The 72089-nt window shown below is 43.3% G+C and overlaps 2 protein-coding genes across 3 annotated transcripts; both read right to left on the bottom strand.

Annotated features, from left to right (window-relative positions):
- Positions 1 to 22023: 22023 nt before the first annotated feature.
- LOC110367608 lies at positions 22024 to 31589 on the bottom strand. 2 transcript variants are annotated; one of them, XR_002427588.2, is made up of 5 exons: positions 24081 to 24658; positions 23748 to 24007; positions 22955 to 23517; positions 22633 to 22875; positions 22024 to 22399 (listed from the first exon to the last, which is right to left on the bottom strand). XR_002427588.2 is itself a non-coding variant. In XM_036130896.1 (5 exons), exons 3-5 carry the CDS (start codon positions 23237 to 23239, stop codon positions 22289 to 22291), a joined length of 639 nt encoding a protein of 212 aa, XP_035986789.1. In that variant the 5' UTR covers positions 23240 to 23517; positions 23748 to 24007; positions 31575 to 31589; the 3' UTR covers positions 22024 to 22288. The 2 variants fall into 2 exon arrangements, 1 of the variants encoding a protein (XP_035986789.1); XM_036130896.1 differs by lacking the exon at positions 24081 to 24658 and adding an exon at positions 31575 to 31589.
- Positions 31590 to 31657: 68 nt separating this feature from the next.
- On the bottom strand, positions 31658 to 46929 carry tmed6 (transmembrane p24 trafficking protein 6). The gene is made up of 4 exons (XM_012858003.3): positions 46669 to 46929; positions 46182 to 46308; positions 32945 to 33096; positions 31658 to 32640 (listed from the first exon to the last, which is right to left on the bottom strand). The coding sequence occupies exons 1-4, from the start codon at positions 46879 to 46881 to the stop codon at positions 32413 to 32415; spliced, it is 720 nt and encodes a 239-aa protein (XP_012713457.1). The 5' UTR covers positions 46882 to 46929; the 3' UTR covers positions 31658 to 32412.
- Positions 46930 to 72089: the final 25160 nt, after the last annotated feature.

The following is a 72089-nucleotide window of genomic DNA, read 5'->3' on the forward strand; positions in this document are numbered from 1 at the left end:
TGCTCTAAAACACAGCTGCCCTGATTGCATGGGAGAGCTGCGTTTAAATCAGGAGGGTTCTCCACGGATTGGTGAGGCAATCAGGCAAGTGTCCAATCCAGAATTAGAATGAAGGCAGCAGGAATTGACTGAAGGTAAACCAGGAAGAGACTTCAGGAGGTCTGCAAGTTTCCACAGTGGTCTCAGCTGGCAGGAAGATGCAATTACACCTGCAAACATATTAAGAAAGGAAAAACAAAACAGACAAAGGCCACTGGCCGTAACACAGTGTTACACAGATGGGCAAGACTGATTGAAAAACAGAGCTGATTAGAAGCCTTTTCAACAATATAGAGATGACAATGGTTTTTATGAATCAGCTCACAGTTTAATGTTTTAACGGCTTTACGTTTTGCACTCCAGTGCGGGGGGGGAGGGGGGTTACAACCTGGAGCACTATTTCTAAGTTCTCTGGTAATTTAGCATTAGACTGTGTTAAGGCGTCTAATAATTCCATAAATGCAGGCAGAATCGAATCACCTTCATCATTTCCTTGAACAATCACATGATGAGAAAACCCTTCCCTGCTTAATTCTAGCTGAATAATTCAGTGGGGTTTTGGATATTTCCGGGGTGCAAATCGATGACGCTTCAGTGTTATTTCTGTAACACTGAAACGTTCACGCTGGATGCTGGATGTAGAGGTCTGCTGAGTATGTTCAGAGCTATTTACAGCTGACTGGCTGGTGCAAGGTTGATCCTCTCGGTCATGCGCGGGATTTTTCAAAACAGTATTCAAAGAACCAGACCGATTATGTTCACCGCTTTCTACAACACTTTGATTTACACTACACCCTTGCTGCTGCTGCTGTGGAAATTAATCGCCTGTAGGATTAAGGCTAAATGGTTGAGAGAAAGAAGCGTTTAATTGATGGAGGGCTTGTTCTAGTGACAATAAACGCTCATAATTCCAACCCTGGTCCGTGTGAGCCTGATGTCTATCGGGAGAACTACTACCTTGATGTAAATTTGCAGACCCAGACGTATCCTAACCAGGTATATTTTGAAGATCATTAACCATTTGCATGATTTCATTTAAAACATCTGTAACTTGCTGCTGAAACTATAACAAATCATTTTTAGGCAAGGGCGATTGAGAGAATGAAGCGTTTAATTGATGGATGGCTTGTTCTAATCCAGAGGGTGAAGCATGAGGTAGAAACACAAACGTATCCTGAACAGGTATATTTTGAATATCATTCACAGCTTTCAAAATTTCATTTAAAGCATCTCTCATTTGCTGGCTAGCCATTTTTACAGAGCTCACAATTTACTTGGTTATAGTCAGTGAAGTGTCGATGGCTGGAACAGTTGGTCCAACAGAATCTGGCAGGATCTCACAAGTTCTGCAGCTTGCAGGTGGTAACAATGGTGCTCTGCGACCTAATGACGGAATTCGTTCATCAACCGCAGAGGTTTCTGTAATCCAACAAAAATAATCAGGATTGAATAAAAATGTATTTATTATATCACAAACTAACTCTTTGAAAAGCTTTGAAATTAAGATTGTAATTCCAACTCAGACGTGACGGGCTTGCATGAATTCGAGGTATGACGAACTGCATTTCCCATGAGGCAATGTGGTCAAAATGGCCATCAACTCCCATCATGCAACACAGCCCAAACATGGCCGCCGCCCCTAGCAACGACAGTGGAGAGATAACGTTACCAGGGGAAAGGTATTTATTCCGGTCACAGACAACAATTCAGCCTTCTTCTTGCTGTTTCTGCCAGTTGGGGAAGGCATGCAGCTAGTCCACTCCATGAATTACCCCCCAGCACCCCCCCCCACGCCACATGCTTGAAAACTCTTTGCTGGACCGAAGATTATCGACGCAAACTCCATTCCCTGTATTTACTAACAGGAGGTCGACTTAAAAAGCTGCTTTTTGAATTCCTTATGATCAAAAACGGAGAGCAGTTATCTCCAGGTGACCGAACGAGGACCCCGTTTTTGTTTGGCTGAACGAAGCGACTAGAAACCCGAGGAGAGAGAGGGGACAAAGGAACTTTTTCATTCCGGTCCTGCTCCTGCCCTGCACCTGCGTTGGTCAAGACGCCTTCAGGACGCCGCGTTACTCGGAGTGCTCCTGGACCCAGCCGTGACTTCGTCATTGTAAATAAAATCCCCCATTTCTTTTCTTTATTTTTTACCTGTAGGGTGGTTTAGAAGTGCCTGGGCAGGTGTTAGGGATTTAGTTAAATGCTTTTTACTCCAAGGCGGAGTGTTTTTAACTGTTGAATATTGTTCTGTTGAATGTGCATGCATTTGAAGGTGAATTTGGCTGTGTTGATTTGTGATTCATCAGTGACCCCGGCGTGGGTCACGTCTTCAACTGTTTTTCTATCTTCTTCCATCTTTTCCCCTCTCTCTTTGCTTCCTCTTATCAGCGGATTTGATCTTTTTGTTTGAAACTTAGTTTGTGGTCTTTCTTTAAACTCACCAGTTAGCCGCTCCCTCTCGAAGCGAGGTATCACCCCCCATTAGCGTAAGCGTGGTGACATCATTAGGACCTCCCCTCACGCATCATGCAACTTTGCAGAGCATACGTCATCATAGTCGCCAACTTGGGAGGGTGTCGAGTAACTGAACTGTTGTTAGCTCAGCTGAACTAAGATTTGCTACCTCTCATTTTTAATCCCCCTTTTATTTCCACATATAGTTTACATGTATAGTTTAGTAGTGAGTAGGATTCCAAGGTTGTTGAATCAGAGAATTACTGTAACAGGGAATTGCTTTTGGTTCAAATAAACAACAACTGTGGAATAGTAATTGTTTGTATTCATTCAAATTCAAAATTGCATGGTTTTTCAGCATTCAGAGCTACTTCTTTCTCGGAATTAACATCCGATATTAACACAGAGACATTTTCATTGGAAAACGGTTTACACTCTAATTGCAGTTATAAGTTGAGTCGTCAGCGTCGCTGGATAAATCTGATCGATCAGATCATTTGTTCCAGCACACCTGAGTTCATAACAGCTAACTAATAGATGCATTAGTAGTATAAGTCATTACAAGCTTCCAGCTATGGCATCACCACCCTTTTGGACCATATTTTGTTATAGCAAATTTTTGAGTTGAATAACTTATGATTTAAATTACATTACCAAATTATAATTAATAATAATAAGCATATTCGATCAGCTTCTGGCATAACAAGATATACCTTCAGTAATCCGCCTAGCAGCATATGCTTTGGTGATTATCCGCAAGATGGCTTGGCGGAATCTCAGGACTAATGAACGTAAGCTAATCAGACCTGGTCTCTTCCGCTTTCTTCTTGCACGGCAGCTGGCTCGAGTTACTGCAAATTAAAATAAGTGTACAGAATAAGTAAATGAATGCAATAAATATATATATAATTATAGCAATGAATAATTGCTGCTCCTGCTGATGATTGAGCCACAATGTCTCCCCGGGCTGCTGCTGCAGACATGAGCGTATAAATAAATAAAATAAATAAATAATTATAGCAATGAACAAATGTTGACTTACCGAGTAACTGTGGAGAAGGCAGATCTTCTGCTGCTGGTGATGGTTCAACCAGTATATTCTCGGTTACAGACTGGACTGTTACTGAAGAAAAAATAAACACAGTGACAGACTTTTTTAAACAGGGTACTACATGAAGAAGAAAAAATAAATAAATAAATACTGAATAAAAATAGTAATGAAGAAATGTTGACTTACCGTCCAGTTGATGAGGTGATGCTAGAGGCAGTAGCTGTGCCACAAAAGCTGCTTCAGCGATAATGTCACTTTATACAGAGTGGGTTGCTGCTGCAGGTAAATAAGCAGATACACTAAATAAACCGGGCTAATTCGGAAATGTACAATCCGGGTTACTTTCACAGTTATAATAAACTTACGTGCCGTGTGTGCAGCGAGAAACGGCATTCGCTGATTAGCGTTTCGAAGCAGGCCTTCTGATGCGGCGAGTTCCGGAGCTGAGACGTCCTGTGAGCTGCGACCGTTTCGAGCGGGGTTCTCTGGCGAACTGATAGAAATGACTGAATCGTCATGTTCTGTCGTTTTCTGTCATTTTGGTGTTTAGAGAGGTTATTTCCAGTGGAAGCCTCTCCTGCAAACAGGCCTCGCTGACTAAAATGGCTCCTGAACGCATCACCGTTTACCTCAAGCTAAAACCCCTGCGTCACGGGAGAACCCCGAAAACAGTCTACAGACAATTTAACAAGCAGGACTAAAACTCAGAGTGGTTACAATATATTTAAAAAGTAGCTAATGCTTCTAGATTAAAAGTAAAGAATTAAAACGTTTAATTACCAGCTGTAATATTGCGGTACTCCTGCGATTTGCTCACCCCATTCGAATGGATCTGCGCAGCGACTTCATGCGTAATGCGGCCGTGAAACATGCTGTAGGATTTACCAAGGCGTAGCGTTCAGACTAAAGGGGTGCCAGACCCTTGATTGTTGACCATTGGCGCCTGTATGTTTGTTAAAAACACCTTGCCCAGCAGGGGAGGGATGCAAACCTTTTTATCTGGACCATGGTGGACGTATCATACAACGTCTAAAAGGTTTGATCTTATTTACTTCCAGGGCGTAGTATGCCGATGTAACATAGTTAAATTCTGCTAACATGTACCATCTGCTGGTAAAACAGGGTACTGCATTCACCCTAGGAAGAGCGGGGTATTATGGGTAATCCTCAGAGCCATGAGGATCACCGACAAGGTAACGTGTCTCTGCTATGTGGTGAAGAAATATTATTTATGCACTTTATAAAATATGTTCATGGGTTTTCTTTTTGCATATTATGGAAATCTGTTTAATCCAGGTTAGCCTACATTTGCTATTATAACGTTTTTGTTGTGTTTTAGAAACGTTTAGTTTGTGAGAAAGTGTGGCGTGGATTTCTCACAGTAACATTATGGCTCCTCTTTGCAGGAACTTGTTTCATGCTAGAGATTGACCGTACCTTGGTGCTGTTTATGTGTAATGCAGGTATGTTTTACCAACTCTCTTGTAGCAGATGGTTAACAAAATGATGAGTTTTATATGGATGGTTTTATTTAAAGATATGGTTCTTTTATGTTTTTGCATTGTTGTTCGAAGGTGCCAGTTTATATACACTAAAATATAAAAATGGCATCCAGTAAATAAAATATCAGCATTTTATTTTATTTTTAAGAGCATTCCAATTAATTATTTTACTTTCTTTGGAAAGGACACTCACTGGGTGTTCCTGTACTGTAAACAAAAATCCACAATACGATCACTGTAAATTTCAATAATTTTATTGTGGTTACTGTATTATGGGTAATCCTCAGAGCCATGAGGATCACCGACAAGGAACTTGTTTCATGCTAGAGATTGACCTTACCTTGGTGCTGTTTATGTGTAATGCAGGTATGTTTTACCAACTCTCTTGTAGCAGATGGTTAACAAAATGATGAGTTTTATATGAATGGTTTTATTTAAAGATATGGTTCTTTTATGTTTTTGCATTGTTGTTCGAAGGTGCCAGTTTATATACACTAAAATATAAAAATGGCATCCAGTAAATAAAATATCAGCATTTTATTTTATTTTTAAGAGCATTCCAATTAATTATTTTACTTTCTTTGGAAAGGACACTCACTGGGTGTTCCTGTACTGTAAACAAAAATCCACAATACGATCACTGTAAATTTCAATAATTTTATTGTGGTTACTGTATTATGGGTAATCCTCAGAGCCATGAGGATCACCGACAAGGAACTTGTTTCATGCTAGAGATTGACCTTACCTTGATGCTGTTTATGTGTAATGCAGAGCCATGAGGATCATTGACAAAATGGAGAATTAAAGAAAACCAGCTGATGCCAGCTTGAGCTCCCTGTCATTTTTACAACACCAAAAGAAGCCACCAGAACCGCATAGGCCACACCGATATGCTGATCGATACGCAACATGCGGGGGGCGCTGGGTTATTCTCTCAGCCGCCCTATTGTTCGAACCAGCGCTGAATGCTATAGGCTTAGGTTACTGGAGTATATCAGGATCTAATTTTCTCACTATATTGAGTTCTACTGTTCTTCAATTATGCATTATGTGTTGTCATTTCTGCTTTAACTTTCTGTTCTCTCTCTTTTCTCTTCATAGTAGGTACACCTGGTCTGGCGTTCTGTTAACTGTGACATCATCCAGAGAAGACGGCTCACCCGCTACTACCATCTAATGTAGAACAGATTACTAGATCAATGTGTGCTTCTGTGCTTTTTTGTTTCTCTTGTTGTGTCTCTGCTCTGTCTTCTGTAACCCCAGTCGGTCGAGGCAGATGACCGTTCATACTGAGCCCGGTTCTGCCGGAGGTTTTTTTTCCCGTTAATGGGTGGTTTTTCTTCCCACTGTCGCTTCATGCTTGCTCAGTATGAGGGATTGCAGCAAAGCCATGTACAATGCACATGACTCTTCCTGTGGCTCTACGGTTCCCCAGGAGTGAATGCTGCTTGTCGGGACTTTGATGCAATCAACTGGTTTCCTTATATAGGACACTCATGCCAGAGGGTTTGCATACATTGTACATGTACATGTACATTATTACGAAACAAATGTTTACGTCTTGACTTAAGTATATATCCTAATTTTTTATTTATATAATTATTTAAGTAGAACAATGACCAGTGCAAAATTAAGTTGTATTTACCGGAGATGAAGTGTAGACTGCAAATTCTGTCGTGGTATGATGGCTCCCGCAGTCGATTGGGATTGTCTGCCTGCGTCCTTTTAATTGAAATTATCCATTTCTTTCTTCTTTCTTCGTCCTTCGGTAAACGAAAGAAATGAACATCCGACGATTTGGAATGCCTCTGTGTGCAACCGGGAGCACAACAAGTCGTAGGCATTGTTTAGATTCCAAAAATAAACTAAAAGCTAAACTAAAAGTACGCTCTAATTCACCCGTTTTGTCACGGTGGTAAGCGAAAACAGTAGTGTTTTTGCCTATCACCGTGACCCGGATGTAGCGCGGTTGTAGCTCGTGACGTCACGTGTGAAATGGTCTATACACCTACTGTGTAGCAAGGGCAAAGACTCCAGGAGCCCCAAAGCCATTCATTTTGGCGATGCTGATTGGCCAAATATTTATAAATTTTACCTAGCAACAGTATACGATTGGTAATTTCGCTACACTTGTGGGGCTCCTTGAGTGACAGCCCCAAAAGTGTAGAAGAAGAGAAATGATATATTCTGTTAATAATACTTTTAAAATATCTATATATTTTAACTTTTCCCTTCCATATCTAGGGAGGGCGGTGCCCGAGCGCCCCCTATGGGCCAGCCGCCACTGATATCCGTCTTAAAATCTTAAAACCAGGTAAAGATAAATACAGATGGGAAAGTTGTAGACCAATCTCAGTGCTAAATATAGATGATAAAATAGATGATAAAATCAAAAGACTGAACACATTTATAACAGAATTAATAGATCAAACAGGGTTCATATTAGGCTGCCAAACACAAGACAATATTTGAAGAGCTTTAAAAATAATTGCCGAAATACAACAACAGAACCAAAGTACAGTACTGGTTAGTATCAACACAGAAAGAGCTTTTTGTTCGTCTTAATTGGAACTCTAGCAATTTTTTTTTCATAAAGGAAGTCAGTGATTTTTCCGCCAACAAGTTTAATTGTACATTTTTAACTAAGGAAAAAATAATGGCTTCAGAATGAAAGCAGCAAATGAATATATTGTCTTGTGATATCAGTGTTTGTTTTGTTTTATTTGTGCTATGCAGTAAAATAAATGATCAATTGTTTGCTGGTCTGATTGTGGGGATTGTAGGTAAGAATTGTTTCGAAAAGAGCAAGAGATGTAAATATAATGTATGCATTCAGATTTTTGGGCATTTCTTCCTGCTATTCTGCACTTTATTTTTGGGAGGTGTGAAAATAAAAATCATAACCTGAGCATGTCCACATGCCCTCTGTGATTTTTCTTCATCTTTTTGGAGTTAAGTCTATGGTGTTCAGGCCCACCACATGGGCTGTTAGCAAGAACCCACGACAGATGGTGTCAGGAGTGGGATGGCATGTTGAAGGAAAACCACCGCCTTCCAAGCAGAGGACTGGACTGCGCTCTCGGCAGCAAGAGGAGGCTTCCGCAGAAACAGCATGGGAAACTCAGCAGTCTACCTTAGAAGATGAGAAGATGGAACAGCCACAGACTCAGCTTGGTGAGTCAGTGAATGAAATCATGTCTCTGTTGCAAAGCTTCATAGAAGCACAGCAGAAAAGGAGGACTCATTGATTCAAGTTCTTCAAGACTATTCAGCCAGCAGTACAGCAACCTCCACCTCATTCACTAACATCGGTACAGCTTCAGCAAGTAGGACAAGCACGCTCGCCGACAGAGGGGGACAAACGGGTCAGTTGTCCCGGGCCCAGGACGGGGGGGGGGGGGGGGGGGCAAAACTGACACTGACAAATGGTCAGAGGGTCAGTCAGCGCGCACGCGATTGCAGCAGCTTCCCCAACCTCTCAGTGTTTGCTGCTGTCAGTACGCGCGCTGTCTGTGTCACGGCACTCTGCTGCTCCCGCTCCCCTCTGGTACATGGCTCAACAGCGCCAGCCAATCAGCAAGCAGGCTTAGCCTGGCCCGCCCACTCAGCTCTGTCTCAAAAACATGAAGAGGGAAAGTAGCGCCAATGGCGTAAGAATAGGGGGGGCAAGGGGGGCAAGTGCCCCCTCACTTTTTGGACAGGGGGGGCAAAAGGTATGTTTTGCCCCCCCACTTTTGAGATAAAATTTTATTTTAACTTTTTCCATTATTTTGATAAATACAACAATAAGAAAGCTATCAATATCAACAAGAAGTATTTGGCTACCTAATTAATTGATAGTGTTACTGTCATTGAATTCAATTCTTATTATTAATTTATTTATTTTCTCCTAATTCAATTTTTAATTACTTGAAGTCTACTGGTTATTTCATTATCTTTTTAATGTTCAAATTCATTATTAATATTTTGTTTGATATGGGTTAAGCTTCAGTACTCTTAGTATGTGTAAATTGTTTACATCTTGTATGACTATGTACTGTTTACTGGGACCTAGTTAATAAGTAACATGTGTGGGCATCTTCTCGGTATCCAACTTTTGAGTCGGTCCACTTAATGTCCTCTTGACTCATGCACTATAGTCACTTCCTTTAAAACCATTAAGACAAAGAAGACAAGATTTAAACCAAGACCTAGGATAACATGAATTTTTACAAGAACCCACCGATTCCCAGCGTAGTAAGTTATATTATTTTTATTATCAATAATTGCACACTTGTTATGTCAAAACCATTTTAATCTGAAATCAACATCAGTAACTTTAAAGGGGAAGTCCGGTCAACAAGGAAAAATCAGGGGATCATTAGCTATACCTAAAACGAATACGTTTGTGGTTATTTAATGAATTTAGCATTAATCAATAAGAAAAAAACAATAAATTGTCGTCTGGATTACTGTGTATGGGGGCAGCCATTACTGCCCAAATATGGGCAGTAATGGTCGCCTGACATCACATCCTGTGGCATGGGTAAGTGGAGAGCCGACGGCAGTTCGCCGCGCATTAGCAGCTGTAGGAGCTGTTGGATACAGCTGCGATCAACAACAATTATTTCGGATTTCCAGAGGACTTCACCATTGAAATTTGCGACAGCTATTGTTGAAGCAACATTGCTCATGTGCATGGCTGTTGGATGTAACAATACATCAGGTAAAAGTGGAAAAAACATTAGTTCTATTTCATTCCTACTGACCGCCAGAGGCAGTGCTTCAAGCACTGAATGATCACTCTTGCGCTTGCGCAGGTCGAGAATTAGTATCAACAAAGTCACCTGTGACCAATCGGTGATCAGCGGAAGCCTATATAGGCACGTGACACCGGTAGTTCTGTCCCTTCTCATCTTCTCGCATGCAGGTTTGTTGTGAGCTGTTCTTTCTACAGACACGTGAGTTTTGTTGTATTACCGCTTTCTCCGTCAGCTCGCTGTCAGTAGCCCCGTGATCTTTTGTGGTCGAAGCTGCGGGCGTGCTCGCCCTCCAGGGGCTGCGCGAGAGACAATTGTTGTGCCTACGGAACTCATCTGGTGTTCGGTGAGTCTGTTTTCTTTCATTTTCGGAACCCCGTGGGTAGCATCTTGCCCCGCTGGTGTTGCTTAAGTTAGCAGCTGGTGATGACTGCTCGTTTTGTTTACTTATCGGTGGAGTTTTCTGCCCACTCTGAGTTGTTTGGTTACACATACTTGAAATGAGCTGTTGATATTTACCTCGCAGGTGGCGTTTTCTGCCCGTGCTGAGTTCTTTGGTTTAACTTGATTAAAACAAGTTGGTTACTGTTCATATTTACCTCGCCAATGACGTTTTCTGCCCATGCTGAGTTCTGAGGTTAAACCTGATTGAAACAAGTTGGTTACTGTTTACAATTACCTCGCCAGTGGCGTTTTCTGCCCGTGCTGAGTCCTTTTGTTAAACCTAATTGAAACAAGCTGGTGGCTGTTTACATTACCTCCGCAGTGGTGTTTTCTGCCCGTGCTGTTTTTTTTTAGTTCAACATAATTGAAACACCTGGTTTACGTTTACATTTATCTCACTGGTGGCGATTTCTGCCCTGTCAGGTGGGTGACGTTGCTCCTGAGTACGGGCTCCATCACTGAGAGATGGAACGTCTCTGTTGTTCCACTTGCTTAGCCCCTTTGCATCCTGAGGATGGTCATGACCTGTGCCCCCCTTGTCTGGGTGTTGACCACCTCAAGGAGGCGCTTACCGAGGCTGCCTGCCCCAATTGCAGCGTTCTGCCCCATGCAGCGCGGCTGGCCCGGCTGTCCTCAGTTGAAAAGCCTGTTCGCTGGATGGGCTCTCATCAACAGGAACAGCTGCCCCCTGGCCAGGGGTTATGCTCTAAACGCCCTGCCACAGACGCTCCGCTAATAGCTGGGAAGAAGACCCGCCATTCGGGAGGTGGGCTGTCTTCTAAGGTAGATCAATTTTCCTCAGAGTTAGCCCAGTCTTTGCGACCTCCCCCTGTTCAGGGGTTGGTCTTGTCTCCAGCTACCAATGAAGCTTCAGTCCTCAATTAGGACACCCTCTCGGTGGTGGCTTCTGACACCCTTTTTCGGGGGGAACCCCAGGTACATAGCCCACAGGTGTCGGATGTTGAATCCAACATCTCTCTGGGGGGCATGGGGGAGTCAGTGGCAACTGCTATTAGAGCTGCCCTGGCACAGTTGTGGGTGGATTCTCCACAGGTCCACCTCCCACCTCTAGCGCCTTTTTCAGGTGCCGTGAGACTGGGACGGCCTCCTTCGCTGTACCGCCTTCAGAGGAGTACATCAGGGAACTCCACACCTGCTGGTCTGATACTCTGGCTCTTTCTCACCCGACATCAGATGGAAGAGCCCTTGCCGCGATGCAGGAGGCCCCAAAGTTTGGGTTAGGGCAGATGCCAGCGGTGGAACCTGGCATTACCTCCCTCATTGTTCCTCGGTGGACAGCAGGTGCTAGCTCGTAGAGGAGGCCCTACGAGCTAGCGCCCGCTGTCCATGGCCACAGTGTCGCATCACCGACGATCTGCTCTGCTGAGCCTACGATTCGGGTGCTAGGATGGGGCATATTGGGAACTCCCTCTCCCATTTATTGCTAGGTCTTTCCTGCACGATCGCTTGACCAGTCGACTCAAGGCATGCTGGATGCGTCTCTCCAGGCTTTTGCCTTGATGTCAAGGGAGCTGGGTCGCACGTTGTCCACCCTGGTCCATGCTCGGCGTCAGGTGTGGCTGGCTCAGTCGCCACTCACTGAACCCTGCAGACGGACACTGCGCGCCTTGCCGGTGGTTCCAGGGAAACTTTTCTTCCCGGCTGCGGTCGAGGCTCTAGAACGCACTGCCCAGGCTTCTCGCACCAGGCAGCAGCTCGCGGGGCTCCACAGGCGTGACAGTCGGCCTGTGAATACTTGGGAAGCTTCTGGCTCATGTCGTTTGTCCGTTGCCCCAACCTTGCCTCGAGATCCTGCTTCCAGGGTGACTCGAGCCCAGACAGTCCAGTCAGGGACTGTCCGTAAGGAGGAAGGCTTTACCATTGTGCTTCTGAACAAAGAGAAAACACGTTGTCTGTAGCCAACATTTGGAAGAACGATGTCTTCAAGATAACATGAGAGTGAGGATTTTTGGTAGGTTTTTCTTTTTTTATGATGTAGAATTTGCCGTAACATTTGTTTACCCGATCAGAGCGGCGGAGGGGTACAACGAACTTGGAAAGAGTGCTCACTGTTTTGAAGTCCACTTATTTTATACGACTTTGGTCTTATTTTTTTCTAAGGTCGCTTGTAAATTTTGTGAGTTGCGGGTTGCAATTTTTTTGGGCTTGTTTCTGAAAGGGAAGTTGATTGTTTGGGGTCTAAACTGAGTGATGCTGAAATATCCCTCCGCCTCTTAACGCACTGCAGCTCATCCTGACAGGAGCAGAGAGAAAACTCAGAAAGAGCCGATCTGGCCGTATTTTCTGCAGTTTACGGTTGCAATAACTGATGATAACTGCTGAAAGTAGATTAGGCGGTGCAGATCACCATTTTGAGCAGAGATTGGTTCTAAAGATGAGTTTTATACTCATCTTATAACATTGCAGAACCCAAACCATAAACCGTACTTTAATGCTTATTTGTTGTCTTTTTATGTCTCTAAAATGTAAAATTAGTATTAATTTAAATTTAAATGCTTAATACCACGTCTATCTTTGTTTGAGAGGTTAAAAAATATTTTGGCATGAAAACGGATATTTATTTACAAGGGGACAGATGGGGCATTGGTACTTGCTCTACAGCCGATACCGCACAGTGACGTCACAAACTGGGAGGGGCAGTACTGTTCTTCACCAAGATGGCGGCCCCCATAAAAGGACCTTCAAATGAAAATTACTCTTAATTAAAAAAGCTTATCATTTATTGAACAGTATGTAATAATTGTATATTTAAACATTGTTCTTTGTCTTTTAGATAATACTAAATGTAATCTGTCAATATCTGTTGTTTTCCCTTATCATCCAAAATTGAGTAACTCAATTACATTTCATGCACAACCTTAAGTTTAATGACCTGTGGTTGCCTATGCCTCTTGGGGTAGTTCTTTGTTTGGTAAATACCTCCTAAATGTTGAGAAGATAATGATGCACCTCGAAAAAATAACTCTTAAGCCTACAGTGCTGACATAGATGTAGATTTACTGATTGCTTCTTTAATCAGCATGCTCATTAAACATGTTAAATAGGGGTGCATTTCACCTTTCCTAGGTCTTCTTTGTCTTAATGGTGCATTTCACTATAATACCTTATCTATCTTATTTGCCCCCCACATTTTAAAACCTTCCTACGCCCCTGGCGCCGTTTGGCTATATTTTAATACCGTAAATTAAATCAAGGTGTATGTTTTGTAAAAAGCCGGTTAAATTTAGTGGAAACACAACAAATTTATCTAAGCATGTGAAAAACCATGAGCAAGAAAAACGTTAAGCGACAGAAACGGAGAGAGGAGACGAAACTTCTCTCATTGCCCCCACAGACTGATGTCACCGACTGAGGCGTTTCAGTCCTCCAGAGAACATCCAGGTAGATAAGAGTGGTCATCTTCAGCAGCAGTTCATGTTAACTTTCAAAGTAGATATTATCTATCATATGTTACTGGAGCCCACACAGAAAATGTAATTAAGACCTTGAAAGAACCCAGTACATATATCCTATTAAAAAGTGTTATTTAAGATAAGATGACATTAGCTAATCCTGTATTTATTTGGAGCAGGTCCTGCGAGTTGTACCTCCTGAGATGAGGACAAGGGTGAAGGAACGAGCCAAAAGATGGACATCAGGCAGCAAAGATGGCGACACAGTTCCTTAATGCACGGAAGGGAGGATCCAGTGCAAACTTCATCAGCAGGAACCGCAGAGCTACATCGCAGCCTGTCCAACTAAAAGCTACAACCGAACGAAGCAGCCAGGGCTTTCCAGGTAACCCCTCCCGGAACCAGACCACCATTAACCGGGTAAGAACTTTGTTTGTTATTATTGCCAATAACCGGGCCACAAAGCATCTGTATGTCCGGTGCTCAAAGCTAAGGTCACAGGTGCCTGTTATCCACCCCGGCTTGAAGAGGGGATTGTTGGGACTGACATCAGCCGACACTATCAACAACTAACTGTTAATGGACAAAATGCGACTGCTCTTTTGGACACTGGTAGTTTCATGTCACTTATAAATCAGAGTCTGGTACCAGTGGGGCAAACAGATAATGGAAGACAAGGGAACATTTTGTGCCTCCATGGTGACAATCATACATACCCGAAAGCAGACTTAACAGTTACTGTTGATGAACAACCATATCTGTTGACATTTAGGGTTATTGAAAACCTGCCAGTAGATCTAATTATTGGCCGGGACTTACCAGTGGTTTTTGACTTGGTAAAAGAAGAATAGTCCACTCGGATGGATTCTGATTAGGATGTTGAAACCCAAGGAAATGTGATTGTTTCTTGTCCAGTGGTCACCAGAGCCCAGGCACAGGCTGGTGTCCAACCCTTACCAGACCTTGACAGTAGTTTATGTGAGGGTGGCATAAAAGGGCCAAGAAAAACCCGGAGCCAACAGCGTTTTGAAAAACAGCTAAGGTTTAAAGAACCTGATAAAATAGATTCATGGATTAGATTCGCATGTAGATTAACTTGGACTGGGAGAGGAAAAAAAATACATATTTGACACTTTATCCTAATTTCAGGATACAGTTTGTTTGAGATATCAAAAAAAAAACTCGCACGAGAAAAGCACATATGACGAGACAACATTTATGCAGGGGGTTAACCTTGGAGACTAATCGCATGAAGTTCATCTGTTGTTGTGTGCATTAGTTATGAGTGTGTGTGCTTGGGTGAAAGGTGTTATATTTCCATGAATGCTCTCCAGAGGCCATTGTCCTTGATGCTTGATGATCATCGGCCCACAGTTCAGAAGCATCCACAGATGTCAGCAGGGGAGGAGGGAACGGGGGGCAGTTCTGAGCTCTCTTGCCATAACATCCAGGGGAGTTTTTTTTATATGGGAGGCATAATCCAAATACACAATTTGTTATGAAAACAAGCTGCACCAACTTTTTTGTCAGCTTTGAGTCTTCAAAAAAAAGGTAAAAAACAAAGCAACTGGACTTGTTTTCTGTAGTTGAAGACGTTTTGGAAAACAAGTCCAGTTGTTTTGTTTTTTACTTTTTTTTGGAATGACCATGACCCTGATGACTGAGAATCTTCACCAGCATTCAGCTTTGAGTCCTTTGTCGCTGGCTCCAGGTGGCGAATCCAATATTCCAAATTTGTTGGGCTTTTTTTCCGCGTTCCACATCCAGATTTTATCCCATCTCCTCTTTGAGTTCAACCACCGTAGCCAGTCTGCGTTCCAGCGCATCCAGCTTGCGGCTCTGCTCCTCAAACTTACGGGTCTGTTCATTCACCGCCTTAGTGATCGCGTCATATGCAGCCAGTAGCCTGATCAAGGCCATAATTTTAACCGACATCCGCTAAATTTGCCGATACATAAAAAATCCACCGAATCCAACAAGCAGAAATCCCAGTATCATGAATCCAAACATATATAGGTCTTCCACGTCCTCAACTGACAAGATCATAAAACACACCAAGTTCCATTTCCTGCAAGAATCCAGGGTGTATCCCACGGAATGTGTTCCACCAGGACAGGACGGGTCCCCTCTTCCCTGCCTACCCGTCGAAAAAATTTGATCAATAGCATTGAGAGACCAGCTTACCAGATCCATAGTTTTCAGCGTTCGGGTAATATGAAGAAAGTGCTCAAAAGGACAAGAACACAGAAGCAGCAGGGGGCAGGGGGGCAGAGAGCAGAGAGAAAAAGAGAGACAGAACAGAAAAAATATTCAACATAAAAACACTGAGTTACACATATAATGTGATATACAAAGTAAAAAAAGTACCATAGAGCTTCATTCTGCTAATTGAAGCTCTTGTTTAATTGGCAATTCAACTTGGAAGTTCAATCAATCAAACGTTCAACTTTTTGTTGGTCTCAATCCTTTCTGAAACTGGTAGTAGTTGTCTTACCCTCTGACTGGCTCTCAGATATTTTCTCTTTATCCATGCTCTGTAAAAAGGCTCCATACAGGCGCACAATGCACACATTCAATGCCCAGGTCATGATTGAAGTCAATTCCCAGCTCTGTTTTTATGAAGCTTTCAATAAAAGTTGATGCCGAACTGCCCTCTGCATCCACGGAATGCCATAAATCCTGATATTATTGCACCTTGAACAACCCTCTTGGTCAATTACCTTCTCCTGTAACGCCTGCTGGTTAGAGAGCAACTGAGTGAAAATACCTTTGACTGCAATGTTCCATCTTTCCATGTTGGACATGTCTTCCTCCATCTGCCCCACTCATTTCACTGTCCCTTTGATTTGTCCAGTAACTTCATGTATTTTCCAGTTTACATCGGTTGCAGATTCATCTAATTGCTTTTCAATGTCTTTCCTGAAACATGTGCGGAATTCTGAAAGGTCTTTTTTCAGTTCAGCCTGGAGTGTTGCCATCCCGGAGTCATAACTTCGCTCACCACCATGTGTATTGAATCTATGATTTCAGGCTCTCTTCGGCCTTCATTTTGTCTTGTAGTTTCTCTAGCTTCCTCGGCTCCTCTTTAAGCTTTTATTTCACGCAGGCCATATCCGCCTTTCTTGCTTTTGTCTCCCTTTATCATCGTACCGAAGTATAATTATTTGTTTAGCAAAGCTTTAATGGAGTAGAGCCTCTTAACCCAGAGCTCAGATTATGCTGCCATACACGGTAGAGTGCCACCGGAAGTCCAGATTTGCAGTTGTTTGTTGATGGTTCCGCTTACAAAGATCCTGCTACATGTGTGAATCAAGTGTGTTTTACTGTTTGTTCATTCACTCAGCAGTGTTCTTCCATAAGAAAACAGTGCTCTTATGGGAGATTGGAAAGTTCTAGAGTGTTCCACAGAAGGGGTAAAATTAGGACTGGACTGTTGCTGAACTTGGTTGATTTAAACTTGGCCCTGTATTTCAACAACACTGGAGACCCTCCTGATGATATCAAGGGTGATTAATGTTTGGCTATTTCCTGTTTTTCACAGTAGAACAGTTGTATAAGCATTCTTTCCAGGAAAGATAGGAAACATCTGGTGTGATACACGACTGGAACATCCTACATAGACTACATACCATGTACACCATGCCCTATAAAAGGTGACGGTGAAGTTGTGTTAGTTGGGATTCTGCTGAATGAAGACGTGACTGTGTGAGTCTTGAAATAAATGTGAGTCTTGAAATAAACCCCCATCCTGACCTTTTAAAAGAAGTAGCAGCTTTGTCTCGTCTCGTCTTTTTCAAAGTCCATTGCTCTCCAACATATTGGCGACTTCGATGGGACATGAGCGAAGAAGGGACAGGAAAACAGGCTTTCCACAGCACCCACTGTCAGTGGCAAAACAGGCCCATTGAGAAACAGAAAAGAGGAGGTAAGTTAATATACCCGTGTCTTTTTTTTCCCTTTTAACATAAGATTTGCCACACACAGGTTCTGCTTTGGGAAGAGTGTATTGTTTGTTCTAAGCGAGGCAAGTGAGGCATTGCTGCTCGTTTTTGAAGCCAGCAGTTAATTTTCCATGCAGAAAAGAGGCTGCCTAAAAGAGAAAGATGACCATGGAAGGAACAAAACTGGGCACCCGGCAGTCTTAAAATTGATCAATCTCTCAGCTGTTTCATTGTGGGCCCCGACAAATTCGAATTTAGTGACCACAAGATACTGGAACAAACTCTGGCTCTGACCACTTGACGGTCCAGCAATGATGTTATAACATCATAGCTGGTCCTTGGGAAAGCTGTTGGTGTCACTTCCTGTTTGCGGTAAGGCGTATTGTGTCACTTCCTGTTTTCACGGCGTGAGCAACGGCCTTCTGCTCCAGACTCTCTCGCTTTTATCTTTAATCTCTTTGCTGTAACATCTGTTTTTAACACATAAGCACTTTTAAAACATTCTCTGTTGCTGCATTTCGTGCTTGGGAACTCCTCGTGTTTTACACGGTTTGCTTTTTTGGCGTGGTAAAATGGTGCTAGCCCAGCTTTAGCTTCACAATGGGTTCTTCTCCTACTATTACTTCAGCTTCTCCGTCTCTGTCTCCCCCTATCTCCTGCTCTCTGTGTCAGATGTTTGGTTATTCCTCTGCCTCCTTTAGTGATAATGGTACTTGTAATAAATGTAGTGTTTTTGTAGGTTTGGAGGCGAGGGTGTCAGAATTGGAGACCCAGCTCCGTGCTATGGAAAAACCCGCTGATAGCCGCCCCTTTGCTAGCGCGGAGCCACATAGGGTTACTTTATGTAGTGGTCCTCCAGAAGCACCCGTGCAGCCGGGTAACCAGGCCGGCTGAGTGACGGTTCGTAGGAAACATAGCTCTAGATTTCAGCCCCCAGGTCACCACCAACCCATCTGCGTTTCTAGCAAATTTTCCCCACCCGCTGAGAAGCCGACCCTGATTATTGGGAGCTCAATAGTAAGAAACGTAGCACTAGAGACACTAGGGACCATAGTTAAATGCCTGCCAGGGGCCAGAACGGGCGACATCGAATCTTACCTGAAACTGCTGGCTAAGGATAAGCATAAATACAGTAAGATTGTTATTCATGCTGGCGGTAATGACACCCAGTCACGCCGATCGGAGGTCACTAAAGTTGGTGTTGCTTCGGTGTGTAACTTTGCTAAAACAATGTCGGACTCTGTAATTTTCTCTGGTCCCCTGCCTGATCTGAGCAGTGATGACTTGTTTAGACGCATGTCATCATTCAACCACTGGTTGTATAGGTGGTGTCCTGAAAACGACGTGGGCTACATTGATAACTGCCAAACTTTCTGGGGAAAACCTGGTCTGATCCGGAGAGACGGCATCCATCCCACTTTGTATGGTGCAGCCCTTCTTTCTAGGAATCTGGCTGGATTTATTAGTTCTCCTAAATGCTGACAACCCAGGGTCCAGACCAGGAAGCAGAGCCGTAGTTTAACACACCTCTTTGCAGCTTCTGTACTGTTACCCACCCATTATCCCATTCAGACGGTGTCTTTCCCACGGCCAAAACTTAACAGATCAAAAACTGATCTAAAAGGAGCAAATCATAAATATCTAATAAAAATCAATACGGCTCACCTTGAGTCAAAAAATAAAACAATTAAATGTGGTCTATTAAATATAAGGTCCCTCCCTCCAAAGACTTTGTTAGTTAATGAATTGACTTCTGATAAATAGATTGATCTATTTTGTCTCACAGAAACCTGACTACAAGAGGACTACGTTAGTATAAATGAGTCAACTCCCTCCAATTATGCAAATTTCCACATTCCCAGATCTGTGGGAAGAGGAGGAGGATTGGCAACCATCTTTCAGTCTGATTTATTAAGTAGATCCAAATTGCAAAGCAATAAAACCTCTTCTGTTTGTTGTTTTGTATCGTCCACCAGGCCCTTACACTCAGTTTTTGGATCAGTTGTCAGACTAGCTGATTTGGTGACAAACACTGACAAGGTTATTATAGTGGGTGATTTTAACTCTTGTTGACACAGAATGTGATAACCCTAAGTAGGGTGAGCACCGTTTTCTTGTACATTTCGGAGGATTTTTGGCCCTTTTTTGAAAATTTCTGGTGGGCTAACCGAAGGTCACAGGGTCACGGGGCGTGGCTCAAAAAATAGCCCCATCCCTCATTACCCATATGACCTACCCTAACAATTTTTCACACCCACCCTTGACCCGGTGCAGCCCCTCAAACAGGTCAAAGTTCACCGAAAAACGGTTAGTTAGTGACCCTAGACGGCAACCTTTGTTGTAATACCGATAGCTTCCACCAGATGGCATAGTGTTATCTGAATCCACCCAAATGGCATTTTTGTACCATCTGAGATCATCTGAATCCTCTACAATGGCACGTGCTGCCATCTGGGGTTATCTGAATGAACTTAAATGACAAGATGCCATCCGGGATTATCTGAATCATCCTAAATGACAAGATGCCATCTTGGGGTAATCCATGACTCAACTAACCCTCCAAAATGGCAAGAAGACTAGCCTGAGGAGAGGGCGTCATGCTTGGCCTCCAGCAGCAGGTTCTCCCATTGTCCTGCTGGAGCTCAACCATACCATAGGCACAGACACTTAGTCTCCACGCTCCTAAGCACCTGCCATCTTGGATCACCTGCATATTAACCAAAATGACATTGCACTTGCCATCTGGCTATCTTTGTCAATATGATATGTGCCATATGAGGATACTTTGCAGCCATACCAGGGGCACGAGGACTTTGTCGTTTGGTTTATTGATTTATAACCGTGGGGGGCTGCTTAAGATTTGGGACCATGGTTCGGATGGAGGTGCAGGTTATGGAGGTGTTCCAGTCAGGGTCCAGAGTGGCATGGATGATCCAAGGTGGCATGGTGGTTCCTTGGGCTGGTTGCTGGTAGCGGGCTCAGGTGCAGGGCTCCATTGTGGGTCTCCTAAGTACCAGGCTGGAGTTAAGGAGGACCTTGCAGGGCTGCATGAACTTGGATTGGACCTCCACACTGGACCTCCAGTGGCCCACATGGAGCTTTTATACCCAGGTACAGACCTCCCTTTCCCCGCATGGGTGTGGTAAGTACCTGCCATTTAGGATAATCTATGAACAATCTTAAATGGCATGTACTTACCTATGTACCTATCATTTAAGAGCAGGCACACATCATCCCATATTAAAGACAATCACCCATTAGGCAACTGCCATTTAGGATCAGGGGAACCAGGTGACACATGCAGTTTCTTCACCCAGGAACAGAGCTCCCTTTGCCCACATGGAGGTGGGCTGACATCCCCTTTGGACCTCCAAGGAACCAGGGGCCACCCATGGAGCTTATTTACCCAGGAATGGAGCACCATAAGCCCGCATCAATCTCCATGGAGCAGCCCCTGGTTCTCCAAAACCACCATGGAGCTCCAGAGAACCAGGGGCCACCCATGGAGCTTATTTACCCAGAACAAGGGCACCCTTGGCCCGCATGGAGGATGGCTGAGCACCCCATTGGACCTCATCCCTTAAGTTCCTGCCATTTTGGATCATCTATAAATTATCACAAATGGCAGGTACTGGTGACTGGTATGTAAGATCATGTGTGCCTGCTCCTAAATGACAAGAATGTAAGTAAGTATTTGACATGCACTTACTTACATTCTTATCATTTAGGAGCAGGCATACATGTTCCTACATGAAAGCCACTCAGTCCTTAAGTACCTGCCATTTGTGATGATCTATGAATCTACCCGTCACCTATAGAAACTATGCATGCCACTCCAAGGCAAAAAGTGCGGCTTAAATAATGAAGTGAGACATTTCTTAAACAATATTTACATTTATTTACAAAAATATAACACCATTATCAAGAATTAAATAACTATATTACAAAGAACAATACGCTGTACCGATCCGTTGTGGTGAAGAGAGAGCTGAGCCAAAAGGCGAAGCTCTCGATTTACCGGTCGATCTACGTTCCTACCCTCATCTATGGTCACGAGCTTTGGGTCGTGACCGAAAGAACGAGATCCCGGATACAAGCGGCTGAAATGAGTTTTCTCCGTAGTGTGTCTGGGCTCTCCCTTAGAGATAGGGTGAGGAGCTCAGTCATCCGGGGAGGACTCAGAGTAGAGCCGCTGCTCCTCCACGTTGAGAGGAGCCAGTTGAGGTGGCTTGGGCATCTGGTCAGGATGCCTCCTGGACGCCTCCCTGGTGAGGTGTTCCGGGCACGCCCCACCGGGAGGAGGCCCAGGGGAAGACCCAGGACACGCTGGAGGGACTATGTCTCCCGGCTGGCCTGGGAACGCCTTGGGATTCCTCCTGAGGAGCTGGCCCAAGTGGCTGGGGAGAGGGACGTCTGGGCCTCCCTACTGAAGCTGCTACCCCCGCGACCCGACCCCGGATAAGCGGAAGAAGACGGACGGACGGACAAAGAACAATAAATAAATAATTATTGGAACTTTCTTTGTCTGGCCCTCAGGCGAAACACACGCGGTGTGCTCCGCCGCTGTCGCTCCCGCAACCTGTATAGCATTAAGGGGCTTCTTTTTGGTGTGAATGACAGACTTTGTCGGCCCATTTTCCTCTGTGTGTCCTGGGACTCGTCCTGGGACTCGTCCTGGGACTCATCCTGGGCCTCCGGGGACTCATCCTGGGCCTCCGGGGACTCTGCCTGGGCCTCCGTGGACTCTGCCTGGGCCTCCGTGGACTCTGCCTGGGCCTCCGTGGACTCTGGAACCAACCCTGGGTGCTACTCTCTGAAATATAACAAGGACAAGGACGTTTAAATGTCTGCCATTTCAGATCATCTGTGAATGTTCCTAGATGGCAGGTACTTTACATCTGCCATGTAGGATCATGTGTGCCAGCTCCTAAATGACAGGAAGGTAAGTACCTGTCATTTAAGAGGAGGCACACATGATCCTACATGGCAGACATAAAGTACCTGTCATTTTGGAGCAGGCACATATTTTAAAATGAAAAGACTTACCCTCTTCTTCTTCACAGGACCCTCGCCTTCTCCCTCGTCGCTGGAAGACTCCAGGATGACAGGCTCCGCCACTTTCCCGGGACCTGAGACTACCGGGTCCGTAGCCTCCTGAAACCTTTTACGCAGCTCAGACAGCTGTTGAGCTGTCTGGTGCATGGCATAGAATTTCTCTGCTAGGGCAGTATCATGGCACATCATTTTGCTGACCTTCGTCCGGGTTCCCGGGGACAATGCATCTCCAGCCTTTAAAGATAATAGAAAGTGTCACATACTTCACTTTAATTTAAAGTTTTCACAGTAAAAAACTGACATGATTACTTACATATGTTGTTATTGAGGTTCTAAAGTCTGTAAATGTGGGGGAACCTGAGAACCCCATTTCTGCCCATGCGCTCTGGAGGTGTTGTTGTAGGTTCTGGATCTTCTGGTAGTTTTCGTTGAAAAAAACCAGGTCAGTGGATGGCTGAAGGGTTTCCCTTATTTGGAGCCACTGTTCCAGCCATCCAAACTCCTCCACTGTGAGGTACACTTGGGCCGGCCCAAAAGCCCGATTTGTTTTGTGCTCCTTTACCTGTAGTTCCAAAGGAGAGGGTAAGTTGCCTGCCATGCAGGGTCATCTGTGAATTATCCTAAATAACAGCTTCATGTCTACCATTTAAGATCATCTGTAAACGATCTTAAATGGCAGGCACAACATCATTATGCTTAAATTTATGACAAAGCCCTGCTCTGCGGTCCTGGCGTCAACTCGCGCCTCGTCCACTTCGGCCAGGGTCATGTTGGTCAATACGCCGGTTCTATGGCCATATATACTGACGAGGTATACGCTAAAGTAGCCATAGAACCGGCGTATGTTCAGTGAGCTGTGGTCAGTCTGGATGGTGTCTGCAAAAACATAAATTAAGACTCAGGTAAGTGACTAAATAAGTGACTGCCATTTAGGATTATCTGTAAATGATCCTAAATGATAGAAATGAAGATGTCATTTAGGATCATCTGTAAATGATCCTGGATGGTAGACATGATGCTGCCATTCAAGATCATCTGTGAATGATTCTAAATGACAGGCACTCAGGTAAGTACCTGAACATAGTAGAATTTTAAAAAAGTCATACCGAGCAGTTGGGGGATTTTCCGGCACGCCTGCCTCTGAGACCTCCTGAGGTCCTCCTTGGCAATCACCCTTCTGATCTTACGCTTTTTGACCAACATCTGGCGGACGTTGACCTCTTTTTTAAGCTGTTTAATATCAGCGGACACAGGCGAGGTGGTTGGTGGCGTGTCCCGAAAGTAACCTGCGAACTCCACCACATTCAGGAGGTAATTCCTAGTGGTGTTTTCTGCCTTCCCCTCTCTGAGGAGCTTCGCTGGCCACCTGCTCAGAAAGAAATGTTTTAACTTCAACATGAACACATACACAAACAAACATGCATCAGAGAGATACTTACTGGTGAACTCGATCAATGTCCTGCAGAAAAGTCCAATTGGGGAGTACTGTCCTTCCCTTGTTCAGAAATCTAAGGAAGGACATTACCCGTCCCAATTTAGACTTCTGGTTTTCCACGTGTTTTTTGGACCCAATGGACCCCATCAAGTGTAACCAGTACTTCTCCATGAACTCCACTGAATAAAAAAAGGTTACAAAAGTAACTTGTATAGTTTTTAAGCTGCCATCTTGGATCATCCTGGGCCTTACACCAAAAAACCCCTTCCGCAGGTTTATAGGAACTGAGTTTTGTGAAGACCATTGCCATCTGGGTGCATCAGCAAATCTTCTTAAATAGCAAAATGCCATCTTGGAGCTCCAGGCTGGAGGATTGGTAGGCTGGGTATTGGTTGAGATTAGGCCCAGGGATGGAGGCCCTTCCCGGGTGAGAGGGACCGGGAAGGGCCCTGGGTCTGGAGCTCCAGGCTGGGTGTTGGTTAAATATAGGCCCGGGGATGGAGGCCCTTCCCGGGTGAGAGGGACTGGCAGGGCCCTGGGTGTCTGGAGCTCCAGGCTGGGTGTTGGTTGAGATTAGGCCCAGGGATGGAGGCCCTTCCCGGGTGAGAGGGACCGGGGAGGGCCCTGGGTGTCTGGAGCTCCAGGCTGGGTGTTGGTTAAGTATAGGCCCATGGATGGAGGCCCTTCCCGGGTAAGAGGGACTGGGCAGGGCCCTGGGTGTCTGGAGCTCCAGGCTGGGTGTTGGTTAAGTTTAGGCCCAGGGACGGAGGCCCTTCCCGGGTGAGAGGGACTGGGCAGGGCCCTGGGTGTCTGGAGCTCCAGGCTGGGTGTTGGTTGAGATTAGGCCCAGGGATGGAGGCCCTTCCCGGGTGAGAGGGACCGGGGAGGGCCCTGGGTGTCTGGAGCTCCAGGCTGGGTGTTGGTTAAGTATAGGCCCATGGATGGAGGCCCTTCCCGGGTAAGAGGGACTGGGCAGGGCCCTGGGTGTCTGGAGCTCCAGGCTGGGTGTTGGTTAAGTTTAGGCCCAGGGACGGAGGCCCTTCCCGGGTGAGAGGGACTGGGCAGGGCCCTGGGTGTCTGGAGCTCCAGGCTGGGTGTTGGTTGAGATTAGGCCCAGGGATGGAGGCCCTTCCCGGGTGAGAGGGACCGGGGAGGGCCCTGGGTGTCTGGAGCTCCAGGCTGGAGGATTAGTAGGCTAAGTGTTGGTGGTGGATGGGCCAGGGAGAGCTACTGGCTTGGGCTCCAGTGGATTGGAAAACATGAGCCAATATTTTCATGACAGTTAAGTTCAACAATATACACACTTTCATACTCAATTCCATGAACTAAAATATACTACCTTAAATATAGCATAAGTTTGATGATCATAGAACCTTAAAACATTATTCTCACATAATACACAAAAATCTTTCAACTTGTTTCCCTTTTTTCTTAATTTCCCAAATAAAGCCTGCTAATGATTATTTTTCATAAGTTAATCAATTTAGATCCACTTCCCATGCGCCACAGAGTCTTGGCAGCATACTGCTCCCTAAGGGGTTGGTTTAAAAGCAGAAAACAAATTTTCCCTCTTTGGGACTGTTACGGGAAAATATTAATATTTATTAATATAGTATGGTTTGCAGGGGATCACTGGTTCCTGTATTATTGCCAGTAATCCAGAAATAACTTATTTGTGCCCCATTGTTTATTTTAGTTAAACTGCATGGATTAATAATTGAACAGAATTTTCAAATTATTTCTGTACAGTACATTTAAGTTGTGCCTGTCCTCATTGCCTTGCAATTCAATCCTGACATGGGTGCGGCACTGAGTGCCTGTCCAACCTCTTGCAAAATGTCACTCCAAGGTTTGTGAAAAGTTGGCAGCCCTGTGCTGAACAGCTGCTAACATCAAGTTACTCAATTGTAGGTAACTAGTCGCCATACTACAAACAACGGAGAAACTACTGAGTTCTCAATAAAGCCGAGGGGTTAACATGACCCCAAAAAGAGTATAATACAACGTAAAGCTTGATAACTTACAGTTCTATGGACAACACACTGCATATCACTGCAATGTCTGCTCTGCTTTGGATGTGACACATGTGGTGCGTTCAAGAACCTCGCTCAATGTAGGAATTTGCATATACGGGGATTATCTTTTGTACAGTAATATCTGTACAGCCTAAAGCTAAATGACTCAGATGTAAATCAGGTTTAAAATGTCTACTGTTTAGTTTAATGTAAATGAACAATAATCATTGTAATTTACTTCAAGTATGTTTGAACTAGAAGTATTAAGAACTGTGGGATGTTGAAAAATTGACTGGATGCTTGTATTGTGGTGCTAAACCATTCAGTTTGACACAAGATAACAATTTTCAAGTATTCCCTGATAGACATTTGGTAACAATCACTTAAGAGTTAAGGGATGTGGACTGTCGCATGTCTCCATTAAGCATTGATAACGGTCTATATAATCCACAGTCTGTGGGGTCTTTTCCTTCTTTGTGCAAAACAACAATTACTGCATCAGACCAGGAGGGTGCCATTTCCTTAGCCTCTAGGGAATGGGAATATGCTTCCGGTAAAAGAGAAGTTACAGTATCTATGAAATGTTAATAGAATTCATTTATAAAACTATCCGGGCCAGGACACTTATTATTTTTGAGGGATAAAATAACTTTTCTAATTTCTCCTTCTTGAGCTATTGTATCAGGCAATTCAGAAGCATTTATATTTTTTAGATAATTTACAATTTTATCTTCATCTCTACAGGTGTCTGTTTCTCTGTATAGGACTTTGTAAAATTCTGCAAATGCCCCGGTTATTTCTTTTGGTTTTTGTACTGATTTATAACCCAATTTTGGCTTTTGAACTACATTTGACGACTTGTTATTTGAGTCGGAAGGCCAGGAGTCTTCCTGCTCTGTTTCCATGCTCATAATACTGCTGTTTGGCAAAGCGGAGGTTGCCCTCAATCTTTTCTGATAGTAGATCTTGGAGGTCTCTGCGAGTCTTTTTCAAATCGTTCAGAATCCTGGGTGCCCTACTCTTTTTATGTTGAAGTTCCAGATCTTTAATTTTGTCCTCTAATTCTTTCTGTTTAGCTGCTTTTTGTCTTTTTTTTGCTGTTGTGTAGGCGATGATCACTCCTCTTAAATAGGCCTTAGCACAATCCCACAGCATAATAGGAGATGTTTCAGGAGTGTTATTGATGTCTAGATAATTCATAAACTCTGATGTAATAAAAGCAATTGCCTCCTTGTCGTTAAGAAGAGAGGCGTTAAATCTCCATTGCTTAAAAGATGGCTTCAAGCCTATATTCCACTGGAGCACAATGGGTGCGTAATCAGAGATAGAGATGGGCAATATTGTGATATCTTCAATTCTGTGTAGCTCGGATTTGGCAATAAAAAAAATAGTCTATAAAATGCATGCCAGCTTGAATAAAATTTAAAATGTCTCTCCTTTGGGAATTTGGATTGCCACACATCCACCAATCCAGTTTCCGCCAATAGATTTGTGAGTATTTTACCCATCTTTGGGAAAGAGGTCTGAGAAGCAGACTGTCTATCTAAATTTGACATTACACAATTAAAATCACCCCCCATAATTAGGAGGCCAGAGCAGTATTCTGCAATCCTGTTAAAAACTGACTTAATAAACCCTGGTGCATCTTCATTGTGAGCATAAACATTTATAAAGGAAATGGCTGTTCCATCAATTGTCCCATTTACTAATATAAATCTACCCTCTCTGTCTTTATGTACTAACGTTTCAATAAAATTTATTTGCCTATGTATTAATATAGCAACGCCCCTTTTCCTACCAGAACCATGTGAGGCTTAGTAAATTTTGTCAGCCCAAGACTTTTTGTGTGTTCCGTATCTGATAAGTGTGTTTCCTGTAAAAGTGCAACGTGACACTTTGATTGTCTAAGTTGCAACAATTCTTTCTTTTGATTGGACTATGCAAACCCTTCACATTATAACTTGTTACTGTTAATGTATTCATGGCAAATTTAAAAAAAGTTTATGATAATGCCAAGCTGTGTTGGAGGCAGAGACGGTCAACTGATGGACGGTACCAGACATTTGAGTAAGATGGATGCTGAAAGCTAAGGTGATGAAATAAAATAAAAAATATGAATGGTTGCTGTGCAATATTTTCAAGCATGAACTGAGATACAAGTGCTCTGTTGTTGTTTTTTGGATGAAACAAGATCCTCGGGAAACAAGAGGATCAGAACGCAGAAAACACAACAAGTATTTCGGAAAAGTATTGCATACATGGTGCAGTGTAGTAGGTTTAAGTCTCTGGCCACTATAATAAGCAGCAAAGAGCACACCCCAAGAGTTGGGATGTGAGCACAAACAACAACAACAAAAAAAGAGAGATTAGAGTGTAGGAGTTCAGGCTCCTGCAGGTGAGCATAAATGTATGTACTTTAACAACACTGTGTTTTTTAGTAATATTAATACATACTGCAATTATAAGGCAGACCTAATTGTGATTCCCAAATACAAATACAAGTTAATTAGAAGTGGTAAAGCTGGGCACATTTCCAGCAGACAGACCAAGTAAGAAAAGAACAGTTGTCCATCATATTCAAAGTTAACCTTTGAGCATCAATAGAGATTAGAGTTCATCTTACATTTCAGTTCCAGTGGCTGCATCGAGGATGGTCTACTTTATGTATTTCATGGCCTTCGTGGAATCCTGAAACTCTTTACTGTCCCCCTTGTATGTAATTTTGGATCTTGCTGGATAGAGTAATCCAAAACGTACATCACTACGTCCCCGTAAAGCTTTCCGCACATCCGAGAAAGCGGCGCGCACCTTGGCAACGCTGGTGGTGTAATCCGGGAAGATTGCGATTCTTTTACCGTTGTACATCAGCGGGGCTCGGTCTCTGGGTCTCCTCAGAATGTCAGCGACGTCTCCGTCATAGTGCAGCTTGGCAATGATCAGTGCAGCCGTTCGGTGCGAGTGGTCGACTTTCACATCCCTATCCATACGCAGCGCTTGTTTGAGAATCTTTGAAACTTCTTTGGGGCTAGCGGAGTTTGGCTGCTCCTCAACGCCGACTATACGAATGTTTCCGCACCTCATCCTCCCTTCCATGTCCTCGCACTTGTCCCGTACTTTAGCCAGCTCATTCTGCAGTTCGGCAATGGTAGTCTGCAGCGTATTTACCTCGCCAGACCACGTAGACAGTCCACCTTTCATATCCTCAATATCTGTTTTTAAAGGGGAAATTTCTGCTCGGATAGCGGCGGCATTGCTGACTATTTCAGCCCTCACAGCGTTGATATCAGCTCTGAGGGTGGTGAACTCTTCAGAAAGGGCACTCCTCATTTCCTCTCTTTTATTTAAGAAATTTTCCCCCTTATAGAGGCTAAAATGTCAGCTTTTATCTCCTCATTCATGCTCTTAGGTCGTATTTCTTCGTCTTCTGGAATACGCTGCCTCATGGATCTGGAGTTAGCCGTTGGCGTGGATGCACTTCCGTCGTACTTGAATTTGCGCAGTTTATCCGGCATTTATCAATGAATGTCAGCCGGAAACGACTCCCCACAGTCCAATACTATTGTTAATCCAGTTTAGGTCACCTATTAGTGAGTGGGTGTCGTTTCTTAAAACAAAAATGTTAATGGACCTTGAAAATTCTTCTAGTTTTCAAGTTGTTTTTTCACACTTTTGGAAATAGGCCCTGCCCACTTGTTTCAATCATTACTACAAAAAATGTAGGAGGAGTTTAACAGGAAAGGTTTACCCTTCGTAGCCATGTAGCGCGAAAAGTAGCTGGGAAACGAAAGGTGTGCCAATTCCCTTTATGATGCAGAACCATCTAATAAACAAAGTGATATGCAGTTTTTGAGTGTGGGACCAGTAGTTTGGTGGTTATAGGCCAAAACACATTGTCCTTTGTTATAGCGACCCCTAGTTGTTGAGGGGTCTGAATTTCTGGGTTTGAGTAGCGGTGAACGTTCTGTACTTGGATACCTGATTCAATCGATTCGTTACAGGTCCGCATGGGCCGCACAACGCGTATCAGCAAAGAAGAAGATGAAAAAACAGACGAAAAACAATAGGGTTCTTTGCTCACAGAGCAGACGAACGGCTATGCCTTGCATAACCCGTTCTTTCTGCACTGCGGATTTGGAACCCCAACTAGAACTGCAAGCAATTATTAACGGGTTCCAAGCCCACCCATGCCCCACCCCTTTGAACATACCACCCCCCCCCCCCCCGCTCAGCCAAACCAACATGCATCTGGAACGGATCATGAATTTATGTTTTGCAGGATAACAGAAATTTTTCCCAGATTCACTTTTGATCCCAAAAGTCTTTCTATACAATACATTTCACCACAGCAGTTCTCCAATATTGCATAGACACTGGTACATCTCAAGGTAGGTCTTGTTACTTATAGTTATTACTGCAATAACATGTCTCCAAAAGCATTTGTACACATACTCAATGAAGCTCCTGCTCACACTAACCAGGTTTGCAACTACATATTTTTGAGGTGGATGCGATCATCGGCGCCTCCCACCACCACCCGTCTGATACAGCTTTCCTCCTTTAGTCATGCACTTACAAAATACAGTAGTCATATTATATAATTTGTTTTATGTTGCATATTATATCAGGTGATCATTTCAATCATAAGCAAATTATATAATAAAGGGTTAGGGTCACCCAGACTTTCTGGGTGATAAGCGCTGTGGACGCATGTGATTCGGGGGTCGGAGCTGTTCTTCTACAGGATGGTACTGATGAGGTGGAACATCCGGTTTCTTATTTTTCAAAGAAACTTTTCAAAAAGGACGCACTGGTATTGGTCCTGGCTTTAGAACATTTTGAAGTGTATGTAGGCGGTTCCAGCAGATCTGTGGTTATTTTTTAGGACCATAATCCTTTAGTTTTTCTGGACCGCATGTGAAATAAAAATCGCCGTTTGATGAACTGGTCTCTGCGGCTTCAATCTTTTAATATCTCTATCCAGCATGTTCGTGGTAAGGACAACGTAGTTGCTGACGCACTCTCACGGCTTTAGTTTATTTTCTCTTTACATCAGGACCATATGTAGTGCCCTCAAGCTTGTTAAAAAAATAGCTCCAGTGAGCTGCATTTAAAATGTTATTTTATTCAGTTGCTCTTCCAATTTCATAATATGTGTATTTACATACATTTAAAACGATCAAAGACATATTTATATTAAAGGAAGTTAAGGTGACCTCTGTTGAAAGGTCAGTAACAGGTAGCCTTTTGAATGACACGGTACCAATGAAGTACCTCTCAGTTTCATAAAGGTTGGGGATCCCTGCTGTAGAGCTAGCATGATGCCACACTGCATTGAGGTTGAACCTGTCAGGATGGAGCTTGTAGGCGGCATGCTGAGCCTCCCTTCCTCTCTCTCTTCCCTGCGCAGCCTGATTGGTTCCACCTGTCAGGCTGCAATTATCACTGATTTGTTTCCACCTGTTGTCACCTTTATATATACCCACCTCATTCTGTTCTTGTTGCCGGTCCGTAGTGTTCAACTCCTGCTCAGTCTCAGCCAGAAATCCTGTGTCAGCTCTGTTTTTGTTTAGTCAGCCAGAAGACTTTTATTCAGTTTTATTTTGTCCAGTCACTGCCAAAGACTCTGCTTCAGCTCTGTTCCAGCTAAGTCACGGCCAGAGACTCCGCTCCAACTCAGCCCACAGTCTTGGGTTTGCCGTTTCCGGTGTTCCGCTGTGGTCTCTGTCTTCGGCTCCTGTGCTCCGTCCTGGCTTCAAGTTCTCAGCTGCTAGATTCCGTCCTGGTCTCATGTTCTCAACTCCTGGTGAGCCGTCCTGGTCTCAAGTTCTCGGCTCTGGTGTTTCATCCTGGTCTCAAGTGTTCCGTCCTGGTCTCAAGTCTTCGGCTCCAGTGTTCCTTCCTGGTCAGTGTCTCTGCATTACTCCTGCCGGCCAGCTTCTGCACCCTACATCTCCGTCTGGTAAAAGACTCTGGGTCCTCTCGTCATCCATCATCCACACTGTTTAATAAACTCACTTTAAAGAACTAGCTCTGTGTGTGCGTGCTGTGTCCGGGTTCATCCCAGAAAAATACCATGACAGAACAATTGTCAAGTTTCTGGGGTAACATTTGTTTTAAAATCTGCAAGCTTCTTTTTAGTCCGCCATTTGAAAGAAACACGTATAATTGAAAATAAAAATATAATTATAATCATAGGTTTTCCAGCCTTTATTTCATATTTCACACAGAGCACAGCGTTTTGATTTGGCTCAGGATTGATTGGAGTAGGTCTGAACTTTACTGTGACCTATTAAGCATTCTGACAGGACAAGCTTTTGATTGTCAGCATCGTGGCTTTTCATTCTCGGCTTTGCTCACAAAGAGACTTTTGAGGAAGAGGAGCTGCAGGAACCCTGAGGTCACGATGAGCAAGCTGAGGGCCATTGACCACCATGTGATATACCGGGTGTTGGACTGCAGCAGGAAGTAGTCTGTGCTCTTCCTCATTCGGCCGAAGCTGTAGTAGCGAAACATATGAAATACATTTCGCTCCACTCTATTGGTTGCGATCTAAACAGGAGAATAAAAGTTTGTTTAAAAGCTATTTGTAATCAAATGACCAAATGGAAGTTTTTCTATTTGGACCAATATAGATAATTATATTATGTAGTTCTGCAATGAATTATTTCACAACCTGTGTTAAATGTGTAGACAAGTTTGATGCTCATGGTGAAAGACACATTTTTTCACTTAAAGTATTTAATACAACCCCAGCACATCTGAAATTAGGAGAGAAATCTCTTTTTCTGTCCATAGTTTAAGTAACAACACAGGAGCCCCAGAGAAAACAGAAATGCAAGGCAGCTGTGTGTACCTGAATGATGCTAAGTGTATTGTTCAATTTCTCCTCCTCCATGTCCTTCTTGCCTTTGTCCTGGTTATTGTCATAGTAAACGCCAAAGCTGAGGAAGACTTGCATCATGCTGAAGTGGTTGTGGAAGTTGCTCAAACACATCTGGTGGAAACCTGGGTGGGTAACAGATTGAACATTAAGTAAAAAGTTCAGACTTGGCACACAGGCTAATATTAGCATCTGACCTCTGAATATGGTCATAGTCATAATGTTCACAACAGTACTTGTTGATTCTTTGTAGGATCACATAGCAAATGAAAATGTTAAACTTTGTGAATCACAGTAAACAATTTTAACATATTTAGGCTTTCTTTATTATTGATGAGGGTATAGTCCTGTTGAAAAAAACATTTGCCCTTACCAGTGGCGGCTGGTGCTAAAAAAACTGAGGGGGGCGCACACAAACAAACAAATGAAAAACAAACAAAGCAAATCTTAAAAAATAGCACTATTTGAACATGAATTTTGCCCTCCTTTCCTTCTGCCCAGCAAATTTCTCAATTATATTCTTAATTGTTAAAGTCAGTCATCTCTGTGACTAGTCTTTTCTCCATTGACAACATGGCCAATGCATTCAGAAAAGTCTTGATTCTTTTCAGAGTTGAAAAGCACCTTTCAGCTTTCAGCTGTGGTCATGGGTGTGGTGATGAGGATCTTCAAGAGCGTGACAGTTTCTGAAAAGACTTCTTCTAGATTGTTTTCCTGATTTTAATAACATTTGCTGCCATTTTTTAAGGCTGTGTTATGAAATGTGTTACAGCATTTTTGTGGGACAAGATTATACAAAATTCAGTAACCAAATGTTTTATTCCCCATTACCCATAAACTTCAGTACAACTTAAATAATAAAATATCTTGCTGACAAACATTACATCAACATACCTACACAGCATAGACACAACTAAAGGTATTTCTAACTACAAAGCACATCTTCCTAATATATTAAATAACATTACTATAAACCAGTGTAACAGTGATTTTCCACAACAACTCACCACTGCAGCAATCCTTTCATGGTCTTCTACACTGAGTATCCAACGCCTCTTCACTGGCTGACTACTACCTACACTGCTTTATCCAACCATGGAGTGGAGAGATCACTTGCCTGCTGCTGAATTTATAAATTAAGACGATCCGGTCCAAGCTCCTTTATCCTGTTTTTTTTCTTCAAGTGAACGCTTTGTAAAAGCATTTTTTTGTAAAGACAAAACAGAATTTTCTCTCATTTTGAAACTACTCAACTTTGCAAGCATAACCGTGAATCAACCTAACGAACTGCAGCTGAGCTGAGTCGAATCGGGGATTGTCCAATCACACAATGTTTTTAAAAAAATTAGCCAGTACTGACACTCTACCAGTAATGACGCAACAGAATAGGTGTGTCCGGGACGCAGAGCAGTGCGCCCCTATGCAAAACCCTAGATAACCAATTAAAAGTCAGCCTCAGATCACGTGCTTGCCCAAGTTGCTGCGCCTACATTCACTCCCATTAGACCAGCGCCCTGCACATAGGAAAGGAGGAAGTGTGCACAATGTGAGCAATTAAATAGAATTATGTATTTACTATTTTAATAAATTCTAACATGTCTATTGGACACACAGTATGAATAAATACATTTCTAAGTACTTTGCAGTTCAGAAATCATTTATTATCTAAACGATTTTAAAGGGGGCGGCGCCCGAGCGCCCCCTACTGGCCAGCCGCCACTGGCCCTTACAGATTTTCTTGTCGGCATCATCCCTGGTGTCTGCCCCTGCCTTCAGGCATCAATATACATGACGTTCACAATTTCCTTAAACAGCTTGGTTGAGATTAGGCCTAGCATACAAATTGAGGGTTTAGATCAGGGGTGTCAAACATATGGCCCGCGGGCCAAACAATTTAGTCCGGCCTGGTGGCTAAATGCATTATCATTATTCAAAAAAAAAAAAAAATATATATATCTTTTTTGTGTTTTAATCAGCAGATTGTAGCACTGAGCTTCAGATGTGGAAAATAGATTTTAAATAATTTCTTAATTTTTATCTGTATGATGTATTTTGTCATGCAGGACAGTATTTCTAAGTTCCAAAAAATGTGAATAAATGTTTTTCAACATTGTACAATCACTGTGATCAGTTCTTATGCATAATGCACAAGTAAATGTTTAACTGAGTAAAAGTATTGTTGAAATTGCACATACTTTCTTAAACACGCTGAGGTCATTCATAACATATTGTGTAAAAGTGAAATTCATTTAATATAAAAATCAACAAGTCCACTTTTATTAGTTCTATATAATCTTGCAATGAGTTTACTCGTGTGGCCCTCTTGAGATCAGATTAAGCTGAATGCGGCCCCTAAACCAAAATGATTTTGACACCCCTGGTTTAGATGAAGCTAATATCTTAGATAACTCAGAAAGCTCGGCCGCTTGTATTCCTGGATACAAGGAATATTTTTCAGTTAAATCACGAGGTTTTTCAGTTAACTCGCAAGGTTGATTTCAATGAACTGCTCAAGCATGTAACATAGGATAACAGAGGCAACAAGAAGCCATTTTCTGTCCCCCAAAATAAGACAGTGGCGTAATAATAGGGGGGGGCAAGGGGGGCAAGTGCCCCCTCACTTTTTGGACGGGGGGGCAAAAGGTATGTTTTGCCCCCCCCCCCCCCCACACTTTTGAGATAAAATTTTAACTTTTTCCATTATTTTGATAAATACAACAATAAGAAAGCTATCAATATCAACAAGAAGTATTTGGCTACCTAATTAATTGATAGTGTTACTGTCATTGAATTAAATTCTTATTATTAATTAATTTGTTTTCTCCTAATTCAATTTTTAATTACTTGAAGTCTACTGGTTATTTCATTATCTTTTTAATGTTCAAATTCATTATTATTATTTTGTTTGATATGCGTAAAGCTTCAGTACTCTTAGTATGTGTAAATTGTTTACATCTTGTATGACTATGTACTGTTTACTGGGACCTAGTTAATAAGTAACATGTGTGGGCATCTTCTCGGTATCCAACTTTTATGAGTCTGTCCACTTAATGACCTCTTGACTCATGCGCTATAGTCACTTCCTTTAAAACCATTAAGACAAAGAAGACAAGATTTAAACCAAGACCTAGGATAACATGATTTTTTACAAGAACCCACCGATTCCCAGCGTAGTAAGTTATATTATTTTTATTATCAATAATTGCACACTTGTTATGTCAAAACCATTTTACTCTGAAATCAACATTAGTAACTTTAAAGGGGAAGTTCAGTCAACAAGGAAAAATCAGGGAATCATTAGCTATACCTAAAACTAATACGTTTGTGGTTATTTAATGAATTTAGCGTTAATCAATAAGAAAAAAACAATAAATTGTCATCTGGATCACTGTGTATGGGGGCGGCCATTACTGCCCAAATATGGGCAGTAATGGTCGCCTGACATCACATCCTGTGGCGTGGGTAAGTGGAGAGCCGACGGCAGTTCGCCGCGCATTAGCAGCTGTAGGAGCTGTTGGATACAGCTGCGATCAACAACAATTATTTCGGATTTCCAGAGGACTTCACCATTGAAATTTGCAACAACTATTGTTGAAGCAACAATGCTCATGTGCATGGCTGTTGGATGTAACAATACATCAGGTAAAAGTGGAAAAAACATTAGTTCTATTTCATTCCTACTGACCGCCAGAGGCAGTGCTTCAAGCACTGAATGATCACTCTTGCGCTTGCGCAGGTCGAGAATTAGTATCAACAAAGTCACCTGTGACCAATCGGTGATCAGCGGAAGCCTATATAGGCACGTGACACCGGTAGTTCAGTCCCTTCTCATCTTCTCGCATGCAGGTTTGTTGTGAGCTGTTCTTTCTACAGACACGTGAGTTTTGTTGTATTACCGCTTTCTCCGTCAGCTCGCTGTCAGTAGCCCCGTGATCTTTTGTGGTCGAAGCTGCGGGCGTGCTCGCCCTCCAGGGGCTGCGCGAGAGACAATTGTTGTGCCTACGGAACTCATCTGGTGTTCGGTGAGTCTGTTTTCTTTCATTTTCGGAACCCCGTGGGTAGCATCTTGCCCCGTTGGTGTTGCTTAAGTTAGCAGCTGGTGATGACTGCTCGTTTTGTTTACTTATCGGTGGAGTTTTCTGAGGTTAAACCTGATTGAAACAAGTTGGTTACTGTTTACAATTACCTCGCCAGTGGCGTTTTCTGCCCGTGCTGAGTCCTTTTGTTAAACCTAATTGAAACAAGCTGGTGGCTGTTTACATTACCTCCGCAGTGGTGTTTTCTGCCCGTGCTGTTTTTTTTTAGTTCAACATAATTGAAACACCTGGTTTACGTTTACATTTATCTCACTGGTGGCGATTTCTGCCCTGTCAGGTGGGTGACGTTGCTCCTGAGTACGGGCTCCATCACTGAGAGATGGAACGTCTCTGTTGTTCCACTTGCTTAGCCCCTTTGCATCCTGAGGATGGTCATGACCTGTGCCCCCCTTGTCTGGGTGTTGACCACCTCAAGGAGGCGCTTACCGAGGCTGCCTGCTCCAATTGCAGCGTTCTGCCCCATGCAGCGCGGCTGGCCCGGCTGTCCTCAGTTGAAAAGCCTGTTCGCTGGATGGGCTCTCATCAACAGGAACAGCTGCCCCCTGGCCAGGGGTTATGCTCTAAACGCCCTGCCACAGACGCTCCGCTAACAGCTGGGAAGAAGTCCCGCCATTCGGGAGGTGGGCTGTCTTCTAAGGTAGATCAATTTTCCTCGGAGTTAGCCCAGTCTTTGCGACCTCCCCCTGTTCAGGGGATGGTCTTGTCTCCAGCTACCAATGAAGCTTCAGTCCTCAATGAGGACACCCTCTCGGTGGCGGCTTCTGACACCCTTTTTCGGGGGGAACCCCAGGTACATAGCCCACAGGTGTCGGATGTTGAATCCAACATCTCTCTGGGGGGCATGGGGGAGTCAGTGGCAACTGCTATTAGAGCTGCCCTGGCACAGTTGTGGGTGGATTCTCCACAGGTCCACCTCCCACCTCTAGCGCCTTTTTCAGGTGCCGTGAGACTGGGACGGCCTCCTTCGCTGTACCGCCTTCAGAGGAGTACATCAGGGAACTCCACACCTGCTGGTCTGATACTCGGGCTCTTTCTCACCCGACATCAGATGGAAGAGCCCTTGCCGCGATGCAGGAGGCCCCAAAGTTTGGGTTAGGGCAGATGCCAGCGGTGGAACCTGGCATTACCTCCCTCATTGTTCCTCCGTGGACAGCAGGTGCTAGCTCGTAGAGGAGGCCCTACGAGCTAGCGCCCGCTGTCCATGGCCACAGTGTCGCATCACCGACGATCTGCTCTGCTGAGCCTACGATTCGGGTGCTAGGATGGGGCATATTGGGAACTCCCTCTCCCATTTATTGCTAGGTCTTGCACGATCGCTTGACCAGTCGACTCAAGGCATGCTGGATGCGTCTCTCCAGGCTTTTGCCTTGATGTCAAGGGAGCTGGGTCGCACGTTGTCCACCCTGGTCCATGCTCGGCGTCAGGTGTGGCTGGCTCAGTCGCCACTCACTGAACCCTGCAGACGGACACTGCGCGCCTTGCCGGTGGTTCCAGGGAAACTTTTCTTCTCGGCTGCGGTCGAGGCTCTAGAACGCACTGCCCAGGCTTCTCGCACCAGGCAGCAGCTCGCGGGGCTCCACAGGCGTGACAGTCGGCCTGTGAATACTTGGGAAGCTTCTGGCTCATGTCGTTTGTCCGTTGCCCCAACCTTGCCTCGAGATCCTGCTTCCAGGGTGACTCGAGCCCAGACAGTCCAGTCAGGGACTGTCCGTAAGGAGGAAGGCTTTGCCATTGTGCTTCTGAACAAAGAGAAAACACGTTGTCTGTAGCCAACATTTGGAAGAACGATGTCTTCAAGATAACATGAGAGTGAGGATTTTTGGTAGGTTTTTCTTTTTTTATGATGTAGAATTTGCCGTAACATTTGTTTACCCGATCAGAGCGGCGGAGGGGTACAACGAACTTGGAAAGAGTGCTCACTGTTTTGAAGTCCACTTATTTTATACGACTTTGGTCTTATTTTTTTCTAAGGTCGCTTGTAAATTTTGTGAGTTGCGGGTTGCAATTTTTTTGGGCTTGTTTCTGAAAGGGAAGTTGATTGTTTGGGGTCTAAACTGAGTGATGCTGAAATATCCCTCCGCCTCTTAACGCACTGCAGCTCATCGTGACAGGAGCAGAGAGAAAACTCAGAAAGAGCCGATCTGGCCGTATTTTCTGCAGTTTACGGTTGCAATAACTGATGATAACTGCTGAAAGTAGATTAGGCGGTGCAGATCACCATTTTGAGCAGAGATTGGTTCTAAAGATGAGTTTTATACTCATCTTATAACATTGCAGAACCCAAACCATAAACCGTACTTTAATGCTTATTTGTTGTCTTTTTATGTCTCTAAAATGTAAAATTAGTATTAATTTAAATTTAAATGCTTAATACCACGTCTATCTTTGTTTGAGAGGTTAAAAAATATTTTGGCATGAAAACGGATATTTATTTACAAGGGGACAGATGGGGCATTGGTACTTGCTCTACAGCCGATACCGCACAGTGACGTCACAAACTGGGAGGGGCAGTACTGTTCTTCACCAAGATGGCGGCCCCCATAAAAGGACCTTCAAATGAAAATTAATCTTAATTAAAAAAGCTTATCATTTATTGAACAGTATGTAATAATTGTATATTTAAACATTGTTCTTTGTCTTTTAGATAGTACCAAATTTAATCTGTCAATATCTGTTGTTTTCCCTTATCATCCAAAATTGAGTAACTCAATTACATTTCATGCACAACCTTAAGTTTAATGACCTGTGGTTGCCTATGCCTCTTGGGGTAGTTCTTTGTTTGGTAAATACCTCCTAAATGTTGAGAAGATAATGATGCACCTCGAAAAAATAACTCTTAAGCCTACAGTGCTGACATAGATGTAGATGTACTGATTGCTTCTTTAATCAGCATGCTCATTAAACATGTTAAATAGGGGTGCATTTCACCTTTCCTAGGTCTTCTTTGTCTTAATGGTGCATTTCACTATAATACCTTATCTATCTTATTTGTCCCCCCCCCCCCCCCCCATTTTAAAACCTTCCTACGCCCCTGTAAAAGCTCAATCAAGATGTTTGAACAACACTTTAACACACTTTAACCTTCATAAAATTGGTATTTACTGCAGGATAGTAAATTAATTTGTCTTATTTTATTTAAGCATTTTTATAATGCTAGTTATTTTTTTTTACACATCCTGACATGAAGGGGGCATACTTTCTAACAGACTTGCTTCTTTCTTTGGAGTATCTCAGGCATTTGAGAGCTATCTGAAGGATGCACTGGACCTTGTTGGGAAAAGCTTCTCCGTTTTCTGGACCAGGCAGAAGGCTGCATGTGATGGCTTAACATTTTGTCAACATTTTTCCAGCCTTGGTGTGCTGAAGAAAAATGTAGTCTGTTGATCACATTGAAAAACGGATTGTCTGTCTGTTTTATGTGCATTTGCTCCATCTAATGCCTATTGTTCTTTATGCCAGTGGCAATCGTGTGATGTTTAGTAAAAATATGAGCCAATGTATTTTCCATAATCAAAACTTTATTTCGTAGGACTGTTTAATTTTCTTTCTGTGTTAATTGAATTTTTCAATTTAATTTTATTTATATAGCGCCAATTCATTATACATGTCATCTCAAGGGGCTTTCAAAAGAAAATTCAATCAGATTATACAAATTGGTCAAAACGTTTCCTATCTAAAGAAACCCAGTAGGTTGCATCAAGTCTTGACAAGCAGCATTCACTCCTGAAGAAGCGTAGAGCCACAGGGAGAGTAGTCTGCATTGTCCATGGCTTTGCATCAATCCCTCATACTGAGCAAGCATGGAGCGACAGTGGAAAGCAAAACCACCCATTAGCGGGAAGGAAAAAGTGTCAACATGAATGTTAAAGTCCGTCCATCCGTCCATCCGTCTTCTTCCGCTTATCCGGGGTCGGGTCGCGGGAGTAGCAGCTTCAGTAGGGAGGCCCAGACGTCCCTCTCCCCAGCCACTTGGGCCAGCTCCTCAGGAGGAATCCCAAGGCGTTCCCAGACCAGCCGGGAGACATAGTCCCTCCAGCGTGTCCTGGGTCTTCCCCTGGGCCTCCTCCCAGTGGGACGTGCCCGTAAAACCTCTCCAGGGAGGCGTCCAGGAGGCATCCTGACCAGATGCCCGAGCCACCTCAACTGGCTCCTCTCAACGTGGAGGAGCAGCGGCTCTACTCTGAGTCCTCCCCGGATGACTGAGCTCCTCACCCTATCTCTAAGGGAGAGCCCAGACACACTACGGAGAAAACTCATTTCAGCCGCTTGTATCCGGGATCTCGTTCTTTCGGTCACGACCCAAAGCTCGTGACCATAGATGAGGGTAGGAACGTAGATCAACCGGTAAATCGAGAGCTTCGCCTTTTGGCTCAGCTCTCTCTTCACCACAACGGATCGGTACAGCGCCCGCTTCACAGCAGACGCTGCACCAATCCGCCTGTCGATCTTCCGCTCCATCTTCCCCTCATTCGTGAACAAGACCCCAAGATACTTGAACTCCTCCACTAGGGGCAGCACATCCTCCCCAACCCGGAGAAGGCACTCTACCCTTTTCCGGTTCAAGACCATGGTCTCGGATTTGGAGGCACTGATTCTCATCCCGGCCGCTTCGCACTCGGCTGCGAACCGCTTCAGTGAGAACTGTAGATCACGCCCTGATGAAGCCAATAGGACCACGTCATCCGCGAATAGCAGAGACGCAATCCTAAGGCCACCAAAACGGATCCCCTCAACACCTTGGCTGCGCCTAGAAATTCTGTCCATAAAAGTTATGAACAGAATCGGTGACAAAGGGCAACTCTCACCGGAGTCCAACTCTCACCGGAAACGAGTCCGACTTACTGCCGGCAATGCCGACCAGACTCTGACACCGGTCGTACAGAGACCTGACAGCCCTTATTAAAGGGTCCGCTACTCCATACTCCCGGAGTACTCCCCACAGGATCCCCCGGGGGACACGGTCGAATGCCTTCTCCAGATCCATAAAGCACATGTAGACTGGTTGGGCAAACTCCCATGCCCCCTCAAGAATCCTGCTGAGGGTATAGAGCTGGTCCAGTGTTCCACGGCCAGGACGAAAACCACACTGCTCTTCCTGAATCCGAGATTCGACTATCCGACGGACCCTCCTTTCCAGAACCCCTGAATAGACCTTACCAGGGAGGCTTGAGAGTGTGATTCCTCTGTAGTTGGAACACACCCTCCGGTCCCCCTTTTTAAATAGGGGGACCACCACCCCAGTCTGCCAATCCAGGGGAACTGCCCCCGATGTCCACGCAATGTTGCAGAGCCGCGTTAACCAACACAGCCCCACAACATCCAGAGCCTTAAGGTACTCAGGGCGAATCTCATCCACCCCCGGGGCCTCGCCACCGAGGAGCTTTTTAACAACCTCGGCAACCTCAGCACCAGAGATGAGAGAACCCGACCCAGAGTCCTCAGGCTCTGCTTCCTCAATGGAAGACGTGTTGGTGGGATTAAGGAGGTCTTCGAAGTATTCGGCCCACCGACGCACGACGTCCCAAGTCGAGGTCAGCAGCACACCACCCCCACTGTAACAGTGTTGGTACTGCACTGCTTCCCCCTCCTGAGACGCCGGATAGTGGACCAGAATCGCTTCGAAGCCGTACGGAAGTCTTTCTCCATGGCCTCTCCGAACTCTTCCCACGCCCGAGTTTTTGCCTCGGCGACCAGCCGAGCCGCCTGCCGCTTCGACTGCCGGTACACATCAGCTGCTTCCGGAGTCCCACAGGCCAAAAAAGCCTGGTAGGACTCACAATCACACTCACAGAATCACACTCTCAAGCCTCCCTGGTAAGGTCTATTCAGGGGTTCTGGAAAGGAGGTTCCATTGGATAGTTGAATCTCGCATTCAGGAAGAGCTGTGTGGTTTTCATCCTGGCCGTGGAACACTGGACCAGCTCTATACCCTCAGCAGGATTCTTGAGGGGGCATGGGAGTTTGCCCAACCAGTCTACATGTGCTTTGTGGATCTGGAGAAGGCATTCGACCGTGTCCCCCGGGGGATCCTGTGGGGGGTACTCCGGGAGTATGGAGTAGCGGACCCTTTAATAAGGGCTGTCAGGTCTCTGTATGACCGGTGTCAGAGTCTGGTCCACATTGCCGGCAGTAAGTTGGACTCATTTCCAGTGAGAGTTGGACTCAGCCAAGGTTGCCCTTTGTCACCAATTCTGTTCATAACTTTTATGGACAGAATTTCTAGGCGCAGCTAAGGTGTTGAGGGGATCCGTTTTGTGTTGCCTTAGGATTGCGTCTCTGCTATTCGCGGATGACGTGGTCCTATTGGCTTCATCAGGGCGTGATCTACAGCTCTCGCTGGAGCGGTTTGCAGCCGAGTGCGAAGCGGCCGGGATGAAGATTAGTGCCCCCAAACCGAGACCATGGTCTTGAACCGGAAAAGGGTAGAGTGCCTTCTCCGGGTTGGGGAGGATGTGCTGCCCCTAGTGGAGGAGTTCAAGTATCTTGGGGTCTTGTTAACGAATGAGGGGAAGATGGAGCAGGAGATCGACAGGCGGATTGGTACAGTGTCTGCTGTGAAGCGGGCGCTGTACCGATCTGTTGTGGTAAAGAGAGAGCTGAGCCAAAAGGCGAAGCTCTCGATTTACCGGTCGATCTACGTTCCTACCCTCATCTATGGTCACGAGCTTTGGGTCGTGACCGAAAGAACGAGATCCCGGATACAAGCGGCTGAAATTAGTTTTCTCCGTAGTGTGTCTGGGCTCTCCCTTAGAGATAGGGTGAGGAGCTCAGTCATCCGGGGAGGACTCAGAGTAGAGCCGCTGCTCCACCATGTTGAGAGGAGCCAGTTGAGGTGGCTTGGGCATCTGGTCAGGATGCCTCCTGGACGCCTCCCTGGTGAGGTGTTCCGGGCATCTCCCACCGCGAGGAGGCCCAAGGGAAGACCCAGGACACGCTGGAGGGACTATGTCTCCCGGCTGGCCTGGGAACGCTTTGGGATTCCTCCGGAGGAGCTGGCCCAAGTGGCCGGGGAGAGGGACGTCTGGGCCTCCCTACTGAAGCTGCTACCCCCGCGACCCGACCCCGGATAAGCGGAAGAAGACGGACGGACGGACAATACACACAATTAACTGTGCTATACATACATGTAGTACTCCATTCATATGAAAATAAAACAATTATATATACAACAATTACATGTGTTTTGTGTTTGGAGTACTTTGTGTGTTTGCAGCGCATTCATGAACTTGCAGTGCGTTTGCACCTCTCGACTGCTGTAGGTTTAGCTGTTCTAACCACCATTTTCTAGATCTCACAAGTGTGAGGAGCTAAATTAGGGTCATAAAGTTTATTCAAAAAAGACAGAAAATTTAAATTGAAAATTTAGGTTTGAAATCGAAACACCAACACTTCAAACTGAAAATTGGAGACTGAAAAAAGATTCAGAAAAAAATTCAAAGCTAATTTTCAGATTCAAGTTTTTTTTTTTTACTTTCAGATTTTTATTCTCACAGTTGATTCTGACTTGCAGTGTTAAAGAGAGCCTGTGCAATAACCACTATTCTCCATTTCTGTGCTTTTTCAAATTCATCATAGGGTTATACTGTATACCAAATCTATGCACCTCTTGTACATAACACTGCATAATACTTATTTATTCCAGCACTCACTGCACTCGTGTGGACATGTATGTTTGTGTGTATGTGAACCTGTACATTACTTCCACCTCCGACATGTACTATGTAGTAGCGTAGCCAGAAACTGCTTTTTGGCCAGGCCTAATAAAAATTGGCGGGGCAAATAATTTTATAGTTGAAAATAAGTTTATTTTTAAGTTGCACGTTTGTAAGTTCACTGAGGAGAAGACACAGGCTGAGGCAAAGAAGAAAAGACCTTCTCTGTTCAAGTGAACATCCTTGAATTGACAGCGGAAAAAAAATCAGGACCCATCACCTGTAAGATGATTTAGAGCCACAAACACGGCGGAGTAACTTCTGGTTCAGCCCGTCAGTCATTATTTACGTTTCTGAACGGAATGCCACTGGCTGTTGTTTCATCAGTGATCCAGACGCCCAGGATACAAGAAAGCATTTTTTTAAATAAATGGAAAGCTTCTGCTTCTTTTCTTTTATTAAACACAATATTACAGTTAACAGTTGAAAAGGGGGTAAATATGGTTAGTGCTGCGGCACTTGAAGCATGCGGCGATTGTTACGCTTTGTCCATACACATCATCCTGCTGCTGAGTATTCCTCTGATCTGTTCCTGCTCTTGTAGACTGTTTCATTTTATAACATTAATCGCCACCTTTCACAGCGACCGGTTGTCATCTCAACCTCCATCCTCACCAGACATTAGTACCCCTGTATTTGCGCAAGGTGCCTCTAAGCGTGAAGCCGAAGGCTGAGTTTAAAGTTGTTGCCGAGCAGATATTTCGTGTTTGTGTTCCAAGTGGACCCAGTGAGGCATGGACTCCTACTTTGCCTTTAACCCACTAGCAATAGTCTTAAGCCTACAGGAAATAGCAAAATTACAAATGGCACTTTTATGTTGTATCCCCAAATTCTATAAGTATAGCCGCAGCACTTTAGGCTCTGTGCTTCACTGCGTCTCACTTCTCTACACAGCCTAGATGGCTATAGAAAAACAATAGGCTATTTGAGAACTGATTGTACTGTATCAGTATAATTTATGTTCAATGATGCCAGGTTGAGGCAGTGAAGAGTGCGGAAAGAATTCTTCTTTTCAGTTCTGCGCTGTGCGCAAGGGATAAACATCGTGGAGGAAAGGCAAAAATACAAACTGTAAAGCACACTTTTTAAAGAGGGAGGAAGAGGAATGAGGGGTCTAGGCTGAAGCTCCCTATGTTACAAGACCCTAAAAATGCCCCTTAAAAGTTTTGCTAAATTGTATGTCATTTTATGATGACTTTAAGAGACCAGTAAATTACTGGTCTCTTAAAGTCACTTATTTCACCTATTGCTCCTATAAATGGGCCGTGGCCAATCTGAGCAATGGAAACAACTGTAAAAGGATCCCAGGGCTTTAAATCCTAGAGCTTTTAGTGGAAAAGGGGGTAATATGTTTTAAGAGAAAAGAAATTAAGAGGACAGTAGCAGTGATATGAGATATACCTGTTTCCTCGACCTCAAAATTGATTTGACCCTTTGCATCATCAACAGTGGATAGCAACAGACTGCTGGGAGCATTAACAGTGACTGAAAGGTGCCTATCAAGGCCGACTCCCGTCACCCATTGGACCTTCAAACAGAAAAAAATCAGTTATTTCAGGCCTACTACAGATGACCGGTATAATTCCGGTCATGCGTAAAAATTATTTGATTTATAAATGTAAATCAAATAATAGCAGATGGAGATACCTGATTTATGAATATAAATAAAAATAATCTTTTATTTAGCAGAATTTGTCCTATATTGTGAACATCTTTACAGAGTGAAAAAGTAAAAGCTAATCAAATATAAAAAGAGGAAAGAATCTTTTGAGAATTTAACAAAGTATCATTGAGCCAGAAAATGCTCATCTTAGCAAAGAACCATTTTTACCATTATAATGAAAAACAAGTAAACAGAAATACTACACTGGATAGTTTGCCCACTTACCATGAAGTTCAGGTAAAATCTCTCTCTGTGGTGAGCAAAGTGCCAGAAGCATTCTGTGGCAGCTGCTGGAAGCACCACTGAGAAATCATACTGGTCTGCGCCCCAGAAAAGCTCCTGGTCTGTTATGTTGGGATGAGGCCTTGTTTGGGGGCCACAGTGAGATAATCCCCAAAACCAAAAGGCAAGAAAAAATGAAGACGTCCCACACAACATAGCTAAGACAATGGCAAGCAAGAAATCTAAATGAAGTGTAGAGGGAGAGTGCATGTGATACGAGAAAAACTGTGAATGATTAACATGACAAAGCACTCCACCACTGGGAACACTGAGCTCTCTGAGCAGATGGAGATAGCTGGTTAGGTTAGACACAAACTTGTAGAGTTACTGTATCTTATGCATGTCTTCATGCAAGATCAGACTGGGCAATAAAGTTCAGGCCAACCTATAGAATCTGAAACACTTCTTAAACTTTGAGTATTGTTAGTTTTTTTGCCAACACCACAGTTTTCAGCTTGATATTTAATCTTTTTATTTATGTTCTTTTCAGTTATTTTTTCATGCTCCCAGTAGTGTTAACATTGTTTATGACCCTTCCCCACACATCTTGTTCATGCTTTCTCAACATTTGTTCCATTTCTTGTTAATTGCACCCACCAGAGCACCACAGCATTTACCTGGTATTCAGGCCGACCCCCCACCCCCCCTCCACCCGTTTGGGTTCAATTGCTGTATTCTGTCCTGGTCCCGTTTTGTTTTGTGACTTCTCGTCTGTAGGTTCTCCATTATAAGTTTTGTTACTTGAGATCTTTTCTATATGATCTTTGTTGTGTCCCGACTGTGTTTGGCTTTTTTACATCTGCCAATAACATAACTCTGTGGAGAACTCTTATCACTTTATGAGTAGCTTGAAAGATGAGAAAAAATAGGGTTTACCCCAAAGTAATTTTTTTAGGTACATGTGTTGATTTTTACATCAGTATTGAGTGCAAAAAATGACCATGAAAGACCCATACAAATTAAAGCCACATGCGGCAATATGCTAACCTGACTCTAGCCAGATTGATATCGCTCCGCCTAGCTTCACTCACATCCATCTGGGACCTCTCCCATAGAGAGTGATTTCTCCAACCAATTTTATTGTCTAGCCAATCAGGACGCAGGGCTGGAGTTTCATAGATGTGAAATACTGGAGAAGCGACCGTGACGTGAGACTGTTTTGATTCAGAAAGCAATGGCGGCTCGCATCGAGGAAGCGAGCGTTAACATTGATGCTGCTATTTCGCCACGACGGATGCGCCCGCCATGGAGCGGTTAGCGCGAACCATATTAGGAGGCCTTACATCCTCGACGCGGTCGCCCCGGGATCGACTCCGACCCGCAGCGCTTTGCCGCCTGTCTTCCACCCTCTTCCTGTCAGCTCACTGTCAATAAAACGCGTGCCACTAGAGCCGCAAACACATTAAAAAAAAAGTTTTGTTTTTTCCTGCTTCTCTCTCACAGCGTCACGGGTTAGCTTCGGTGTGAGTGGTTGAAATAGCATGTCGATAAAGATGACAGACAAGTGGCTTATCCAATCATATGCAACCTATAGATGAACAGTTGATGTTTCTTTGGCATGTGTTCAGAACCACAGATGCTACAGAAGCAGTTCCACTAAATGACAGATACCATGAAAGCTTGAGGAAGTAACTTGAACTTAAAAGCCAGTTTTCTTTCTTCATGAGCCTTTAGACATGAGCACAGCCAGCGTCTGACAATCTACCACAAGGTAAACAAGCCAGGACATTTTTAAAAATTCAAGCTATTTTGTTTTTAATACCCTGTTAAAATTGCTTAAACTGTAGTAAACCGAAGTTGCTTCTAATTAAAATAATTATTCCTTCTGTAGAACCACATCAGTTTCCAGAAACATTTGGAGAAATAAAGCAGCACTTTGAACAAGCTGAAGTGAACGTCAATGTTGTAGTCAGTAAGTCTTGAGCTGATCTTGCGTTGATGATCTTTGACAGTCCTGATGTGTTGGTATGAGAGGTTAAAACAGCGGTCTGCAGAAGTCTGTGTGAGGGGAACAGATTCAAGCCAGCCAATGTCATGGTCCATAGAATTTGTTTACATTTCAAAGCTAAATCTTACGGTGGCCGACAGGTGCAAACGCCCTGCAACTTCAGAAAACACGTGCAAATAGGCAAAAACGTGGTTCAAAAAGAAAACCAACTTCATCAATTTGACAACACCTGTGCGGCATTCAGCAAATGCGCTGCATATACATGTCACAATATTAGTTGGGGATGAACCCGGACATAGCGCGCACACACAGAGGTAAAATGATAACAGAGTTTAATGACGGAATATGTAGATAATGTCAAGCAAATCATAACCAGAGTCTATTTCCAGGCGGAGTAGTTGGGTGCAGAAGCAGGCTGACAGGTGCAGAGCGGAGTGGAGAACCTGACCATGACAAGGTGGTTCGGAGCCGGCGACAGAGGGGACGACGGGTGACGAAGATGAAGACTTGACAGCAGAGCGGAGCGTCGAGGCTGGAGACAGAAGATCTGGAGACGAGGACTTGATAGCAGAGCGGAGCACTGCAGCCGAAGACAGGGGATCTGGAGACGAGGACTTGACAGCCGAGCGGAGCGCTGAGGCTGGAGACAGAAGATCTGGAGACAAGGACTTGATAGCAGAGCGGAGCACTGCAGCCGAAGACAGGGGATCTGGAGACGAGGACTTGACAGCCGAGCGGAGCGCTGGAGTAGGAGGCGACAGTCACAGATGGCTGGAGATGGAGACTTGAACGGCAAGGTGGAGTGATGAGACTGAGGTCTGGGTGGAAGACTTAAGCAGAACAAAAAACCTGACCGAAGAAAAGTCTCTGAATGACTGAGCAAACCGGGTAGGAAAAAGTTCCATGTAAACTGAACAGAATCCGGATAAAAAATGAAGTCTCAAGCAAAACAGAACAACAAAGAAACTGACGTGAAAAGGTCTGGCAGACTGAAAGTGGAGAACACTTTGGACCGGCAACGAGAACAGACTGCAGCGAGTATAAATAGGGGTGTAACCAGGTGTCAGAGACTCAGCGTTAATAGTGCCTAACAGCTGAGCCCAATCAATGCTGCGCAGGGAGAGAGGGAGGAAGGGAGGTTCAGCATGCAGCCACAAGGCTGCAGCCTCACAATACATAAACGCGATTCAAAAAGAAAACCAACTTCATCAATTTGACAACACCTGTGCGGCATTCAGCAAACGCGCTGCATGTACATAAACGCGATTCAAAAAGAAAACCAACTCCACAACGGAAGTGCTCCAGGCCTCTAGGGGAGCACTAAGTGGAACAGCTGATTTTAGACCCCACGGAACTTGTGCGTTCTTCAGACTGACCGCTTGCCCAGAATGCACCGCGGCCGCAGCTTGATTCGAGACAGCGCAAACAGAGCTCACAGCGGTAAGTTAAAAATTCCCTTTTCTGTTGCTGTTATTGTTCAAAAGTACGTTTTAAGATTGTTTGAGGCGAGTACATTATACTTTTAAGCTTCCCTATGTGGCCCGTTTACAGAATTAGTGCGTAATTTTAATAAAAAGTCCGACGTTGAGCGGAGCAGAGTGACCCGCAGACCTCCGAGGGAAACCCGCAGCCAGGGCATTTTTTAATACACTTCTGTCGGCCAAGTAGTGTGCGTAGTACCGCTGGTTATGATTTATTTGTTTTGTGTTTATCTGACTGACGCGTGTTGCTTTATTAACTCAATACTTGTTGGAATAAATTGTAAATGTCTCCCAAGGACGACAGCAGCATATAAATTTAATAAATAAACAAAATCTACAAATGTTTTTTCTATCTCAGTTTCTTCTGAGTAAGGACACGAATAATTGAGAGGAGAGAGAGGGAAAGAAAACAATAGTAATAATAGTATATGAAAATAACAGACATTTATTTTATACAAATGTTTTATCTTTGGAACAGAATGAAGGTGTAATATATTCAACAAATTAACAGTTACTAACATGGTTTAAAACAAAGAAATACACAGATTGCTTTGACAATAAAAAAGTGGCAGTTGGGGTTTTTATTGATTTAAAAAAGGCTTTTGATACCATTGACCACAACATATTGCTGACCAAACTAGAAAGGTATGGGATAAGGGGAGTTGGGTTAGATTGGATAAGAAGCTACTTAGGAAATAGACAGCAATTTGTTCAAATAGGGGAACATAAATCAGAGCTCTTGGAAATTACATGTGGAGTACCACAGGGTTCAGTGCTGGGCCCCAAATTATTTATCATTTATATAAATGACATCGGTAAAGTTTCAAGGGCACTGTCATTGATTTTATTTGCAGATGACACAAATGTATTTTGTTCGGGCGAAAGTTTACCGCAGATCTTGGAGCTAATTACAACAGAAATGAATAAATTTAAAATTTGGTTTGACAAAAATAAATTATCTCTTAATTTGGACAAAACAAAGTTTATTATATTTGGAAGAAAGAATTCTGAGATTAATGGAAACATTTTAATTGATAATAAAGAAATCAAAAAAGTGAATGAAATAAAGTTTCTTGGTGTGATTTTAGACCACAAGATCTGCTGGAAACCACATGTAAGCTATGTGAAAAATAAGCTTGCCAAATGCTGTGCTATTCTTAGTAAGGCGAGTTATATATTGAACCCAAAATCTCTAAAAATGCTTTATTTTTCATTGTTCTTGCCATATTTGATTTACTGTGTTGAAGTTTGGGGCAACATCTATAAGAGCACATTACAATCCATATGTACACTACAAAAAAGAGCAATAAGAATAATATGTAAAGTAGGATTTAGAGAGCACACCAATCGATTATTTTTAAAGCTATATACATTAAAATTCACAGACCTGGTAAAATTTAAGACAGCGCAAGTAATGTATAAAGTAAAAAACAAACTCGTGGCTAAAAATATAAATGAATTGTTTCAAGAACGAGATGAAAAATATAACTTTAGAGGAGATGCAGTATTCAGAACGAAGATGGTACGAACAACGATGAAAAGAATGACTATATCAAGTAGTGGAGTGAAGTTATGGAATAGTTTAAAGCCGTGTTTAAAGCAGAGTGTGAACATAAATTTGTTTAAGAGAAGGTACAAAAAATTACTTTTGGATAAATATGTAGACGAGGAAAGATAAAAAAACAGGTTTATGGAAGAGTGAATGTAATTAGTTAAATGAGCAACTTAGGTCACTTGAATCATTAGGGATGGGAAACTTAAAAGTTTATACTTCGTCCCATTCCTTTTCGAACAATTTATTATGGTTTATGTATTCATTGTGTTGTGTTGTATTTACACATCTTATATTGTTTTGTTGTTCGAATAAACTGAACTGAATCTGAATCTGAAAGAAATAACTCATTAAGATCTTATACAAATAGACAACGCCTATAAACTTACAATTAAAAATAGTGGGAATGGAAATTAATTTACTCATTATTTAATGTATTTTCACAGGTGGTGAAAAAAATGAAATGAAGCAGCATGTGTACATGACTCCAACTGATCTACGTTAGGTCAGGTGTAGTCATGTCAACTTAAACATGCAGCCAGCTGGAGCCGCTCCCTGTCTTCCGCCGCCGGATGGTCATCCTCTTCTGGGTCGACCTCCTCATCCTACAAGTCAAACTGGTCCCCTGCCTCTATACAAATACTGTGGAGGATGCAGCAGGCGGTGATTACTTTTGGGGCAAACGTCAGGCGGACCTCCAGCGCCCTTAAGAAGATGGAAAGCCACCGTGTCTTCAGACCACCAAAGACACGCTCAATGATGTTTATCAGCCTTGGCGTGGAGTCTGTTGTAGCGTGCCTCCCCTTGACCTGAACCAAATATAAAATTAACTTTTAATTTAGGTAATATGCTGATATGTCTTACTCTTCTGTCCAATTAATATAATCTATGTATCAATTGTGTGTCATTGTTGGCTCTATTTAAGGACAAGAAGGTAAGACATCTTACTGGCAAGCTGTTTCCCTATAGGATGCTCCACAGGCCAGCCAGTAGAGGGTCACCAGCACCTCTATCTCCTGTGGCCATCCATGGGCCTTCTGGATGGGCAGCAGCTGAAGGAGGATGACGATGGTGGCCGTGTCTAGCTAGAAGGCTGGTTTCAGGTCCCCTTCATTAAAAAATATTTGGAGGATCGGCACAGAGGTGTTTATCCTCACATATTTTGTTTCTGTTTCTTCCCGTAAATAAAAAATGCCAAATATTACCATAATTGTTTTTTTTTTCAGTTGTCACCTTTTCACAGCATAAAACTATACCTGCTTAACATGCAAATTATTATAGTTCTCAAGAAAGAAAAGGTAAAATGTATAGTAAATGTAGCAAATGGCTTTCCTTCTCTGGTATTTTTACCATTTCACTGAAAAAATGGGCTGAACTAACTGCACATAATTTATAGATTAATCACTGTAAAGGTGGGCAGACATAAAAATGTTTTTTTTCCCTTTCTTAATGATCAATGCTGTGAAGGTCAGTAGGAGCAATAAAGTAGCTTAACTCTACTGTCATACTGCTTCTAATGTTAAAATTGGGTCCTCATTTTAATTTATAGAAAAACAGTCACAATTTCAACCTGATCACATTTTTAATACCATCCTCAATGTTTTTTAAAGATAAAAGTAGGAAATTGGCTGTCAATCTTAAAATGCCTACCAGTTGGCAATAGATGGGTGAGCAAAGCCTGCCTTCTGAGCCTCCTCTGCCGCATCAATCTTCTCCTTGCTTGGATTTGCCTCCTTTTTTTTTTTTTTTTTTTTTTTTTTTTTTTTTTTTTTTTTTCCAGTGTCCTGTCTAGCACTATGGCAATAGGAATTGATATCTCAATGCCAGATGGAGCTCGACAGATTTTGCTTTTACAAGTGGAGCAAACAGCTTTCGCCATAGTGCTCCACTTGATTTATGCTTGTAAATAGCTTTATTATGATTCCTGCAAGGAGAATTTCAAATTATATGGACATGACAATGGGAGAGTGAAGGAAGAACAAAAAGTGAAAGAAAAGAAAAAAAAAGAGTAGAGGTGAAAGAAAGAGGAGATAAAAGGAAGAGAATGATAAAATGTCCTCTGTCTGCTCCATCACCTGGAAAGAGACAAAAAGAACAGCACAACCAACAGACATAAAGCAACAGATACACTCGAATAACACCTAGATGCCATTGCTAAATCATATATATTATTATGTAAGCTGACATGTGTAATGTGATATTTGAAAAAAGAAAGTGACACAACATAAATAAATAAATAAATAAATTATAAGATTACTGTATATAAGTGAACACTTAATACCTGGTACCCAGCACCAGTGGGAGATGTGAAAGTGCACTAGTTTAGGTGAAGATTATCCAGAAATAGCTTGATAGTGATTGTGGAGAACCGAAGACCCACCTTCCCCGAGCACAGAGGCAGGCGTCAGGGGACCCGTAGCCCCGGACTCCCAAAGGGGTCCCTAAAGCAGGTCGCCCAGGAGGGGCCGACACAGGATATCTGCAACCCCCCCCCCAAGGAAGGAGCAGAGACGACCCCGAGGAAATCCCCCAGCAACCGCAATGCCGACACCCTCAAGAGCCGCGGAGACGAGCCCGTGGGCTCCGCCGGCAGCCAGCCCCGCTGAAGTGGTCCCGGCCATGGGCCCTGAGGGCCAGAGGCCCCAGGGGCGCCCCGCCCCCGCGACGAGGGCCCCGGCCGCCCCCCGGGGGGCCAGGCCCCGCGAAGAGGCCGCCAGGAGCGGGCCGGCGCACGCCCGGGAACCCGCCCCAAACCCGAAGCCAACTAATGCGCCAGGGGGCCAAGGCGCCCGCCAACGAAGTGGAGGAGGGCAGGACGTGGGGGGATGGGCTCCGCACCTATCGGAGACTTGAGATGTTCTTGGGAGAGGGAGCGGACCACACCCATACCTGAAAAAAAAAAAAAAAAAAAAAAAAAAACCTCATTCACCCATTCCCTCCCTTGTGCCCCACTCGCCACACACAGAAAAAAAAAAAAAAAAAAAAAAAAAGACGCTGTACACACATTCCCACATAACACTCACATCCAACACTGACCAAAAGGGGGGGGGGGGGTCACCCCAAATCGACTATACGACTGCTTGTGCCCGACCCCCGGCCCCGGCCCCCGACCAGACGCCCCCCGGACCGGGCCCCCCCAAGAGGGCGGGCCAACACGACCCGCACGAGCCACCCGGCCAGAGCCCCCCCGTCCCCCTAAATACCTAATAAACCCACTCCCTCCCCCCACCTACCCTTGCCATCCCTGCCCCCCGTCCCCTGGGGGGAGCGGAGGCATCAGCCCCAGACCTGGTAGGCCGCTGACTGCACACCGCAGCCCCCCGCCAAGACCCCGGACACAGTGGCCCGCACCTCCTCCAGGCCCCAGACTCCTTGCCTCCATCGGAGAACGGGGGTGTGCAGAAGACCCCGACCCTCCCTACGCCTGCTCAAATGTTGTGTTGTTGCATGTTGTTCTCAAGTGCGTTTAAAAACTGGGAGCGCCGAAGGGGATGCACGGCACAGCCCACCCCCCTTTCGGAAGGTAGCTGTTGCCAGCGCACCCCTTCCGTGTGACTGCCCAGAACCCTCAATGTCTAAGTGGGAGAGGAGGTGAAGGGAGCCGTCCGAGGTGAGGCCCACACAACATAAGCCCCCTCCCAGACGTCTTCCCCCCACCCCCCCCTACCATGGCCTATATGAGTGTGTGATGTGAAAAATGTTTGAAGTGAAAGTGTCTAAGATGCAAAATAAAATTGGGGAGAGGGGCGTCACCAGAAAGTGGCAACCTCCAGTAACACCCCCTCCCTCATGACCTGCATGTGTGGCGGCGTGATGGAGCAGGCAGAGGGAGGAGTCCGGGGATGGGGAGCAAATGACTGGGAAGCCAACCCAGGGAGCCAGCTCCCCTACTGACTCCAATAGGCACCCCCGCTCCCCGAAAGCCCCACCTAGAGAAGGGGGCCTCGCCAGCGGCACCACCGTAGCCCGGGGGCCAGGGAGAGGCCGCAGGGCCCGCCAGCCAACCACCCACCAGGACCAACACCTAAGCCCCCCCCAGCCCACCCACCAAGCCTACTTAAACTAAATAAATAAATTAATAAATAAATAATTAAATAAATACATAAATAAATAAATTAATAATAATAATAATAATAATAATAATAATAATAATAATAGGGGGGGACCCTGGCCAGCCGGCCCGCACGAGCCACCCCAACCCCACCCCCCAGGTGAAACCCGCACCCGAAGACGACACGGACCAGGACCGGGACAGGGGGCCGGACACAAGCCCACCAGAACGTCAACCCCCCCCCACCCCCCCCCCCCCCCCCACCCGTGGATTTAATCCCTCCCCAACATTAACGTTCAAACAACTCACCATACATTCGACAGTAGACATCCAGGCTGGGTAGATCCCTACTCCCCCTCCTTTCCCCCTCCCCCCACTGGCAGAGTGCCCCTCCAATAAAGGAGAAGAGCATCTGCCCAGAGGTGTTAATGACCATGCCCCCCTACCAGCTCAACGGGCCCCGAGGCCCCCCAGCGCACCAGAGGCCCCGTGCAGGGGCGGACACCCGGGCGCGCGCCGGCCCACACCAAAAGCGGCACACCCCCCGGAACCGGAACCCCCGAGGCCCCGCCGGGGCCCGCGCCCGAGGGCGGCGCGCCCCAGGGACCCCAGACCCCCAGACCCACCCCGGCCCCACCCAGCGGCAGCACAGCTACCAGGTCAGTAACCCACGTCCGTCAACACGCAGCTCCCAAAGAGCGCCGCAAGCGGCTGCTGTAGGCCACCCGTAGGCCTCCCAAACTCCTCCCAGATGGGGGCAACAGACCCCGGAGCCGGATCCACCAGGCGCCCTACTCCAAGTGCCCCCAGGGCCCCAGGAACCCCTCCATCCAGCCACTGCGCCCTGCAGGAAGCAACCCACCGCCCCCTATTCCACTAAGTGATGGTGTTGATCAGAGGAGCCCAAAAAGACCAATCAGATGTGGAAGCAGATGCTGTCTCTAGATTAATATGATCCAACAAAAGATCTCTATACTGATTGATACTGAGATTTTGTTTACTTTTCCAATTCATGAGGATAGTTTTCTTTGCGATGCATAAAGCAGTAAAAACCATGTAAACTATTTCTTTTTTCAGAGGACTTTCCCTCAAAATTACCGAACAGGCAAACTGATGGGGATGGTGTAATCTTACAGCTCAAGCACCTTGATAAGTCCTTACATATCTGTGTCCAGAACCTCTGGACTGGTGTGCATAACCATAACGCATGAAAATAATTATCAGGATGATTGCCTATGCAGTGTGGGCAGATATTAGATTGTGCCAGACCCATCTTGAATAATCTTTGTCCTGTGTAGTGTACTCTGTGAAGGATTTTGTATTGTATTAGTTGTAGGTTGGTGTTTCTAGTCAATTTGAAAGTTCTTAGACATGTCTGAGCCCAGAAATTTTGTTCAAAGGTGCCTGATAAATCTTTTTCCCACTTCATTATAGGAAGAGATATCGAATCATCTATTTTAGTCAGTGTCCTGTATGATTTAGACAGTAGTTTGGGGGGGGGGTTAAATCTAAGAACTCTATTATATTAGTTGGGACTTGTAAACCACCATTAATATGCTTATATTTATTTTTAATTATAGATTTAAGTTGTTCATATTCCAAGAATTTATTTTTACTAATGCCATATTGCATAATTAGTTTAGCAAAATTGATGAACTCGGTTCCGTCAAGTAGATGTTCCAGATATTTAATACCTTTATTCTTCCAGTATGTAAAGTTTATCATTTTATTATTTTGTAGGATATCAGGGTTATTCCAGATAGGTGTACGACTGCATGGGATAAGGGATGACTTTGTCATTTTGAGGAACTCCCACCATGCTGTCAGAGTAGAACTAATGTTGATATATTTGAAGCATGTATGCCGTTTTATATTTGAGCTTATAAACGGCAGATCTGAAATCATGATATTATTGCACATTTCCTGTTCTATATCTAACCAAGGCTCATCTAAAAGACTATTTTTTATCCATTTAGAGATGTATTGTAGCCTATTTGCTAAGTAATAGTTATGGAAGTTAGGCAGATCTAATCCTCCCCTGTCTTTAGTCTTCTGTATTGTCTTTAAGCTAATACGTGGGGGTTTATCTTTCCAAAGAAATCTAGAAATGGCAGAGTCTAGAGATTTAAACCAGTCAGATGATGGTTTATTGGGGACCATTGAAAATAAATAATTAATTCTAGGTAGGACCATCATTTTTATTGAAGCTACCCTACCCATAAGTGTGATTGGAAGCGATTTCCATCTTTCAAGGTCCTCTTCTATCCTGTTTAAAAGTGGGGCATGGTTAAGTTTAAGTAAATCTGTTAATTTATTCGACACAGTAATACCTAAATATTTAATATTTCCTGATTGCATTTGTAAATTTAGGGAGTTTTCGAGAGAGCAATTAATTGACAGTACCGTAGATTTAGACCAGTTTAACGAGTAATCTGATACTTTGGAGAAAGATTCTAGTATTCTAATTACTTGTAAAAGAGAATTATTTGAATGCTGGAGATAGAGTAATACATCATCCGCGTACAGACTAATCTTGTGCTCTATTTTCATGCATTTTATACCTTTTACAGCTTTTGTTTGTCTGATTGTTGCTGCTAGAGGTTCTATAAAGATGGCAAAAAGTGATGGAGAAAGAGGGCATCCTTGCCTGGTGCCCCTCTGTAGACAAAAACTGGAAGATATTTGATTATTTGTCCTGACACAGGCTGTTGGAGAATTGTATAGAATTTTTAACCAGTTTATGAATAAATCGCCAAAACCGAATTTATGAAGAGTAGCGAATAAAAATTTCCAATTTACTCTATCAAATGCTTTTTCTGCGTCTAAAGACAATATATTGGTTTTAATGTTTTTACTGTAGGAATAATCAATTAAATTAAGTAATCGGCGTGTATTTGTGGATGACTGCCTTCCTCTGATGAAACCAGTTTGATCTGGATGTATTATGAGAGGAGTTACTTTGTCTAATCTTTTTGCTAAAGCTTTACAGATTATCTTAATATCCACATTAATTAAGGATATGGGACGATAACTAGTGGGCAACACAGGATCTTTGTCTGGCTTGAGCAGAAGGCTGATGGTGGCAGAGTTCATATTAGTTGGAAATCTACCTTTTTCCTGTATTTCCTGCAACATTCTGTGGAACGTTGGGGCTAGAATATTCCAGAACTCTTTATAAAACTCAGTGGGGAATCCATCTGGACCTGGAGCCTTTTTATTAGGCATGCTTTTAAGAGCTTCCTGGGTTTCAGCTGTTGTCAGCGGGGAATCCAGTGTCATTCTTTGGTTATCTGATAATTTAGGAAGTGTAATTTTATCCAGAAATTGCTTAATATCCTTCTCTGATGGATTTATCTGTGGTGTGTATAAAGATTTGTAGAAATCGCGGAAGGTATTATTTATACACTCTGGTTCACTTACTGTATTACCAGTTGAATCTGTAACTGCAAATATAGTAGTTTTCTCCTTATTTATTTTAAGCTGATTAGCTAGAAAGCTTCCTGACTTATTGCCATGTTCAAAATTTTCTATTCGGAGCCTTTGTATTAGAAATCTATTTTGCTTTTCAATATAGTGGTTTAGTTCTAATTTTACTTCACGGATTTTACCTAACTTCCCTTCTTCTTGAGATAAATCTAGTAACTTAAGTTTTTCTTCTAATTCCTGAATCTTTTTGTTTTCTTTTTTCTTTTTATGAGATGAGAAAGAAATTATTTTACCTCTCATCACTGCTTTTCCAGCTTCCCACAATATCGATGCCGATGTACCTGGTTGATCATTGTATTCTAAGTATGAAGCCCACTGTTCTTTAATGAATTTTATAAATTCTTCATCTTTAAGCAGTGATGTATTAAATCTCCAGCTTTTGTTTTGTGTGGTTATTTTTTTATTAATTAAGGTGAGAGTAACAGGAGCGTGATCACTGATAGCAATAGGATGAATTACCGTCTCTGAAACGACCGACAGCAGTGAGCTACTTATAAGAAAGTAGTCCAGACGAGAGTACGAATGGTGAACATTTGAGAAAAAAGTGTATTCTTTACTAATAGGATGAAGAGAACGCCATGCATCGCAAAGACCAAAATCACTCATGTATTGTTTGACTACATTTACTGACTGCCAACTACGCTGAGTCCCTGTTTTATTCAACCTGTCTATATCGTTATTTAAACCAAAGTTGAAGTCACCTCCTATAATTAGTGAACAATCCCCGTGTTTTGAAAGTGCAAGGAAGAATTGGTGGAAAAAAGAGGGGTCATCAACATTTGGACCATATATACTGACAATACATAGCTTCTGGTTATGGATAGCTATTTTAATTATTATGTATCTACCTTCAGGATCTATAGTTTTATCTAATATTTTAAAACTAACGCTTTTGTGGATTAAGATTGCTACACCTCTCTGTCTAGAGTTATAGCAGGCTGCAAACACATTAGGGAACTCGGGTGAATTAAGCTCACTTGCATTTGTAGCTGATTTGTGGGTTTCTTGCAATAATACAACATCTGCCTTTAATCTAGTAAGCTGGTTAATGATCTTCATTTTTTTCTCTCTGGTGCCAGCCCCATGCACATTCCATGTCACAAACTTTACATTCGCCATGGATGTGAGTGAGAAGTTAGAAGGTGCATGCCCTTGAGAAAATAGTCATACATAGACCCAGGTAGCATCATATGATGTGCTTGTGATTGACTGATGTTCAGGAAAGAAGCAGACAGATAAGATAGAAATACACAAAAAAATAAAAAAGTGCAAAGAATAAGAGAGTGTGTAAAGGGATAAACCATAGCCCGTGCCTTCTGTACCCAACCGTGAACACCAACCATACCAACGTACTCTTTAGCTGTGCGTGTATTTAATTTATCACCGTGTACCGATCTGTGCGTCTTATTTAATTATTTATTTTATTTATTTATTTTAAATCATTGAAACATGCTTTAAGTCCACCTGTGGTGTAACTAATAAAGCCAAGGGGTGATCTTCTGATCCCTGAACAACTGTCCATTAATATAAAGTCTGTCAACCGATATGGTGGCTTTAACGCCGTCCATCATGTATTTCTTCCTGATTGGGAACAGCACTCGCCTGCGATCTAGGATTTCCTTAGGAAACTGATCATTAACACTAAAGTCTGTCCCTCTCAGTTCCCTGCCGCAACTTCTAACGAATTCTTTTTGTTTATAATGCTCAAATTTAGCTATGATCGGGCGAGGACGGGTTTTGTCGGGTTTCTTACCTCCGAGCCGGTGGACTCGATGAAATGTGATGTCTTTTACCTGATCCGCCGGGATTTTTAGCTTCTGCTGGAGAAAGTTCCGGACCGTTTCTTCTGCTATCTCTCCCTGCTGCTCCTGAATGCCTGCAAAGACGAGATTATCTCTCATACTTCGCGACTGTATGTCCAGAATGGATTCCTTCATTTTCTTATTTTCGCCGGAAAGCTGGATAATCCCTTCGGTCAGCTCCGTAACCTTCCCCCTCAGCGCGTCGTTCTCGGCGGCCATAGCTGTTAGCTGGGCTTGGCTAAACTCCACCGACTCCCTGAGGGACTGAAACTCCTTGTGTAGAACCTCTACCAAGGCGAGACGCGCATCAAGGCTGGTAAGCTTCTTGTCGATGGATTCCAAGATGTCGCTGAAGTTCCTGTCTGGGGACAAAGTGGATGAAGAAGAAGCACTGGTGGAATTAGAACGAGTGCGCTTAAGTGACGGTGTGCTAGCAGCTGTAGGCTTCTGGGCCTTCCCCATCACGATGCTATCAAAACACTCGTCCAGGTAGCACTCCAGGCTCGTCACGGTCTCCTCGTCCAGTTTGTTCCCTCGTAGAAAATAAGACAGTTGTAAATGTTTGGGCTTTAACTTTGTATTATTTTTAGTTATTGGTTCGTTCTTACCTTAGCTTGTTTGATTTGAATTACATGAACGCCTCCATTATACTTACGCACAGCTCTCGCGAGATCTCAGCCGCTCATCTCCGTGTGCCTCCTTAATTGCATCACCTCCTCTTCAGCCTGCTGGTAAAGCTGACCAATAACCAAAGCAACAGCAATATTGCTCGTATAGCTAATTTTGTTTCTACAAAGTGCTAATTTTTTTTTTTTTAAATTTCAATCGCCTCTACAATTACAACTCCCAACAAATAAATTCCCGCTATTGCTGGTTTTATACCCACAGTTCTGCAATTTTAGATATTTTTTAGACTTTTTAGAAATTAATAAAAAAAAAAACGTTTTCAATAAGATATGATGGTGTAGTGTATAAATAGTGTATAATGACGTCACGAGTATACTTCTGTATACTTGTGTACTCGTTTGTACACGAATTGATGAATTTGTTTTTCTTTTTGAATCGCGTTTATGTATATGCAGCGTGTTTGCTGAATGCTGCACAGGTGTTGTCAAATTGATGAAGTTGGTTTTCTTTTTGAAACGCGTTTATGTATATGCAGCACGTTTGCTGAATGCCGCACAGGTGTTGTCAAATTGATGAAGTTGGTTTTCTTTTTGAATCGCGTTTTTGCCTATTTGCACGTGTTTTCTGAAGTTGCAGGGCGTTTGCACCTGTCGGCCACCGTAAAATCTGGATGCAATAGGGTAATGAGAATCAATTACAACCCAGTGTGTGAACCTCCAAGGGGTCATCTTTTTTTTGTTTACTGATCGAATTATGACTATAATAAATATTAAAAAATACTGGGTTTTCACGGATGTTGTAAATGTTTTGGCATATTTCTTCTTTTGGGGGTTGTTTGTAAAGTTACACATAGACACTTACCAGCAACCCCTTTTTACACTTACAAATATGACAGTTTCCTATGAATAGTTTATTAAATACATAATTTATTTAAAAATTATACCCACCCCTGGCAGATTAGATTTAAAATATTTTTTATTCAGGTATGATGGCTGTTTCTGATGTTAAATGAGACATGCATTACTCAAAAGATAATCAAACAACACAAAAGAAAGAACATTGTTTTGAATTATGACAAGGAGTCAAATCAATATCCTCTAGTGGTTCCATGAGGTACTGGAGTCTTGGTGATGCTAGTGTTAAAACTTGCACAAAGGTTTTATGCATTCACTTAGCTCAGCAGGTACAGTTGTTAAGCATGTGATTTTGTCCTTCATAAAAAAAAATCTGCTCAAGCTAGTCTGCTAGAGCTTAATCTGAGTCTTTTCTAAATCTGCAAAGACTAAAAGTTGTGCGGTGTGTTTTTTTACTTGTCCTTAGATATGAGTAAATAAGTGTGATTGCTTGTGTGTTATTGTGAAGCTGCTCAGGATGTGCCCTACCTGGGTACACCCTGAGCTACAGGGGGCAGCAGCATGGGGCCATTGGTCATTAGACCCTGTTTGACTGTGCAAGGAAAGGGGAAGTACAGGAGACACCTTTCTTTTTCAATAATGTTACTCCTCTGCCTATTAATTAATTTTTTCTCTAATCTGTTTTTTTTGTACAATAGTTTTCTGCACAGTGAGTGATTTGTTTCAGGAGAAAACATCTTAGTGTATTAGTTATTGTGGCAGGCCACGACCAAAGCAGGACCGTTACTCCAGGGTTGTTTTGTGTTAATTACAGGTACTGAAGGAGTGGAATCTAAGCCTATCAAACTAGTGGAAATCAAAAATGAATTGAAAAAGACATGACCATTTGAATATTGGCACTCTCCAAAGAAAAGAGAGAAATCAGACCTCAGTTTCTCTTGGGAAGCCAGCTGGGCTTTAACAAAAGCTGTTCAGTTGAATTACTTGCATACCTTGCAGCAACTCCTTCCACCCCGCCTTGCCCGTAAACAGAGGGACTGTGGACTCAACTCACACTATTTTTCTATGTAAAGATAATTTACAGCTCTGTATTACATCTGTGCTGTAGACATTTGTAGCAACATAAGTCATATACGGTCCCTAGAAGTTAGTAAAAAGAACAAAAATGTTAACAAACGCAGCGTTTTCTGTACAATTTCTCTGTATAAGAGGACATTAATATTACAGTAAATATATTGCCTCTAAATGAGGTCTACCTCAACATTAGACTTAAATCTGTCACTTGGAAACCTATCCCATGAAGCACTCTCTCTTTTAAGCAGCATGAATTGATTCTGTGAAAAAGTCAGTAACATCTGTAATGGCTCACACCACTCGTTACGCAGTGTAACATTTCGTGGTCAAGCTGCTGTGGTTTGCAGTCACTTTCAATTTATTACAAAACAGCAAACAGTTGACAGGGATGCTTACAAGTGAGAAATGTTATGACAGGACTGGAAAAGTAGAATACTATTACTTGACCATACAGGGAAGGCAAGTTTATTTGTATAGCACATTTCAGTAACAAGAAATTCAAAGTGATGTACTTAAACAGAACATAAGAAAATAAAACATTACAGAGGAAAGTACATTGCACTCGAAAAGCAGCAGCAGGCTAAGATATAAGACAAGTGCGATTACAAACTTCAATACTAACATTTGTGGGAGAATTATTTAACTATTAACCTTTAAAAAAGAAAGAAAGACTTGAGAGAAATGGCGTTCCTCTGTCTCGTCAACGAGAACTCTCTATTTATTCCATTCTGAGGAACCATCTTCCTCAGACTGATCTTTAAGATCAACAGGCACTGTCACAACTTGTGGTTTTGCTGTCATTGTTGTTTCACATAGGATCTTGATCATTGTTCCATCACATGATTGTGAAATTAATGGATTGTCTGTGTCTTCCCATGTTGTTTCAGTTGCAAGTTTCATCATTGGTCCCAGATCTTTTGCATGAAATCCTTTATTTACAAACAATGTAATGTGTGGTACTGATTCTGGAACACTGTACCACTCTGCAATGAAATCATTTTGTTTCACATTTAAAGCTGCACCGTGGTTACCAATAACAATGCATTGTGTTTCAAGATTAACAATTCTGTTTTTTGTAGAACTGTCCCATTTTTCTTCAAACTCTATGCTCTTTGAAATGTCATAAAACATGGTGCAGTGGTAATCTAGAAAAGGTTTTCTGGCTTCTGGAATTTGAGCTTTAATGTATCGGCCCCAGTTAGTGACTACACCTTCAACTGGGCCTGAAATGTCTCCTAGCCAATAAACATTAGCTTCATGTGTTTGCATGTACATTTGAAAATCCAAACCTGTTTTATCAACATACAAATCCTGAGGAGAACACCAAATTTTTAATTTCATCCTGCATAATGCATCTCTTACCAACAGGTTAATTGGTGTTTGGTCAGAGACAAGAATGGGTATTCTTGTCTCATCTTCATCAGTTGCCAGTCGTACAGGAGCTGTCATTTGTATTAACTGTCTTGTTCCCGAGAACCCTACTGTTGAAATTAATTTATCAGACATGGGGAGGTGCTTTGCATAATTTGGACTTACACATGTGAAAGCTGCTCCTGTATCGACCAGCATTGGTGTTTCTTTTTAACATTAACATTTAGATTTTTTAACATTGGTTCGTTTTCAGCACATTCGCTCACGATCGGGCACTGGTTCTCCCCTGTAAGGTTCTCTTGGCACCCCTAGTAACCAAAATTTGGTGGGTTTAACAGGGCGTCTTATCAGACCTGGACGGAACCGGCCACGCGATTGCCTTCTGTAGGTGCTGTTGCCTCTTGGGCAATGCTCGGCACGATGTCCAAGTTTATTGCATGTCCAACATGCTCCCATTATTCCAGGTGCACCAGGCCTGCCTCTGTTAGTCCAGGCGGGACCTCTTTGTTGTCGTCCGCGAAGTCCGTATGGCTGTGAGTTAAATGCTTGAGGATAGACATTCACCAACGGTTGTTGCAGCTGGGTTGGTTGAGGAGCTGGAAAACTCCTTTGTGCCTGATTTGCCACATCAGGTACAGGTTCTGAAAATCCTTGGGGTGGTGGTGCCACATGTTCAGTCGCTTTAATCATTGTGGCTTGAGTCTTGGCTTTGTTTTTTCCTGACAGTTCTCCAAGCTGCATTTGTGCCAGTTTTCTCTGAACGTTTTTATCTTGTTCTGCAATCTTCATCTCCTCTCTTCTGTATTTTTCAACTGCATGTATCACATGATCACGGAACTCTCTATGGGGCATTGACGTCAGAGCCACCACATCTTCTAACCTGCTTCTCACTGAGTCAGGCATTGCTTCAATGATGGAGTTCCGGAACAGAGTTGTCAGCACAGGGCTCTTATCGATTTCTTCCTCCGTTTCTTGCTTCCATCTTTTCATCTCCTTTGCGATGTAAGTTGCTGGGTTTTCTGTGGCATCAATGGGATTCGCTTTTAAGGCTTTTGGATCAATTTTCGTTGGAAATTCCTTTCGGAGTACTTCCCACATTGCTGTGCGAAATAAATTGAATCCGATTCCATCTGCTCTCTGCTGGAGCATCCACGCAAAACGTTCCTTCAAGACGTTTTCCATGGTATGTGTTCCCATGCACTGTGCAAGGACAGCCTTTAGATCCCCAATAGCCAACATTTTCCCCACATTTAACTCTTCAAACACCTTTATCCACTTACTGGCACCCTCGTTAATGTCTGGCAATTTTGCGACCACTCCGACCAGATCTTGACTTGCCCACGGCACATAGTTTGCGACATTCCCTTTTACTAATATTGGTAATTGTTTATGATTGGTGCCTCTCTGAGGTGAATGTGCGTTCAGACGATACCTTAAATTAAAATCACTTCTCCTTCTAGTAGTGGCTTGTGCTTCTGCTCCAGGATTTTGTAATGCCTGTTTTTCTGCTATTAGTGGGTTTTCCACTGAGAGCTCGCTGGGATTTCCTGGCACAATATTTTGTCTTATGGCTTACTCCTCAATTTCGTGTTCCAATTGTTCAATTATCGTGCGGTCAATTTCTCTTTGCAAATCTATCCCTTCGTAATCTAGATTTACCCAAAATGAATCACCCTTTTGCTTGCCAGCATAGTCAGCATAACAGTCTATCCCACCCATCGGTTTCAAGGTCAACGACCTTCTGACCTCATCAGATATTAACTTTTTTGTCGTGCTACAATGCGTTGGTGCTAAATTGTCTGCATATACAGGGGAATCTGAGTTTATTGGGCCCTCATTATTCTGATGGTTTGCAACTGAAACAGCTGGAGATCCTGACTTATGCACAGACAAATACATGTTTGCTAGGGCGGGATCTTTTTGGTGAGGTGACCCTCCTGCATCTGTAACACTGATGTGTGAGGCTTTAGTAATGATCTCTTTATGTGCTGTAGAATCCTCTCCAGTTTTATCTCCTCTCATCGCATCTAAGATCAGAGAATCCTTGTTCCTGTACTGGAAATCCCCCATTATATTGACGGTGCCGGAAAGTGTTGGATCAATTCCAGCAGTTTTTTCTGCCTTATCGTTTACAGATTGCTGTTTCATTTCCATATATTTTTGCTTTAAAGCGCGTCTGTAAGCCTCTCCTTCTGTTTTAAAAAGGTTTAAAATCTTTAGCTCGAGGTCACGTTTATTTTTTATTTTTTTTGTATTGCTGTTCGCTTTGTAATCCAGAATTCTGACTTCCATTTGCTCACAAAGAGCTGTATCAAAACTTCCCTGTTCCGTCCACGGGGAATTTAAACATTCCGTCCGTTTGCTCCATTTCTTTGAAATCTTTTGAATTTTTGACGCAATTTCGGGGTTCTTTAATCCTATGACAACAATTGGAATGTTTGCTCTTTTATTCTGTATTAGTTTCGTTAGGCCAAGTTAAGAAAAACTAGTACTAACAGGTTCTGCGGGGTTAACTTCTCTTTGCAGAAAAAAAAGAAAAAACTCTGCAGTCTGAACTGCCTTTTCTCAAATGTGTGTGTGCTTTCCGTGAGGGAGGGCTGCGCAGTCTGAGGAGCGGGAGGTGGGGGCCTCTTTGGCTCGGGACAGCTGTGTGTGTGCGGTTCTCCTTGCCTACGTAGAGCTGTATGTGTGTTTCCTGCTCTGCTCTGCCTGCTGAGCTGTGTGTGTGTTTTATCTGCTTTGTGTGTAAGATTTTCCTTCGGTGGGGGCTGAGGAATTTGGCTCTGGTCACTGGTCACTGACGGCTAAAAATAACTCAGCCTGCTGTTTTTCTCTCTCCACTGACAGGCAAAAAGGAAAAAAAACAAAGAAGTTTGCAGATCTTATTGCCAATAGTTTTCGCACCAGCAAAATCTCTTGCACAATTATCCAACTTTCACAAAGCACAAAGTTTAAGTATCTATACCCATATCTTTTCAACACAACAGCTTAAATAAGTATGCACTTTGGTCCAACAAGATTTCTTTACAAAAAAAAATAGAAGTTTCCAAGCACTGTTTACCTTATCAACCTAGGCAAACTTTACCTCAGACAATGGAACTTTGAATTGAAGAAAAAAAAACAGAGCAAAAGCAACCACCCACTTTCATACATGCATTTTAGTCAGACAATAGAGCTCTCATCTTTTATAATCACACATAAACGTCTGACACACAACAACACAATCAGTCATTCTTAATCATAACTTCTTATCATTCCCACATTCTCACGTTTTCCTTTCACTCTCACTCTCCCGGGAAACTTATTGTTTGTTTTCTTAATGGTCCAAATGTTCAATGTTCCTGGATTTTAAATGTGCGCACAGAAAATTTAAATCAAGTTTTTTATGGGACCCAGAGCAAAAAAAAAAAAGTTAAAAATAAACATTTATACTTCACGTGCTCAAGCAAGGCCTCTTTGCTTCAAATTTTGATAGGAGGCTTTTACCTTGTTTGCCTAAACCTGGAGTACTCAACCAACACAGACTGCAGTCAACTCTTTTTAAGGCCACACTTTCATTGGAATTCCACACATGGAATGATCCGAGAACTGCCTTATTCTTCTTCAAGCGCTTACATTAACCGGGCCTCGCCCTAAAGACTCCGGCCAGCCGAATATTTATAAGATCAATCTCTCACAAAGATCTCGTTGATTCTAAAAAGTTATATATATTAGAAAAACTTCAGCATAGACCCGTCATGGTCCGATCCATTTTCTATATGCCGTCGCTTCTAACGTCATATTTGACGGGACATCCGATAAAAGCGGCTGGGAGTAACCAATCACTTCTTTAAGTTGTCGTGTGTGCCCAATTCTGGAGGAATGCCAATATTATTCCAAATCTTCTGATGTTTAAGACAACTCTTTTTCTACGTAGAAAAATACCAATAGATGGCAAGGCAAAGGAACGACCACTCCCGTCTGTCAATCAATCACAAAAAACGCTCTTCCCAACTCAAATTACACAGGCGGCAGATTAATCGCTAACAAGCGGAGAGAGCAGAAGACAGAGACCAGTACAAAAAATGTATTTACACTCACCTCTGTCCTCTCTCCTCCACCCCAGCGCGGAGGGGCCAGCTCCGAGCGGGGGAAACCCAAGCCGTCTGTCCGGGAAGGCAATCTCCCTTTTCCAATCGCGTCAGGGTTCACCAATTTTGTGGGAGAATTATTTAACTATTAACCTTTAAAAAAGAAAGAAAGAAAGACTCGAGAGAAATGGCGTTCCTCTGTCTCGTCAACGAGAACTCTCTATTTATTCCATTTCATCTTCTCACGTACGAACGGGTGAGAAGCGTGAGTTCTGACATTCAAATACAGTTTGCCTTTTTAAAGGCTAATATTGTGTGTGCGTTAAACACAAGAGTCTGTGTGTCTCCATTGGTGTGTGTGTGTTACACGCTATTGACGTCAATTGGCAACAGGGCTTAAGTTCTGGGATGTGTGTATCTCAGAAAGTACAAAAACAGAGCGATTAATTCCGCTGCTTGGAACAGTACAGTTAAACAATGAAAACCAGATGTTTTCCTCTCTACTCCCACGGGGCGAGAGCCAGGAAAAAGGTCAAAATGACCCTAACTCCCATACATTCAAAGGCAACTCTAAACAAATGTGTTTTTAATCTTGATTTAAAGGAACTCAGGCTTTCTGGACTTTTACAGTCTTCTGGGACTTTGTTCCAGATCAGTGGAGCATAGGAACTAAATGCTGCGCCTCCGTGTTTGGTTCTGGTTCTGCAGAGCAGGCTGGAGCCAGAAGACCTGAGTGGTCTGGAGGGTTGATGCACTGATAACAAGTCTGTGAGGTATTTAGGTGCTAAGCCATTCAGGGATTTATAAACTCCTCGAAGGATTTATAAACTGCTGGAATGTGTGGTGCTTCTTAGAGTGATCCCTTCTTACACAACCGTTTAAAGAAGCAGTTCTAATAACTAGGTACTTGATTTTATTGACTTATCACCTGTTAATATAGTACTATTGCCTAATCCTGCTTCGCTACTAAAGGCCCATTTTGCCCCGGTTTAAGATTTGACAATAAAGGAGAAAAGCATTGATCAGAGGTAAAACATTATAATATGCATATTTAATTCATAGAAATTATTATATGGAGACAGAGTTTACATTAGCATTATCAGATGATTTCACAGCGCAATGTAGAAGTCTGTCTGATGGTCACAACTCTGAACATATTTTTTAAAGGGTAGGACACTCCCATATTTTCTTAGGAGGAGGGAGATATCTGTTTCGGACAAAGGAACTCTCTTTCTGACCCACCCCCCTCCCCCGGGGGCAATAAAATGCCATGTTTTGTTTTATGGTACCCTGGAGCAGGGAGAGACAGACACCACTCTGCTTTCCCCAGTAACCCCAACTAAGATATATTTTTTATTCTCAACAATTCCCTCTGTTTTGATCCTAATAGATCAAACCAAAAACTAGGCTAAACTAAGTCCATGTCTTGAAACCCTTAAACAAAGTGTAAATGGTAAGATGCAATAACGTGACCCACTGTCCCCTCTGTTGGCGACTTATGAAATCAAATTAAGTTCAAATCTACCCCTTAAATGTAAAATAACCCAAGTACAAACTAATAAGCTACTAAACCTATCTGAATCTCAAGCATACTTGAATTAAGAAAAGTAAGCACCTTTATCAGGGAGGTGCAAGGCTAAAATAACTTCACAACTACCAAGAAACTGTTATATTAGCTAAATAGGACTCTAAGAGTCCTAACCTAGATTAACAAGATGACTTTTTAGAAATTAATATAGCCTGTGAAAGCACTACACTCAGATCAAACCACAGAATAAAGACCAAATTATCATGCAATGCAAAACCAAGATTTAACACTACTAGCATTTAACATCTTAGGAATATGTAACTTATAAGACAAATACAGTGATTACAAAATTATTTTTTTGTTACACAATGCATTCAATTGTTGTCATGATGTCTTGCGTCTCAGAGATGTCTTCTTCTTGCCCTTAAAGATAATGGTTTATAGAGTCATTGTTCCAACCACCAATCCCCACACATCTGTATGTGAATCATTTTATTAAAAATAAAAAACAGAAACAAAATAAAACTCCAGCAGCCTCATCCGTGAGTGGCAATTCAGCGCTTCAAGTTGCTCCAGTGATCTTTCCTTGAACCCTCTGTGGCTGGTACACATGGCTCTGGAATCTGATGGGCCCCTGGTCCTTGGCCCCCACATCCGCCTGTCGATGAATTTAGCGTGTGCTCATTCGAGGTCGGGGGTCGGTGGACCCCCTCACATGCCTAGACTTTCCTGGTTTTATTTCTCCAATACAACCTGAAACTTACACAACAATCTTTTAGATATCAAATGTCGTGTGCTACCTGTAATTTGGGAGGTTGACTTCGGCCCCAAAAAACTACTTTCAGTCATATGGAATTGTATCCTGTAATGAAATTAACTGAACACTCCCACAAGAAACAAACATCGAAGCTTTTTACACCATTTTCAATTTTAGTCTGTGCACAGATTTTAGACAATTGTTTTTAGAATCCCCATTAATCCTTACCACCTTCCATTGTTCCATCTTCATCCTATGGGAAACCTATTTTAGAAATGTAATAGTTAATGAGACACTTTATCACAATTTCTCTGTCCTCTCCTTCCGTGGGCCTCTGATTGTCCTGCAGGAGAATGCGTGCACGCACACACAAATACTTTCGACCTCTGGTGGGGATCGCCGTGTCTGTGGAATCAAAAATGAGTTAATGCGATTTTGAAATTGAAGTACATTTATCCTGTAAGAATGTCAGCATGCTCTTTTGGATTCAAAAATTACCATAGATCACACCACTTCACACAAAACATTTCTGTAACCTCTATTCCAATTTCAGATGTCCACTCTGTGTGCTGTGAAAAAATTCCTGTTTTTAATCTGAGAGAAAAAGCAAACCCCCATCAGGGCATTTTATAGAATCTAGTCCCCTTGCAGTGAATTCCTCGCTTTGTTCACCTTCAAGAGATACCATCCTCAAATTAAAAAGTCCTGCATCCACATCTGTCAATCAAGTTGTTACAAATCCTCACACACCAATGATTTTTGG

Source organism: Fundulus heteroclitus, unplaced genomic scaffold (genome assembly GCF_011125445.2).
Source record: "Fundulus heteroclitus isolate FHET01 unplaced genomic scaffold, MU-UCD_Fhet_4.1 scaffold_39, whole genome shotgun sequence".
NCBI classification, from domain to species: Eukaryota; Metazoa; Chordata; class Actinopteri; order Cyprinodontiformes; family Fundulidae; genus Fundulus; species Fundulus heteroclitus.

Coding starts and splice junctions, on each gene's coding strand:
- LOC110367608 (XM_036130896.1), bottom strand. CDS start 23,239: ATGGCAGGCAACTTACCCTCTCCTTTGGAACTACAGGTAAAGGAGCAC. Junction 22,876..22,954: donor GAACCTCAATAACAACATAT/GTAAGTAATCAT, acceptor TTATCTTTAAAG/GCTGGAGATGCATTGTCCCC. Junction 22,400..22,632: donor GTCCTGTGAAGAAGAAGAGG/GTAAGTCTTTTC, acceptor GTTATATTTCAG/AGAGTAGCACCCAGGGTTGG.
- tmed6 (XM_012858003.3), bottom strand. CDS start 46,881: ATGTTGTGTGGGACGTCTTCATTTTTTCTTGCCTTTTGGTTTTGGGGA. Junction 46,309..46,668: donor GATTTTACCTGAACTTCATG/GTAAGTGGGCAA, acceptor TTCTGTTTGAAG/GTCCAATGGGTGACGGGAGT. Junction 33,097..46,181: donor TTTTGAGGTCGAGGAAACAG/GTATATCTCATA, acceptor TTACCCACCCAG/GTTTCCACCAGATGTGTTTG.